This window comes from Mizuhopecten yessoensis, unplaced genomic scaffold, assembly GCF_002113885.1.
Source record: "Mizuhopecten yessoensis strain PY_sf001 unplaced genomic scaffold, ASM211388v2 scaffold1321, whole genome shotgun sequence".
Taxonomy (NCBI): Eukaryota; Metazoa; Mollusca; class Bivalvia; order Pectinida; family Pectinidae; genus Mizuhopecten; species Mizuhopecten yessoensis.
In genome coordinates, this window is record NW_018403988.1 from 314002 (window position 1) to 382740 (window position 68739).

At 35.2% G+C, this 68739-nt stretch overlaps 1 protein-coding gene across 3 annotated transcripts; it reads right to left on the reverse strand.

Annotated features, from left to right (window-relative positions):
• Nucleotides 1–8373: 8373 nt before the first annotated feature.
• LOC110459975 lies at nt 8374–60448 on the reverse strand. 3 transcript variants are annotated; one of them, XM_021512590.1, is made up of 19 exons: nt 60202–60448; nt 53149–53318; nt 36789–36868; nt 28701–28846; nt 26246–26376; nt 22200–22335; nt 21399–21467; nt 20789–20904; nt 19652–19733; nt 18162–18329; nt 17240–17326; nt 16245–16339; nt 14538–14645; nt 13399–13459; nt 12384–12491; nt 10435–10499; nt 9574–9645; nt 8951–9120; nt 8374–8612 (listed from the first exon to the last, which is right to left on the reverse strand). In XM_021512590.1, exons 3-19 carry the CDS (start codon nt 36850–36852, stop codon nt 8386–8388), a joined length of 1905 nt encoding a protein of 634 aa, XP_021368265.1. In that variant the 5' UTR covers nt 36853–36868; nt 53149–53318; nt 60202–60448; the 3' UTR covers nt 8374–8385. The 3 variants fall into 3 exon arrangements, with proteins under 3 accessions (XP_021368265.1, XP_021368276.1, XP_021368287.1); XM_021512601.1 differs by having other exon boundaries at nt 60198–60448; XM_021512612.1 differs by lacking the exon at nt 60202–60448 and adding an exon at nt 54036–54059.
• Between the last annotated feature and the right edge of the window lie 8291 nt (nt 60449–68739).

Below are 68739 nucleotides of genomic sequence, written 5' to 3' on the forward strand. Positions count from 1 at the left end.
TGTACAAACAGTTGTTTCATACAATGTGAACATATATGTGGTACAATGCAACCACATCTTAATGAGGAAACGTATTTGAAAGGAAAACTTGTTTGTCTTTTTATTTATTACCAAACACGGAAATCAATAACAAGAAATGTATCCTGTTTTAAAACTAAAAGTCTTACTCACCAGCTGTAGGTATTGATGGCGATCAGATAATCTATGTCCTATAGGCCCGACACCTGTTGGTGAGAAGATGGTTTATATATACAGTGTAGCAGACTACATCTGGTGATAGGGGGTGGAATACACTGCCGGGTGGTGAGGGAGACAGTATTGACTATCACTTGATGCACCTCTCATCATCATATAACAGAATCAGGTGGAATCTCAGGTTTACATTGTGTGTCAACATTTGACCTGATTTAGGTCTGTGACATGTGTACAATGTCATGTAAATCATACTACAGTTCCTGGAAATAGGTTTTGTTTGTTAGGAAGGGGAGGAGGGGTGAACTGAGGGAGGGGGGGGGGGGGATAATATAGCGAGGAAGAAGAAAAAGGTGATTAAAGGAGAAGGAAAGTAACTGATGGGAGGATTGGATAAATAAGGGAAAAAGAATGATGAATGAAAAACAACTATTGAGATTCCCATTCATGAAGGAATGGAATGAAAGGGAGGGGATAATATCTCTGTCTTTAGGGACCACTTACAGCTCACCACTTCTCCCCTTTTGTACTCGTAGGAGGAATGAAAGCCCTTCCCTCCCCCGTGTGTGTCCTGGGGGGGAGTGGAAATGGGTTACCAGGGGCTACTGCGCTTTTACATGAGACACTGCAATGTGATAGCTACTGTTTGTCCAGGATGACATAAGCTTGATAAATGCACATTCTGGAGCAGGTAAAGTTATGATATTGGGTTTCTCTCCGTTACAGCTGGTATCTAGTTTTAATTTGGGTTACTTTGTTTTTATCACTATGACTACTCTGTACAACAGATGTTGTTCATGGCAAAAAATATTTGTAAATAATATCTAAGTATTGAGGAAGTATTTGATTTATATATGAATTTTGAGCCAAAATTCAATAAATAAATTCAATATCTAATAAAGCTATGTAACAGGAAGTTGTTCGTTATGAATAATCAAGGAATAGGTCATCTTCTACAATGCTTAAATATTTTTTTTAAGTTTCTGTTGGGTTTTTAGCCCACCATCTGATGGTGGGCTATTCAAATCACCATGCGTCCGTGGTCCGTCCTTAAACAATACTTGTTATCGCTATTTTTCAATAAGGGATCTTTCTCAAATTTTATATGTAGGTTCTCCTTGATCCTTAGCTGTGCGGGGCAACTTTTGAGACTGATTGGATAAACAACATGGCCGATAGGCAGCCATCTTGGATTTTGATAGTGAAAGTTTGTTATCGCTATTTCTCGGGAAGTGCCAAAGGGATCTTTCTCAAATTTGATATATAGGNATACTCTAATGCCATATTTAGCCAAACTCTTGTAACTGATGCTGTGCTTGTTTTGACCAATAAAATGTTGGATTATCATACAAAATTATGTTAAATTTCTATTCAATTAAAGAGGTTCCACATTGTTTATCATGTTTATCTAACTGCAATTAGTTATTGATATTTATTTTCTATCAAAAAGTGAATGAGCTGATAAGAGTTTTTCTTTTTAAAAGTATCTCTATTGAGATAAAGAAGCAAAATATGTTGAGGAGTTGTCGAAATTCTTTGTACCATATGTTTTTTTTTTTTTATAAAACTCGATTGATTCACACTATTTAGCCGACATTAGCAAGTTTCATTCTCTTGTTGAGTGCCATTCCTTCAGTACTTTTTACTATAACACTTGACATCTTTCCAAAATCTCTTTCAAAAGTCTTGGTCAAATCATTCTTGGATTGAAACTTGGCTGCTTATTTTGGTATTCTTCTTTTTACAATAACAATAATAAGATGTGTGTGTGTGTTTTATTAAAACTGTAACAGATCATTTGATTTTTTTATGAAACGTTGATCTGATTATTTTGCTAGCAAACCTTCCCTTTATAAGTATAGGGGTAAATAATAATAACTTAAGAAATATCCCGATGATCTTCAAGAATTATGACATGTAAGCCTTTTGAGCAATATTGCCGAGGCTGGTATTACTTATAAATTATAATTTTAAAAATAAAGTAATTGCTTTAGAAGAATTTTTTCTGAGATATCCATGGAATAGTGTGCTATGATATATCTGGAAAGATATGCATATCTATGAGATCATGGTTGTTCTTAGAAATCAGTCCTTATGATAAATTTTTTCCCGTTTATACATGTATATTTGATTGTCTGAGCCTCGGTGCGATTATTTGGTTGTCTTACTAACAATTTGACAACTAAAAAAATCACCTATTTGGTTGGAGATTTATTTGTCTCATCCTCCAGGTAGGGGAATATTCTCTATTATTAATCAACACATCAGCTTTGTTTAAAGTCCATAGACAAGAAAATTTTCATAAAAGCTGAAGGCCAGACAAGGTTGATCAGTTTCTTCAAATATTGAAAAGCTGAATGTCTTACAATTCTTTCATTAATCTTAATCCTGCCAGGACATGCTGACTGACTATATTCAAATATATATATTGCAAATTCTGGTTGAATATTTAAAGTCTATCACTTTTTTTCTTGTGTAATATTACAACTAGTTACAATTGTACAACTATATAAAAAGAAACCAGCTAGAAAGTAATAATTCTCTAAGCAATGTATGATTATTAAAATAAAGAATTATTTAGGCTAGAGGGAACACTACATCTTCGTTTCATCCGCAGTACGGTGATAATTGTGATCTCGCAAATGAGAGCGTTTATTAGTTTTATTACGGTACCGTCGAGGAAGCGGCGCTGCAGTCGCATTGTTTACAACACCGGAACGGTGGAAGTTCAAGCGAACGTCTGTTTGCAGAGGTCTATTAGGTCTACATATAAATATGTTTTTTATAGGGATGTACACGTCTACAATAAAATGAGACTCAAGATTAACATTTCATCATGTCTTCCTGTGAATGATTCTCGGACAAGCTGAGCCAGCGAGTGTAGATGGTCGGAAACTTGAATGGTGGGAAACTTCAATGATCTTGTTGGATTACGATGTGGACCGCCTCAAGATGGTCATTTGAATCAATAGCACGTTTGTAAAACTCTCCATTAGTCCTGAATTAATTGGAGGGTTTTAAAAGTAAATGGTCTTGAAATACTCGGAACGAAATGTCTCTTCCTTTCTCTCAATGGAGCAGACGGGCACCTGAAGCGTAAGATATGTCCGCCATATTTAAGATCAAATTCAGACTTAAGTCTGCCCTGTAGCAGTCTTAGGATTTAAGACAGAAATTTAGAAAAAAACTTTGGACTCAAGTCCGTTTCATGATCCCGGGCCCTGGTACTGAAGTGTCAGTTTGTTTTTCGCGGGTATCCCACTTTGAGTAACTACTGATGACACGAGTGACGTCACACAGACTTTTCGTCTACAGTATTGTAAAGACTTGTCCCTTCATATTGATATAAAATTTTGTACAAATTTCCAAAATCATCATAGGCTATTGATTGCATCATTTAATTGTGCGTTTCTTTTTTTGGTTCAGTATCTATACGGAAAAGGGGGGAAATCTTGCGATATCGAAAAGTCGACCCCACCTTACTTCCTTGCATCAAAAACAACATTTCTAGTTAATCTACGGGAAAATGCTTAGTACCGTAGGAAAGATGGATATCTTTTTCTTTTAAAAAGCTCCTATATGCACGCGAAATGTAATCTCCTTCCGCGGTCATTATCCCCTTTTCCTCTCAAATACACGCCATGTAAGAGCTTTTCACAGTCATCGTATCACTTTTTTTAATATTAATGAGGTTGAGTTCAGCGCGTGCCGAGACTCGTAGTGTGATTGGCTTAAAGCGCAGCCATTTTTTCGGCGAACCAACCAACACTGCATATATTTCGGCACGAGGCTGACGTCAACCTCATTACCGGAAGTCGATCTAAACCCCTAAAACATGTTCAATTACACTGAACACCTAAGTTTAGGTTCAAATATAGCTATAACAAAATATCAGGTCCCTGTGGCTAAGATTAGAATCACCAGATCGCTACACTTAATTATCTTTATACCTCTATCCCTTTGATAAGCACCAGGGCCATACAGCTTTCTTACTGGGTATGCAATTTTACAGCTGGTGTCATAAAGACACACTTGGTGAAACATCTGTTGTTTTTATGAAATAGACCACGTGGTAATCTACAGAAACACTGGTATAATACGCGCGTTAGAGGGGGCGGGGCAATTATCTTAATATGTTATCACTGATAACTCAAAAAATTGTTTTTAAATACTAATCTGCAATCAAAAGGGCGCTCATTTGAATTCCATGTGTCAACACTTATATATCTACAGTTAGTGGTGAGCTGATGTACATATAACCTGATGGACCGAAGGCCCCGAGGGCTGAAATTGGGATGGAGAAGTGATAAGGAGTACGATATCAAAATACTCTTATCCTAAGCTTTATATTACATGAGAATTGTTTAAAGTGTTTGCTCATGTATACCAAATCAAGATAAAAAATAAAATAAAAAATAAACAATATTATCTGCGACAAGTTACTGATATGATTCAAATCAATGTAATGACGAATATGTCTACAACACATTTTATTTAGTTTTTATAACACTGTCAGTCATTGATAGTCCGACTATATTTAAATAAACAGCGTTTTTTATTATAAGAATCAGTTATACAATTGTAATTGTAAGATCAAAGAAACGACCTCGAGGTGAATATCCGGACTCCCTTTTTGTATTGCCATTCCGGGCGCCACGACCTTGCAACAGAAATTAGCAAGGGACTGTTTCATTTTATTCCGTGCGTGCGAGGGTGAGTACTCAGAAGATTTAATTGAAGAGGTACCGGGAAAAAACAAACGCACAGAGAGTGAAAAATCCAAACCGGAACCGGAAGTATCGGGCATCGAGGTGTTGAAGGAAGCAGTAGTTGTAATCAAAAGAGACTTGAATGAATTAAAAACTTACAATAAAAAGGAAATATGTAAATTTAAAAAAAAAAATATGAAAATATCCTCAAAGAGAAAGAATACGTAAAAAATAAAGCAAAAAATGTACCAAACGGAACTGAAAACAGTGAGGAGTACAGTGGTCAAGTCAGAAAAGGAAATTGACGAACTACGTACAACAAAAACTACATTACATGAAAGTAATTGCAAACTGACACAGAAAAACGACGAGCTTACCATAGAACTAAACAATCTGAAAGAAGAGTGTGACGCATTGGCAAAAACTACGTGTAACATGAACATAAGCGTTTCAAACATAAAAAACGACTTAAAGAAAAGTATGAACTCGCTAGAAAAAAAAGCTGATTAATTTGAGAGACTATGTGTCTCAAACACGGGAGAAGATAAGAGATTGTGAACAAATTGCGTCCAAATTTGATGACGAACAGTCTAATGGTATAGTCAGCCTTAATCGACAAACTTACTGAGGATGTCAACCAGTGTCAATCATCTATTGCAAACCTACGACAGGAATTAACCGAAAATTGGAAATCAACAAAAGAGAAGAATATTACCAAAGACGCGAGGAATGATACTAAAGGATTATGTAAAACAACGAGTGCTCAAATGTCAAATAGTACTCGAACCATAGACGCCTATCCAGTTGAAATTGAAGTTATAGAACCAACAGTCCAATGCAGGAATCGGTTCGATACTTTCCGTATGGAACTTCGGGGAAAGACAGGTGGATACGGAATAGTACACAAAGACGATGGAAAGGACACTGTCGTATAGAATGTCTATAGGATAAAGGAGCAGATACATGTGTCCTATACAGATTGTAATCCAACACCAAAACACTGAACTAAAACTCCAGTTTATCAGAGAAATTTGTTGGTTATACGACACAAGCAATACGTAGAATTAGTCGATTTTAGTCGATTCATGGCATCAACAAGAATATAGCCTCCGAATCAGCCATGTGCGACTTCTTGAAAGAAGCTGGTGCGCGTGTTACGTTTCTGATGCACTTTGTACGTCGGTGGAAGAGTACAGCCTCGGCACAGTTAAACATTCTATCGGAAGATGCTGACATAGTTACTGGCAGTCACTTCTGGCCCGATGGCATAAGTATGAGGCCATGGGTTCTTCCCTTGATGAGTACAGACATGACTTAGCTTAATTTCATGTATTAGAACATTGAGGGGCTGATGGCGGGAACTCCGTACCAAATACACTGTCTAGAATGATTTGACATTGACATTTGTGGTATATCTGAGCATTGGATTAGGGAATATAACTTATCGTTTTTTGAACCATTTGAATCGGTGGGTTATAGTGTATTCGCAATATGTGTACAAGTCTACATGGATGGACTAGTATAGAATCCTATATAGACACTAAGAAATTGTAGGTTATGTAAATTAGATAACACATATTTGTCGTCTCGTGTATCTTTTACAAAATATTTTCTCGTTGATATAGAATATGAATTAAGTTCAAATAGACAAGGGTTCGCAGTTGATATACTAAGAATACTGCAAAAGTATGATTTGTTTGAAGTGTTTAATGATTTTATAACTAGCTGTGCTTTTCTGTCTAAATGTATGTTTGTTGTGTTAAAGTAAAGAATGCCGTGTACTCAGTAGAGGAATTAGTGTGGCGAGAAAGAATGGCCAATGATGGCGATTATTCTAGATTTTCTCTTATCCACAGTCATTTAGTACCACATGTATTATGGAGACTGGAATTTAAATTTCCATCCATAAGAGAAGCTATACAACATGTCATGAAATTAATTGTAACTATCAGAGAGTGTGTGGGTGAACCATTATGTCATAAATGTGGCTTTATGTACAGTGATATAGCCACCCATATAGTTCTACAATGCGATTATACAGGAGAGTTAAGAGATAGTTTATGGTGTGATATTATAAATATAAAAGACATAATGTTTAGTGTGTATTTACATTCCATGTCTGATTTTAATATGTTTCATATCCTCATTGGAGGAAATGTAGAATACCAGTTGAATTCATCGGAGTTAGATGTCTTATCCAGAATGTGCAAACTTTACTACAAATGCTGTCTTAACCTAAACTTTATAATGAGTCAATTATAACATTCTTCCCTTTTCTGCATTTCAGATGATGGTCATCTCTCTTCAGTAACTTAAGATAAGTTAAGGAGCGTAGAGACGCAAAGGGGAGTTAACTCCAGCGTAACCCTTACTTTACAATACAATTTACCTTTTGATTTTCAGCTTGTATATTGTCATATAACATGTACGTTACTTTGTCAATTTTCAATGAATGCATTTATGTATTGTTCTGTTTGTGAATCTTCGATTCTGAGGAAATAAAGAGAATAAAAATGAAAGTAGCGTTTTTGCAACTTCACAAACATCGCTCGCTTCGTTTTGAACTAAAAGTCATTTGGATTCTTTCCAAATGTTCTCCGGAGTAATCTGAATTGACAACAAAGGGCCAATGAGCTGTAGTAGGTCAAAATTGAGCTGCGTCTTTGAAAGATTGATTTACACGCGACAGCTTACACATATCCGTCGACATTGATCTTGGAGGTCGGGCGGCGCAGTTAATAGTTTATACGACGTCATCAGCCCCTCGTATAAGTAAATTTGTTTATCGATATCGAGTAGCAATATCCCCTAAAAGCGATATCTCACATGCATACGTATTGTGTAAATAATTTCATTACTGCAATGAGGAGTTACCTCCCCTGTACTGTGGCATTAGCGGGTCGGGAAAATGTGCCCGTTGGATACTTAGTGAGCTAAAGACAAATAAACGATTACAAAGAGTTTGTACCGTAAATATTATATGCCCCTGGTATATTTTGCCAATTAATGCTGCAGTGACAGGCTTGTAGATAAAGTGAAGAGTACATGTAGATCGGCGCCAGGACAATAAGTGTTGTATATAACACAGGATTCCGTCACTAAAACTGATGAACAATAATCATCTATACAACATCAGAACCACAATGGTCAGTCTTGAAATGAGACATTGTTGTGTCCAGTTGACTGAATGAATGCAACACCACGATGACGTCACAATGGTTCATTTTGAAGTTAAGAAACATTCATAGCTGAAAAACGGGAGTTAAAATGATCTTTGGGTACTCCTTTGACAAGAACTCCGCCAATATCTTTTTTAAACCACATATCCGGGGACCTGCCAATATATTTATTTTTTTATTCTTCCATAACTGGAATGTATTCAAGACAATGACGATTAACGTTTTTGCAGACTTCGTGTATTTTAGGTTTTTTAGACTGATGAAATAAAAAATATCTAACTCCGTGGTTTAGGTGAATAACATATTTAATGACAAAGAAACAAAATACAAACAATAATAAACATAAATGTACTATGTTTAGATAAGACAGCGGAGTTAATTGGACTGCCACACTCTGTGTGAGACATCACGCTCTGTGCGGTTTCTTTAGTTAGTTTTACCCAGTTGTCTACAACGCTCTCGAGTACTCTCAGCGGCATCGGACCGTTCTCCAGGACCACTGTATGGAACTTGCGTACATCAAACGCGTCACCTAAAACAGTATATCAGATAACGTCAGATATGTTCAATTCAGCTGAATTGTATCTCACATAACTATTTAAAACAATAAATAAATGTTCCATTTTTTAGTTATATAAGCTTAATTTCAAATATGGTTAAAAAAAAAAAAAAAAATGAAATCTTTTTGAAAATAAAAATCTAGATTACAATGTTGAAAAATTAAGGTTATACTTTTTTGTTTGACACACACGTCATAAGTCCAGCGCCTTACCAATTGATCTTAAAGAGAACCCCTAAAATGATTACGTATTTGGCAGGCACACTTTGACAATACAGAAATAATATTTTGTACCACGTGTATTTATTTACCTAATAATCGTTTCGCCCTTTCACGGATTTGTCTGATCTTGATTTCGCCGACTTTGTATGCGCATGCCTGGCCTGGCATCATGGTGTATCGGTCTATTTCCTTTTCCACTGTCTTAAGGGGCATGGCGGTGTGGTTCATCATATAGCCGATAGCCTGGTCTCTAGACCAACTAAGAAAAATGTCATTCAACCATATTAAAGAATGTAGTGATATTTGAACACGTAATGGTATACTTTTTTTGTATATAAATTGCTCACAACATATTTCTATATATACATTTGTTACGAATACTTTATGTATCATTGCACACGATTTACGATTTACGTTATATTGTGAACGTGTATTTCATTAAATTTCACAATGATGGAATAATAATTTAGTGCAGGAATCACAAATGTATCCACCAATTAGTTATTGATTCACAAATGAGCAAATTATCACATATTTGTGGAGTATTGTTATATTGCTGGAATCGCAAATGTGTCCATATGTATTCTTATCGAATAAAAAATGGGCGAAGTATTATCATAATGTATCATGAATTGGTGAAAGTTTATCTTTATTAATTATGACATGATATATTGATGACGTCATGCTGTTTAGAAGTATCCCGCATTCTTACTTGAAGTAGTGGATTCCAGTATCAATGACCAGTCGACACGCCCGGAATATCTCGAAACTGTAGCGCCCCATCCTGTGTGATATAACGCAAAAACATGATTGCTGCATACTGCACATGTCGAAAAAGATCCACCTTAAAAATGTTACCTAATTCACACTCTCTGAATCAACTTCTTTACCAAATTTTCTTTCTACACACAAAGCAGTATCTTATGCATACGCCTTATACTGTTACGTAATACACAACATTCTGTGACGTATACACCATACATTTTATGTATATCTTTTGTGACGTTTACAATATGTAAGTTTACGTTACATCTAACATTCTCTTACCTAACACACACCATTTATTTGCGCATAACACAACAATATGCGTCGTATACAAGGCATTGCGTAGCACACAACATTTTTTTTACCTCAACTCATATATTTTTTTCAACCAACAAACTTCATTATGCTGAGGTGAAATAATTATAATTGTTTTGAAAATAAATGCATGTTATTCACTTTTTAAAGATTATTAAATATAATATAGATCCTACGTCAGCTCAGTCTGGCTACTTACTGATTATGCTATCTCGACTCTCTGCGTGCATTTCTTCGACTCTCTTTCTTCGAAAAGGATTTAATATGGCGATTGTACAAAGGAGTAGAGAAGAAATTTGTTTTTGAACATTTAGTTTGGTATTTTTTTCGGGGCGAAAATCGAGATGTCACAATCTGGAATTATTATTGTGAGACATTTGTGTTACTGTAATAACTCTGTTTTCATAAAAAAACACACCAATACAACACAGAATAGAGAGAGAACTTGGTTGCATTATGTATTGTTTTTTTTTATTATATGTTATATACGCACATTTCATAGTCGTCTTGATACAAGCCTAACTCCTCGCCAAGGTATTCAGCGTATAGTCCCCATCCCTATCAAACAGAAACAGACTTAGAAATAGTTATTTCACAAAACAGCAACATTCATTTTGTTTAGTTAAGGATTGAATCCTGTTTTGTTGAGGTTTATGGGAGTATAAACCTCAATGGGTCTTGAGACAAATTTTATGAATTGCAAAGTAGTTAATTTTGAATTTTGAATTTGTCTCAAGACCCATTTAGGTTTATACCCAATAAACCTCAACAAAACAGGATTTGATCCTTATATTTTACATTCAGTGCGATATTGATATTTTTTTGGATAATTTCTAAAATATCGGGTTTGTGCAAGTCTAACACCACGGAAGGTACCGAAGCTTATGTCATCACCCACTGTAAGACGTCGTCCTGGTTAGATGAATAAATTGTTTGTATTGATTACAACAACAAAATAAATTAGGATGTAAATTAGCTTTCTTAAATTCCATTAAAAACTTCTGACCAAAAAAACAACAATCTATTAATAAAACTACTTCCCGCGCTCCGCGGAATAACAGAGTATCAGGTTGATAATATGCTGATGTATTCATAAGCCAACTGAAAAGTTCATTGAAAAATAACCTTTAAAAAGTTTAGTAGGTATATTGAGTCCAAGTTCATTAGAAATGTAAATATATGAATATGCAAACAATATCATAATACAGCGCAGAAGGAAAAATGAAAATCTCTACGAAAGCAGTAAGCTATAACCTTAAGCCATAGCATACTAATACCCCCACTCGACCATTGAGTTGATTTCAATATCTTAACCAATCAGAAGCATCGCGACCATCTTGAATCCCTCAATATAAAAGTCGAACTTTCATTAAAAAGCATACTCTATGTATCTCTCATAGAAAGTTTCTTTTTTGACTTTGCACTTGACTTATAATTACAAGAACAAGAAAGATTAATAACTATGGGAATAAAACGAAATTGAATGTTATCTAGTGCGCATCCAAATGATGTACCTTGTAGAAAAGTTTATATATCACAAACAGCTGTGTGTGTATGTGTTACAGTTCGATGACTTGTAAGGTGTGTACTCTATCACCGTCATCAGACAAACCTGTTGAATCTGACAATCAGACAAATGATTTGTCTGATGAAAGTGACCAAGTTCATGTCGTTCTAGTCATGAAAACGTCACACATAAACACTATGCTGGTTGTGATATATGAATGTTTCTACAGTCCATACTTCAGGAAAGTGTTCTATTTATTACCTGGATTCACAATATCACGATTTCAAGCTGATTTCTTCAACAGTAATTAGTCATCGGCTATCAGTGGGCCGGAGGTAAATGTGTTAACATCGATTATCAGTGGGCCGGAGGTAAATATAAATTCCTTTGCCTGCACTGTCGCTATTGTTGAATTTCCAACAGTGTCGACAATATAACATTGACAAATTTTGGAGGAAGCATCTCTTTTATCAAGTCACAGAAAAACACAGAACTCTTACACAAGTTAGAAATTATAATTAATACAATATTTCCTATACCTTATTAACGTAACAAAATATCTCCAACCCTCGGGATGATCATTTGATAGTCTAACCCTCGGTTCTAGGTAATTACCCCAATCATTTAATGGTTCTCTGTTTCACCCTCCGGGTAGAGGATGATTATTTCCCCCATCATGCAATATTTTTTTACATTAATAAACTTGATTTTTTCTTTTTTCATCACCTCTCTCCCGTCACATATGAGGGTACCTGTGACGTCAAAGCAATATTTATTTTCAAGTCTTATCTGTCATAACTTAGGGGTTGACAGAGAAATAAATATGTAGGGATTGACAGAAGAACCATGAGCAGGTAAAACGGGTAATAATTTTACAAAGGTAGGAGGAATAATTCTCTCTTGGAAACAAACATATTTTTTTTTCAATCACCTACCTCGACGTAGGCAGTGTAGAAGGGAAAGTTGAATGGCACCTGGAAATATTTTGTAATCTCGAGATGACGTCTGTATTCCGGAAGTTTCGACTGCGCCGCATAACTCAGCTGTAAAGAAGAGTGCTTCGAATGAATAAATGTATGGCTGAATTAATCTATTTTAACCATTTTAATTTATGAATATTTAATAGATGAAGAGAATAAAGTGGTAAATAGATGTTGTAATATCATTTTGTTTATAAGTCTTCCACAGTCCATGGTTGTTTTCATGTTATAACCTCATTAACTACAACAAAACCGATGACGTCATATGCTGTTGTAATTAATGAATACCATTGCTTTATCGAAAAAATGAGTATAAAACAACTAAATTTGCATCCAGAACGTGATTATTCGTCTTTCAACTGAAAATGTAAGAAATAACCAAGATTTATTTTTCTCATGGCTTATGAATGAATCATGCCCCATTGGTAGAATTTTAAAAATAAATAAATCAATCTTATAGCGATATGTTACAGCATTGACAAATAGCTGACGAGCTGACTTGTACCTAGTACATGTAGGATGTCCTAAAGCGATATAAAAAAAACTCTGTTGATAGGCTGACCGTCGTGGACTAAACGTTTCTTTTATCTTTGATAACAATATATAGATATGTACAGTTATCTACTGTTTTGTTGTGAAATCCTTCATGGCAATAGCGAAACTATTTTGTTTGCCATACACTTTGCATCGGGAGCCATCGGCGAACTGATTTTGCCTCGTTTGCCATTTTAATTTGCAATCTGAACTAAATCGTGAGCCATCGGCACTTTCCGTAAACGACAACGGAAAGTGCCGACAGTTCCCGATTGAATTAAAATACAGTTAAATCCGGAATTAAAAAATAGGAGAACAAGAAACAAAAAAAGTAACAAATAGCCGGAATGGAAAGTTTTCCCCTTGTGAACAAATGTATTGCACCAACCAACCAAGGTACCGAAATGGCTATTTTGTTTAAATAATGGTTCCGTACCTGGAAGTGATGACCAGGTTCCGCCTCGTGTAGCGTCAGCGCCATAAATGTAAAGGTGGGACTGTGGATAACAAATGGACGATTTAATGTTCAACGTCAACACTAGAGAGACAAACACTCGGTTTAACGATTTCAGCTACCTCCATCGTTCTTACTAATCAGGTAGAATGGAAACGATTTGATACTGTTTTTATCAAAACATTCAACAAAGTGAATTAATTACACCTTTTGAATATGCAAAGTAAATATACCGCATATTTGTGACGTAATCCTTTTTGTTTTTGCTTAATTCAATGTTACACTGTACATACCACGATAGTATATAGCCAAACAATTTAGTTGATTATAAATAGTATAATTAAAGTTAACTGACGCATTCTAAACATTTTAATAAATCTATTTAATAACATTTGTGTCACATTCACCCCAGTTTTCTTAAAAGTGCAGAAGTATCCTCTATGAACTCGGTGGGAAAGATCACAACTGAAGTTTGTAATTATCCAGATAGACAGACAACTGTGCTGTGACTAATCCACTTTATCACAAAGATTTAAATATAACTGAACCCAGAAACAAATCAACGCTATTTGAACTGTAACAAAGACATCGCGGCTTGTTCTGACCATTGCACCAGGGTTATTCAGCTCACTGATTTGACTAATGATGAAGTAATACCACCCCAAATATACACTCAGTTAAACTATCATTGGGGTGGCTTTTTTTAATCGAAAATTGACACAACCCCCGAAAACATGTAAAATTATACTGAACTCTTCAGTTAAGGTTCAAATATAGCTGTAACAAATTATCATGTGTCTGTGATTTCCAACTAGGGTCAGCGCCACAATGGAGAAACAATTGAAACCAGCAACTGTTTGAACAATTATATTTGATAAGACAATTAATTTGACTTATCTCTTGTAATCGTCTTTTTTAGTGAATATAATTACTCGAAGAAATTGTCATATTTTCTTTCATCCCGCCGACATGTTGCTTTGTCCGGTGCAAATTAACATTGAAAGAGAAATAACACTGTCGTGTGGCGAATACAGGGAGGCAACTCTGTGGAGCTTACTTCATCTTATTAGGAATTGAAAAGGGAGGCAACCCCGTTCGTTCCACGATATCAAAATACATACTGTGACTGCGGTCTATTTGTGTTGACGTAAAATGTCCCGGGCCTCTCGCCGTCCTTCGACCCCGTCATATACAGGCCCTGTGGGCCATCAGATGGCAGCGATACTATCCTGATGATAGATATATAAGACAATTATTTATAGGCTTGGTTTCCGCTCGATCACATTAAGATTAAATACAGTTAATGTTGATGAACTATTCATATTTTAATTAGGTATACAGCTTGATGATTCAGTCGACGAAAATTAAACAATATTAGTTTAACGGAGGCACAGTTGATACAAAGAAGTTTCTCTTTAACCTTTTTTTTAATAAGCAGACAAATGTGTTTGCAGGTGAATCAAACGACTTTTTAAGTCATGATTTAAATATGATAATGATGGCTTCACTGATTTTTTCAACTCCTTGAGGGTAAATTAATGCATTAAATATAATCAATTAAAAGTAAAACTCATATCGTTATAATTTAATGGTTTGCTTCCAAATCACTGAATTTAACCGTTTTGATGTTTTCTGTTTTTAAATCGAATTTGAAAGTACACCCTTATTTTCTTCACCAAAGAGTACTACAGTTACATCGGATTTAGAGAAATATAGATATGTTTCGTAAAAAGGTATTTTTGACCTCTGTAAGGTACAAGCGAATGCGAAGATCACGCTTATTTAAATAAGACACCCCGGGACCTTTTCAGCTCACCTTGAGTTTTAATTTTAATTGACAATCTGTTTAATATTGTACACGTTTTTCAAAAGATTATAAGGTAACAAGGACTGAATCTTTGGTGTTTGGCCAGGAATATGGTGATGGGGATATGAACGGTTAACATGTTATGACAAAAGACGTAAATAACAAGGGACCAGGCCAGACCCCAGGTCAAGTTCCAGCGTTCGTTTCTTCATGCCTAACATGTGTATAGATGTTTACACGTAGGGTGGATTTTCAACTGTTTTTACTGTATAACCCAGGCATAAAGTACCCTAAGTGAGGTGGGAGTTGTATATATGTTAATAGGATGGTGATTTCAACCGTTGACTTGTTATGACCTAGCGAGAAAGCCCCCGGGGTTGACCTTGACCAATGAGCCAAACAGGTTGGATTGAGTGTAGTTGTCTATTCTTGCTTTGCCATTGTATATATGGTTATAGAATGGGAATCGCTTCACTTTCCAAGTTATGACACAAAGAGTAAGTACCCAGAGGTGATGCCGGGCCCGCGAGCAAACATGGTAGCATGGAATTGATTTCTTGATGCCTAGCAATTGTTTATATGGTTATAGGGTGGATATCTGTACTGTTTTCGTGTTATGATCCAGAGAGTAATTACGAAGGGGTAAGGAAAAACCCAGCACATATCGCAAAAGCACTAGTCTATGTGCCTTTTCCTGTCCTTGCAATGGGAACGGACCATAGGATAATTTTGGTAACAATAGGGTAGGGATCTTAAGTGTTTCCAAGTTATGACATAAATGTATAGGACCCGGTCGTCCCTCTGCTTCCAAAGTTGTCACACCCTCAATATATACAAATCTGACTTTTCGTAGCTCAAGAACGTTTTAGATCAAATTAGGTTGAATTACCGATTTGCATGTGGAGGGAGAAGGATTTATCTCCTTCAAGCCAGGCGAGCTAAACACTCCAAGCAATAAAACTCTGTAGGCCGTGCAGAGAAACATCCCTTATACATTGGTAAACACTATTTTGTTGCTTACCTTAAAGGTTTATCAGGTAAGTTTTCAAAATATTTTGATAAAGCTGGTTTTATTCTGTATTTATAAATAGAGCGGTATTCCATCAACACCTCATCCTGTAAACACAAAAGGAAACAAATAGTATATAAATAAATAACATAGAAACACAAGTGACAAAGGAAGTCAGTAGTATGACTCGTCCCCAGTCCGGGCCCGTTAATGATATCAGTACCTTGATGACAATTGGTATATATACTTGTCAATAGAACATTTGTTACCATGAACGTATTGAGATTATAGGGCTGTTGACCATAGCAACATCAAAGACTTCTTTTTTAAGGAGATGGGTTTGTGTAGTTGCAGATATTTCCAGGCTCGGCGATTAGATGCCGTAGGTCTTTAGTTCGAGGCCCGGACAAGGTTTGGATAATAAAATTGTCTCCCTTTGTCACTTATGTTCCTATGACATTTATACAATTAATAAACACAAGGTATCTTTTACACTAGTGTCTGTTGATCCGAAGGATTATATATGAACTTTACCTGTCGTACTTGTACTGTGCGTAATATATAATTAAGGAATGACCAAGATTTTGTTTTGGTATATACGGTATATACCGAAAAAAAATTGTGCACTTTGCATAAATCCGCTAAGCGGTTTATGCAAAAAAGGGCACAACTTATTTTCGTTATATACCGTATATACCAAAACAAATTCTTGGGCATTCTTTATAATTTAATTTAAAAATAATAGACAAGCACGTTGTAAATTCACAGTTAAAGATTTATTTAATTTTTACGTAAACTAAACAATTGCGCTACAAGAAAGCTGTGCTGTAATTTTGCATTCTGAAGTGTAAAAAGTAGTTCCGTCATCAGTTGTTTTTCTTTTTAGGTATATTATTATCATTTATATATCGCCAAACCCCTTTATAACGCCAAAAAACGTCGCTGGACAAAGAGAGCCAGTATAAAGAGGTTTTACTATAGTGTTTGCGTACTGTTATGCTACTTACTGCATTTGCACGTTGCAAACCTTCGTCTAATTTCAGCATGTCAAAGAATTCTCGTACGCTGCCTTCGTATTCAAGCTTCTTCATAACCTATTTGGTACATAAAGGTGGCAATGTCATTACAAACGTACCAATTTATGACGTTACCCATGTGGTACACAGTTAAGATGACGTCATAACTAAAGTGGTTAACAATAAACCAATGACATATACATGTATGATACACAAAAACCATTATGGTACAGTATACATTGAAAATCTAAAATTCGTTTTAACTCATTTCAAGGTATTTGTCCTTGTTACACATTATGTCACATCAGCTGTTGGTACGCTTTTTGATATCAGAAATCCATTTGATGGTCTCATTTTACAGAATTATAGCTGTATCATGTGATACCATTCATGAATAAGGCGACAAGAAAACCTCACATAAACAACATTTGGACCTCAAAATCAATGAGCTTTGGGGGGAAATAGGAACAGAGATATGCTTTTTATGGAGACTTTTAAGAGTCCATGGGTAATAAGACCATGTGTTCCGGTAGAATGAGCGCAATCTGCTCATCGACTACACCAACCACATGAAGCTAGATCAAATCAAAGTAATGTCATATCCTTGAAGTGAGAAACGGGACAGTAACCATATAGCACACTAGGGAGCATCATCAAAACTTCATAAAGAATACATGTACTGGGGTAGTTGACGTGGTACACAATAATGACGATCTCGTTATTTACGTTGACAAACTATACGTCACGTGTTTCTCATTAATAGTGCTGTCATAACCAACGTGGCACATAATGAATTCAAACTTTCGTATTTAAAATTCAAGTATTAGAAAATTGTTTACTGAAAACTACGTGTGCCTTTTAATCACTAAACAGTTATGTATAAGAATGAATATATCTACCTGATGAACATTACCTTTTTCATACGTTTTAATATTCTGGCCACCTCGTCCTGTCCTAGTTTAAAAACCTCCTCAGGAGTCATATCTACAGACAGATGGAACTTTAGACATGCTCTGTAGAATTCCTTCCCTTCTCTCCAAGAACCTACACCGATGTGTTTTCTCGTGTTTTCCATATATTTCTGTGAGGAAAAATATTCAGAATGCAATGTCTACCTATGTATAAATAGAATATTTGATTCTTAAAGAAGCATCATTATTCATTCCGTTACAAGTAATACAATACCTTCATTTCTTTACTTTTAAATAGCTCGTGCTCTTTGTCGATGAACATTGTGCCATTTCAAGGCTTCTTTATAAGATTTTATGTGAACAATTTTGAAACCATCATGCATATTTTTTATTTAAAATAATAAAAAAAAATGTTCTTTTATTCTGCTTTAAGTTTCGAATGATGATCAATCTATCGTAAATAAGTGTTTTTGTGGCAGAGATAAAAGTAATTAGTTTGTTATAAAAGTAATGATGAGTTTATATTAAATTGGAATATCCATTATCGTTTGCAAAATTGGGGTAGATTCATTAAAAATTATTAATTCTCAAGTGAATGTTCTTATAACACACATAACATTATTCAGAAAGCTTATCCGAACACAAACCGATGGTTTGTACCCATTCAATACGAGTTTTCTATATCAATGTAAATCATAAAATAATGGCCGGTCGTTCCCTCGTTATGTTGAGATTACGCGCTGCTACGTAAACAATTCACAACCAGCACTTGTGTTTTTTCATGATACGCCTGGACAGATGTTTACATACAGTGAAATATACATAACACTGCAATCAAGACTACTATGTGTGGTACTGTCCTAGCAAGATAGCACGAACTGAGCAGCTAGCATGTAAACGTGGTGCTGTCATATTTCTATATCTAGATTGGGTATATACTGTATTCTCTGTTCTCATAATCCATTTTGAATTTTGTAATCGCATCATAAATACGTTATCTTTTTATTACCCTAATAACAAATTTCGGTATATTCTAATCTCTGATATTATAGAACGACCAACTACTGAATATATAAAAATAGACGTGATACGTCATATAGGTAATAAAACACGATACACTTGGCCTCAATACACATTGGAGTATTTCATTAAGTTGACCAACATATCAGAGGGGTCTTCATATAATATTTCTCTTTTGCTTCGTGTCTGCTAAGTGCATTGTGTAACGTTAATGCTTGATTGTTAAAATGTCGTCGTCATTTTAAGGGTTATTTTCATGAAGTCATCCCTCTGAAGTGATATATATGAAGAGTAGAGATAAAGAAATGCACACATCTCTGTTTAGCATGCAGGACTGTAGCAGTTGGTAACTTGGGTACTTTGAGTGACTTTTATATTCCTTTAGCAGACAAGAACAGGTCCGTAGCAGCCCTACATTACTCGCCCATACATTGATAATGTGAGATGATTTCAGAAAAATTAGTTTACTTACTTCAACAACAAAATTCTTTAACTTTACGAATGCATCTATGACGTCTGAGCAGTAGTTTCGGGCGAGGGATCTCCAGTGTGATCTGTATCAACACAAACAAACAAAATTTAGCTTAAAATGAAAAAAATAGTAGGACTATATCATGTGAACAAAAATTAAAAAAAGATTGACTGTATATTCGATGACAAGAAATATACGATCAAAGTCGATATTGAAGATCACTGAAAACTTTTATATACAATTGTAACGCTGTTTATAATAACCGTATTCTTATGTATATATAAAATATATTAAAACTACCGTTATACTTTTTTTTTTTATTTGAACATTTTAATCGATTTACGTCGCACGAAATATGTGAATATTTGAAGAAAAACAATATAATGTAACTATGTTTAAAGATTTGTTTTTTGTTTGTTTCAATTGTCTTTAATATATGACGAAACTTTTCGTATGTTTGTCAATTTGTCAATAAATTGACAAACAACCAAAAGTGGATGTATGTTGATATTATGACGTGTATGAGAGCATAGTACATGTATATACATATACAGGTTAGCTTGCCTACCTAGGGTAACAAGACTTTATATTAGAAATTATGTCCTCGATAGAAACTTTTCTTTACCCTCTTGTATAGTTTACATGTCACCATTGGTTCATTGTTCATGGAGCCTGTTCCGAGTAGTGTCGTTTTGAATAATGCAGTATCTAAGTTTGTGTTTTCTATGTGAGAAATTCCAGTCTGCACTAAAAGGAGTTTACGTTCGTCTTCTAGACCTGAATTTCACCTGGGAGTTTTCAATGCTTATCATAATCAAAGACTTTTTTCATTTAGATCGTCGATGACCTTCGTACTTTTCTGTATGCTAGTAGGTGCCGCACGTATGACAGTTAACCGTTTTTTCTTAGATTCATGTTGCCTTTCCTATTGTTTACGTGTCATCTCACTTATATTTCTACTACATCGACCTGTCGTTGTGTGTTTATGAGAAATGCATCTTTTTCCACATTGAGAATATGGATTATCCCATGGAATTTTATACTAATCTGTATATCAGGTAAATAAGTTATTGAATAACATAAATTATTATATGTCGATAAGAAAAAAATCAAAATCAAACTCTAATGCGCACTTACTTGGTTTCCTCTGAAATATGCATTATGTTATCCAGCGTAGTATTAAAGGGTTTAAATAATATCAAATCTGAAGGCTCGGATTTCAAAAATGCATCAATTTGTCCTGGAACTGCTTTCTGAAAGGTCGGAAACATTAAATACATATTAATCAATGTAGTTCTGTGCCTTCTGGTATTATATCAAGGTAAGATATGACGATTCTGTCCAAGATTCTAACCCTTTCAACCCTATGTAACTGAAGTAAACTCTTCCATGCATTGATATGGATGAGTCCATTATGGTCTACAGTGGTGAAAGGGTTATTTGATGAAATGATAGTCGATGTGAAATGGATTATTGTGATACAGCGACGACAATATATATATAATTGTATTAGAAAAACAAATTGCTATTCTGCGCAAAAAAGACATTATATAAACGAAGTTTATGATACTGTTGATAGTTAAATAATGAATATTTTCGTGATTTTCACTTTACCATCTTAATCGTGATAACATTAATGTATCATCATTTTTGTTTTGAAATGTACCTGTGTAAAAAGACTTGGAGATCCACAAAATATGAATTACAGTATATGAAGGACACGAAGATGAGGTGTTGAAGTACTTACGATGGCTGACAAATGATGTGTATGTTGTACCTCGATTGCTTTTTTTAATCTGTCGATAATTTCATCGACCTGAAAAATAATCAACAAAGATTTCTTGTGCTTATTTCATTCGTTACATTTTTGAAAACATCAAGCACGTATACCTGCTGTAATTAAACTGGTCCTGCGTTATAATGGGTTTATTAAAACTGTAATTTGTTTTAATCGCAAAATGAATACTCATACAATTAAAATATACCATATCAACCAAAATAGAATATTACATAAAAAAATATAATTCTGCAAAAACCAGTATATCGGGATGAAATGAAATTGACATATTAAGTTTTTAAACTTCATTTATAGATTTTGTCTCATCATAAGAGAACCTAGGCAACAAATATAATTGTCGATCCCTACAAGGTATGGCAAAACCTCCTCCTGTTGATTGTGTTGTTAGAATCAAACTTGGAAATAAACAAGCTGCATGCTATGGTTTGTCAATCCCAGCCTTTTTAGGCAAGTCATGTATAAAAGTAATTGTAAGTCTTTGTTTTGTTTCACAACTATAACTAATATTATTATCCATATGTTGTAAATCGCTTTAGAGAAATTTTACAAATTATATAGGGCGCTATATAAATGTTGTATATTATTATTATTATTTGTTATTAGTGTGTGTTGTCTGAATCATACTAGAAAGTAACAAGTATATGACTATGCTTTGTTAATCCCTACCATTTTAAGAACGTTTTTTAGTCTAAGATGTCAGGTTAAACTTTAAAAGCACAGGTAGATTGTCAATTCTATGTCGATCCCTACCATTTTAGGCAAATCCTTTAGCCTGGCAAGATAATTGATGAAATCTCCGTGTGATATGAACGGCGTGATGTCCACCATAGCCTGCGGGTTGCTCTGGATGCCCTCGATAAAGTTGATTGGATTCAGAGCGAGAAAACTGAAAACATATTGTGAGTAATGTAAACTTAGATGAGTGTGAGAGAGAATTATAAATGTTTTTGTTTTTTTTAATCTGATAGTATTAGAGTTTGACATTTTGAGCCCAGATAAGGCTAGTGCGATACGCCCTCGCTAATGTAGCACGTGTCTAAAACAGGTCTGTTTGCCAAACTTAAATATATTCTGCAATGAAAATGACAACAGGATCATCACATTTCAAACATTTCCTGTTTCAGAGATTTTTTCTTTATTTTCTCAAAGGGAACAAGTGGTTTCATATTCAATTTGGATATTCACCCTTGGTGACATACATGTTTTGTACTAAATGTACCTCCCTCTTTGTAACCACATAAACAGCCCGTGTTAGACCCCGTACAGCCCTGGTTCACCGTCGGAGCTTATTTGTCCTTTGACGGGAAAGAAGCTTTGATGTATACAGCAAAAACATCTAGAATCAAGTTGATTAAACAGTGCTGTGTATCTTTTAAAGTCTTTATGTCTAGCATGTAATTACGTCATGACGTTTATAATGTTAAAGTAACAACAAACAGATATGACGTGATCGGTAGAAAATTATTTGATAATTTTATTTTATATTGGTTCATACAAACGTTGAAAGTAAACAGTATCTACAACGCCTACGATTCGTGCTGTAAATATCCCCTCTTAAAACATGGAATTAAGTGAATAATTGTAAATTCACTAAGACAATAAAAAAAAAGTCGGTTTGTGTACGTTACAAATGTTTTGATGATTAGTCAACAAATTGTCATTCATGAATGTGTCGGGTATGTAACTATATCGAAACGAAAAACCCTTAAACGAAGAAGCATATTTCCTACAGTATCCCCCCGTTCCACCGATCTTGTGTGTTAAAACAGAGAACGGTAACACTGGAATTGAAAATTATCAAAGATGAATGCTACTTTGGTTAATTAATCAACGATTCTTTTAAAACTTAAAAAAAATGCATTGAATATATTTTGGAAATCAACACGAAAATGTAATACCAATTTAAAGTTGTTAAGGGAGATTAGTCTAACACCAAACACATTAATACCACATTTGTTAGTGTGCTACCTGAATGAATATAAAGTTAAGAGTATTCGAGTGTCGAACTGTCATTAAAAGCACGCACTTAATGAGGACAGTAAATTCTTCCTCCTGAAAAAACTGACATCATGGTAATAGAATGGGCTCACATGTTGCTCCATAGTAGTTCGTTATACCAGAAACTTTGCACATAAATTAGTTGATATCAAAACAAACAATGTTTGAGTTTACTATTGCTTGTGAATAATTATTAAAACACGGGTAACCTAAAACGTGGTGGGTCTGATTTAAGATGTCGAAATATATTTAAAAACAAAAAACTTTTTTGACTACATTTTTTTCGCGGTATCTATCATTGACACGCTAATTATGTATAGCTCGTACTATACAAGTACATTTCCTTAAGGTAATTATACATACACTAATTTATGATTGCACAAATAGATTCAATGCGCCGTTGAGAGCTCAAGTGTAAGTTAGCTGGTTTAGTATCGTTTGATACAATGCAAAGATGATACATTTTGATTAACTGCTGCATAACACTTAACAATGACTTACAGATATATATTAAACTTGTTAGGGTTTAAAGTATCCCGGCTAGTGTCGGGATAACAACGGCGTCATTTCACAGCAATTAAGACCCCCAAAGAATACAACATGTTTCATTTCCTGAATTTGTTATGAGGTGATAAGACAGATCACGTCTGAATTGCTATAATCAGCTTCCTGTGTTTCGTTCCAAGTTTTATCAACAACGGGGAAAGTTTTATTAAGTGTTACAGTGGTAGAGAGTTGTAATATTATATATTGACAAGATGTGAACGTTCATTATCACATTTCCTGCTTCGTACAATCATCACTTTCACGTCGAGTTAAATTATCTTACTGCAAAAATGGTCCGTAATTTTCTGATTAAGTTTAACAATGTGCACGCTCAACTTGGCATACATCACACAAAGGAACTGTGTCTGTTTGTTCTGCCGTACCATTACCTGGCATAATTCACCAATTTCCTTCCTTCTTGATATATTATCAAGGATTTTGTTCACACAATCAAGACAAATTTACATGATACCTATCATACTCATCTAAACAGGTGTCAATGGATTTTAATCCCGATAGAGAATCGTACCAAGCTTGGGTGTCAGAGTGAGGGTAACATACACTCAATACCGACAGTAAGTGTCGGTGTGTATAGACATACCACTTGTTTCTGGGTCGTTCGAGACAGAATCCCACGTAAGAAAACCGATCGACGTCTGACAAGATTGGAGCTCTCGTAAGATTTCAGGAGGAAAACCAAGCTTATGTTTTACTGATAAGGCTTAAACCAACCCATATATATATATATATATATATATACCTCACAGTTGTAATGTCTCACGTACGCTTTGTCTGTCATTTCGTACATAATTGACCGAGCTGAATCCCGTAGGAACCAGTATTTGCTTGTGAACTATTATACATCTAAATAAAAATGGCAGCCGGGAACTGGCCTCTGATTGGTCGATAATTAAAACCTTTCGGAAAGTAACTGCCATTATAGTTCCTCAAACATGAACGATGGAGCTCTGAGTGGTCTACATTTTGATATTATACATTTCGTTCAAATAATTCCATATCATGGTAGTACAGAATATACTATGACTGCGGTTTTCCCCAGTTTTAACCAGATGGCAGCCGTGGTAAGGCTTCTGATTGGTTGAATTTTAGATATTTTTCCAATTTTGATAAAACAAATATTGGTATCACCATGTATTATGGCACTGTTAACTCATCGTGGGTGGGTGGATTGTGGGGGAGGGGGATACTTTCAACGTAGTTGTGATTATCATTGTGAAACCTTGCCCCTAGTCATGGAAACGATATGCTGAGCCTCATTATCAATCATCAACGGAAATGATGAGCAAAATGACTCAAACAGTATACAAACAGCCAAGAGGTACTTCTGCTCTTGTCCATTCCTGCCAAATTTAGTTAAATTCCTCAGATAAAACTTGAAAAAAGATTACATAAAAAGATGTTTCTTATCTTGTCTAGATCGATCAGAATAAATAAACACTTGTCAGATATTAGGATACATTATCTGGGTCATCAATGATGTAATTTAATTTTAGACCAACATATCTGAAATGGACCATACACATCCTCCTGTATCTAACCAATACGACAAAGAGCCGTATTCTTAGTAATATAGAAGAAACTATAGTTGAAATAAGATGTGTTGTGTATTGCGTTTTTGAGAAACTCGTTTCAGCTCACTATTGACCTAACAAAAGAGTTTATCGGAAAGTCATTAGCTTAATCAAACATTAAGCCAAATTTAAAAATTCAAAATTTATTTCCTCAACACTCATAAAAACACTATCATATTTTCTGGCCTCGTTAATGGTGTAAGAACAAATTACCCAGATAATGATGCAGAAAGTATCAATGAAAAAATATCATAAATGACATAATGAGATAAGCTCAATGTTTTATATTAATGATAATGGGATCGAATCCACGAGGTGGTGATGGAGATATTTGCATGAAAAAGACAGTCATAATAAATACATTTTTTGTCTAACACTATTTGCTATGGTAAATAGGAAAGCAACACAATGAAAGAGAAATGGCGAACGAAATGGAACTCTTATTCGTTGGCGATAAAACACAACTTAACTCATTAACTTTTTTGATTGTCGGTAAATCATTTGGATCCACAAAAAACATATGCTTAATAAACATATGCTTAATAATTAGTTTCAAGATAAGGAAATGTCAGTGATACAAATGTTAGATTGATTCGTTAGTCTTTCTACAACTGAATCCATTTGGTAATATGACATTTCTTGTATCTTGTGTATACTTACTCCCTCCATCTGTATCCATCCACAAAGGTTTGGAGGTAATCTTGTAAAATATCATAGTCTACTCGCTGACGATACGTCAGTTCTTTTACTGGCAGACTTGCAAGGCGGGTAAGGAATTCATCTACTGCCGTCTGCAATAGAAAAATGAAACAATCACCAGGGACTGTCTTTTTTTTTTACCATAAATGCTTCTCCGACAGCGGATTTGAAAGTTTTCCATAATAGCTAATTATTTCCGAAAACATATCATAAGGTTCAACAAGCCCCAAAAGATGGTACAGTCGTCATAATTACATATCTGAGCTCCAATGTTCCATTGTGCTTTTTATATAGTACCGGTTATTAGATAATAATTGATATTTTCTCCCGTGTCTATATGAAGTATTAGGTCACCAGCTTATTATAACACGACGCCACCCTATCCTTAATAGTGATCTTATTCCATTTTTGTTTTAATGTATCGTCCAACCTCCCTGACATAGCCGAAAACATAAGAACTGATTATGTATTTGTATGGTTCAAAAGATGGGCAAAACATTGGGGGAGGAAAAAAGAGTTGATGATACCTTTGAAAGGTGCACAAGAATTGATGACCTATTTGAAATGCACACAAGAATTGATGACCCATTTGAAATGCACACAAGAATTGATGACACATTTGACAGCTGAATAAGATTCCGAAGACATTTAAAGGTGTAAAATTATTGATGATACATTTGAAAGGTACACAAGAATCGATGACACATTTGAAAGACACACACGAATTGATGACATATTCGAAAGGTACATAATAATTTATGACACGAATGAAAGGTACAAACGTATTGATTATTCACAGGTTTAGATGACGCGTCTAACAGATATACACGAATAGAAGATACATTTGAAAGGAACGAGGAAACTCAAAATATTGCCAACGCTCGGGTAATTCTGAATGATTAAAGATTTTTGAAGGTAAGATAAATTGGACAATTCTCCCATAAATAACATGAAACTACAGGTATAGCTAGATTTCTTTTAATTTCACTTCCAATGGGTACTGATATGAGTTGAAGTGTATCTCAAGTCTCTGTATGTTCACAAAATTATTTTTTTTAGATATTTGCTAACAGAAGTGTTCACGATACAAGCCCTGTCACAATGAGTTATTTTGTTCTCCTTACAGTACAATTTAATTATATTATATATAAATAAATCTGCACGAAGGATAATGTTCCTATTAAATACAAGTGTCTACTGCCACTCACCATGTCACAGGTACAAATATATCATTCATCGAATAATTCTATCAGGTATATAGGGCAATAAAACAGTGCCCATTATCACGATCTCTGTGGCATAAACTGTGAATTGAAATGGGTGAGATATTTAATGTTTTCTCTTAATATGAGGAAGATCTATAACGGATAATGTATAAATCCTTGTTACACAAAGATTAGATAAGAGGGAAATGAAAATGCTTATGTTAACCCGTATATTATCAAAAGAACCAGGTTTGGATCCCTCGTCAAACGAATTGGACCTTTGCCAGAAGAATGATATCAGACTATAGTTATATATATTTGTGTACTCTCTGACCCATATAAAAATCGCACTACTTTTTTCCTTTTTCCAGACAGGGCTCACAGACCAGAAGTTGTTTTTATGAAATCGTTATGCAAGTCATATTTAGACCGACTTTGATATAGTTTCATTTCATATGAGATTTATGAAACGAGTCTAAGAATTTTTCAATTGAGCGAGCCACTGGCGAGCTGAACTGAAAAAATGGTGACGAGTTTCATAAAAATGTCATATGAAATGAAAACGAGGGTAACAATTGCAACTTACAAACAATTACAGGGCTGATAGGTCATATTACATGAGATATTACAAAAAGAAAAATTTCGCTGGATACCACAATACATTATGTGATAAATATATAATCAAGCATTGAAATAAGCAAAGCATTTATATTTCTTAGATAAAGTTTCAAGACTTTTTTTCATTCCCATGATTAGTTATCTGACAAAATGTTTTAGAAATATTAACTTTTAAGGCAAATATTGGGTCCTATGAATTAAAAAGACATGCACCACAGCGTAATCACAAAAGAATGAAATCAGAGCTGAAATATATGACCTATAAAAAAGGGGGGTTGCACCGTAAACTCAAATAAAACTTGCCACTATTATCCTTGCGCTTCTCAAGTAAATCAAGTCGCCATATTTTAAACACAGTTGGACTACAGAACAGTTGTAAGCAACAGATAAAGCATGAAATGGAAAAAAAACAAAGTAAAATAAAGAGTTATAACCCGATTCGTACGGAGACAATCCTTAATTTAGAGAGTCATGTTATTTATAAATAAAGGAGATATATACTAAAGAGTTATATTTTCAAACATTTATATCAGAGCTATTCATGTATATGATATCACTTTGGTTCCTCTTTAAGTTTAACTTGATATCGGTACCTTGCGTTGTTCGAACATGCTGATGTTCATGGACTCCAGCAAGTCGTTGTATTTATTAAATCCGGTTGCGGTCATGAATTGCGGAGAATCTCGCATGTGCCACTTCCAGAAATCTCGTTGTACTTGCTGCAATGTATCTTTGGAGGCTGCAAATATTAAAGAATCTTTCAGTAAAGAAGTTTAGGGAGCATACTGTCGCATCAAATGCCAAAGTCGGATATCAAAGTCATAACAATAAATACAACACCAAAACCAACTAAAACAAAAGGAAGTGCATAATGCCCTCCCCTTTCCATGCTTTCTGTACAATTATACAATGTTGCGACTCAAACCATCTCAAATCAAAGAAGGCATTGACATGTCCAAAGTAAAACAGAACTCAGTGTATATTGAAATCTCTGCAATAGGCCTTCCTAATAGCTGAATAGATTATTGATTAACTAGACCCATGTTTCTTTAAAATAAAGAAATAAAAATCGGTTCCCGATTACCGAATCAGCATATACAGGGAATACTTGCATGTTGCTATTAAGAAAAGGAAAGTTGAAGATTGTGAAATTCAGTACAAAATCAAGGTCCCATACGTCAGATATGCAAAATAAACGTATGCTTCAATTTAAAGAAAACAAAATATATATTGCATTCATAAAATAAAATTTTAAATGCGAGTATTCACTTAATTGAACAACCTCTTAAAACATTGATAATTTTGAATATTCGTCCTATCTGTCAAAGTAGAAACTTTAAAAATATCTTTGTACATACTTTAGAAAATTGTTTGAACGTTTCTTTGTTTTTGTTTTGTTGTTAAGAAATTATTTTCGGCTTGTATGGTTTGTGCAAAAACTTTTAAACAATACATTTTGAATTGATGTAAAAGTTGTATTTTAAGCGTAATTTGAGAGTTCGGAATGAACCCGTACAAAAAGTAAGTAGACCCACCTGTTGCTCTGAAACAGACCCCATCTCTTTGTTATCCTTAACACTGGCAGTGTGTGAAGTATGATATGTCTAACTAAGCATGTAACAAGAGCATGGGAAGTTATTAAAGCTATATACATGTGGTTTAGGCTGTGTATACATACAGTTATTGCAGCGATGGGTCAGATCAATGTCGTATCATGTATTCCTGTGGCTTTAAACCACATTTGTACAGGTATATACTAGTGTGTTCATTAGACAAATTATTACAGGGAGTTGTTCTTACCTTTTAACCTCATATCACTATACACTTGCATATATGATGCAAAAACATAGAAACACAACTGAGGAAGGACGACATTTTTTCCTTTTTTTTTTGCATTTGCCCCGTCTGGAACTCGAGTTCACGATCGCGTGATCGCAATTCTGTTTCAAATCAATTTTCTGTAATGTGCAGAAGCAATGCCATTTATAATAATGTACTTTTACTGCAGAATACCCGCACAGTTAGAAACCCCCTGCAACTGCAGATTATCAACGAAAGGTGGCACTTTTTGTATGTGGAGGTGTACACCTGCTTCTTATCAAAGTCTATCAATATGTGCTTAGATGTTCTTCTTAATATCAGACTTATGATAACAAGAACATTGCACTCGCAAAAGATACTAGATAAAATTATTTTAAAACGGGTCTGGGATTGAAAGTTCTTTTTCAATCCAAAGTCAATTCAGCACACATTTATTGTCGATTTTCATCAATGTACACCAATCACAGGAAAGTACAAATTTTACAATTTATTACAACATTACTATATTTGTTTCAATACTAACACTTAAGCTATTTATAGTACCATGCTTATAATTACACAGCTCGTACGTTATAATTGAACATGATCTCATTGAAAAGGACAAATATGTATCATAATCAACCATCGATCTGTGCATAACAACAACCTTCCGTGATGTTAAAATTAAATTAACAATGGAAATGAATTTATTAGATTTCATTAATATTTTTGGACTGATCATTCATTTAATCGCACATGATTATTAAAACGCATATGAAAACCCAAATATTTTGACGGTTTTTATTTATTGATAAAAAGTTATTTACTATAAAATAGATGAAAAATTTCGAATACATTTATGAAAGAAAACATTTAAATATTTGAACATGAGGAAAGGAATCCTAATTAGGATCCAAACATGTTTTTTTTCAATATGGTGTTTCTCGTATCCATTCGACAAGTTTGATAATAATATAATAATAATAATATACAGCATTTGATATAGCGCCCTATCTAGCTAACATAAGCCACTCTAAAGCGTTCACTACTTGTTCTATGCAGCCTGGCTAATATCTCCCTATGAGTGTATGTCTGCGTGTGTGCTGGAGATGTAATGTGTTCTGTTTGTAGTGGAACCTTGCTTTCAACGGCATCATTTATATTGCCACCTCATTTGAATGCTATAGCACTGATACCACAACATCCACCCACGACCAATTTATACTCCACCTGGGCTGTTGGAGTTGTTTGGGCAGGAGAAAAACACTTTCTCTGAATATCCATGCGTGCAACGATTTCGGGGATCGAGCCCCGGCCGCCTGCGTGAAAGACAAGAGTGATTACCGCTCGACCAACCCGCCCAATTGGTATTTGATAAATTTTGTTATCTGTTTTCTGGGACACGCAGCTGATCACCTGCACAATTCCGATTTTGTTCTTTAACTTCCGGCTATGTAAACAAAAGATCTCCTAATTAATTTGCTGCCTGTGTTATGTCTCTCTCAAGTTTTGATAAAGAAAATATGCGTTGAATCAAAGAAAATATTAAAACAAAAACAACGGTAAAGAAGATCTCCCATTCGGAATACCTCGCCAGATAACAGTACCTTTCATCAAAGGTTACATGAGCCGAGGTGTTCCGAGTTCATATTCCCCGTACAGATCACCATATGCTACGCATGCCGCTTTTTTATAATATTATCGTTGTGTTTTATCTAGGGACGGTGTCGGTCGACTATATCAGCCGTTCCAAAGAGGCACGTGCTTCAGAATATATAGAACGAGATATGGCAGTCAGTGTAAACCTATCAGTGGTAGGACATGCACGTTTAATCATCAAATATAGATGATATGATATTCTCTCGTTTTTAGTTTTGCCAGAATTGAATCCTTTTTTTTTTTCAATAAAGCACCAAAACTTTAAAAGACATAGACAAAATATGTGGCAAATGAATCCTTTGATCTTTTTGTATGAAAGATAAATTGTATTTATTGAATTTGAAAAGATTCTCATCTCGTAGTAAATGTGTATAGCCTATGATTTCATGCTGCAGTTAAGCTATATCAAAACGAAACGAATCCACTGAAGTCACGGAAAGATAGTCGAGACCTGCTTTTCTTCTGTACACATATTCACCTACAAGTGTTCATGTGAAAGATAAACATTAGACAAAAATGTAGTTTTCTATATAAACTATGCACTTTTCAATAATATTGTTTCCTAAAGATAGAATCGCTTTATTGTTATCTCAAATCTCATATTCAACAGTAAATCATCATAATCGAAATTGACACTATCGCCGAGGGCATCCATACTGAGTGACGTCAGAGACACAGAGATAAAGCCACACACAGACCATATTTCTGAATCCAGGAGAGACAGATCACATTCACAACAGTATAGGGATGAGGCTACCTTTATCTTTGGGTCGGAACATAAGTATCGGTAATCATTCCGATAATCTGGTGTCTATGGCGAATAGTCCCGTATTGTGCCAAAGTAGTGAAAATATTGGTAAGAAATGTAAACCCAGCCGTTCTTAGGCAGACATGATCCATTTACTCTTGGGTTTGGTCTTAACATTATCAACATACGCATTTGTTAGGATTTACAGGTCACCGAATGCTGTCTTATCAACAGCAAACAATAACTTACCATTCTATTACAGCATCGCTAACAATGAAACACGCTGTTGAAGCGAAATAATGTATACCGGGAAACTTTCGCCCAGTCAAACGTTCACCTTTAACAGGTAAAATATCTATTCGCCCAGTCAAACGTTCATCCTTAACAGGTAACATATCTATTTGCCCAGTCAAACGTTCACCCTTAACAGGTAAAACCTCTATTCGCCCAGTCAAACATTCACCCTTAGCAGGTAAAATATCTATTTGCCCAGTCAAACGATCATCATTAACAGGAAAAATATCCACTTGCCCAGTCAAACGTTCACCCTTAACAGGTAAAATATCTATTCGCCCAGTCAAACGTTCACCCTTAACAGGTCAAATATATATTTGCCCAGTCAAACGTTCACCCTTAACAGGTAAAACCTCTATTCGCCCAGGCAAACATTCGTCCTTAACAGTAAAATATATATTTGTCCAGTCAAACGTTCACCCTTAACAGGTAAAACATCTATTTGCCCAGTCAAACGTACACCCTTAACAGGTTATATATATATACGCCCAGTCAAACGTTTACCCTCAACATGTCAAATCTCTATTCGCCCAGTAAAACGTTCACCCTTAACAGGTAAAAGCTCTATCGCCCAGTCAAACGTTCACCCTTAACAGGTAAAAGCTCTATTCGCCCAGTCAAACGTTCACCCTTAACAGGTCAAATCTCTATTCGCTCAGTAAAACGTTCGCCTTTAACAGGTAAAATCGCCCAACATTAATTTCGCCATTGACTGTAAAAACTATAGATGTTATTATGTTTACCTAAATTCGCTTTTATGATAAAATCGCCCTCATTGCGAAAATTTCACGGTATTCATTAGTTGAATCGTATTGTAAAAATTAAGACTTTTCTCGGAATATTCCGTGTATTCACCTCAAACAGCATATTCATGAGAATTTGAATTCGCGAAAGGAACAATAAAATACTTCATTTCTTGTAAGAAAAACGCAGGTCTACTCGCGATCGATCTATATTTGAGATGAACTCCAAGGTAGTAACGCTAAAAATATATATCACAGAATACTAGTGACTATCGATACGGAACAATGTTCCAATTAAATATGTTTGCGTTTAAGTTATCAAACAAATATAATTTCAATACATTTTAGCTTCTGACAATCTTTTTTTTTTTTTATTTGCCATATATATTTTGATACAGTTTGGATACATTGCGATGATTTTTGTTCACCAAGAGAATCAGAAGAGGTCAATACTTTCTGCTAAAAATAGCAACGTACGTAGGTTAACGCTAAAATATTCCTCCTACTGTATATGCATATATGCGTTGATATGATAAGTTATTTAGATTAAGTTGTATAAATCAACTGTGCTCATAAAATTCGATTTAGATTACTGATAGAAGTAAAAATTTCATTTTCCTACCTGGATAACCCAACTATTCGGTAGTAAAACCATCCACCCAATAAACCCATAGTGTTAATATTTTCAATAACAAAGATTAATGGTATAGATAGAGTGTTAACGTCATCAATTAATACAGTTTTAATGGTATAGATAAAATGCTAACGTAATCAATAATGAAGATCTAGTTGTAAAGTTTAGCAGTGCTTGCGTCATTAATGATGTAGATTTAATGGTATAGATCAAATGCGTTAAAAATATCAATAATAAAGAATTAATGTTATTGATTAACAGTGCTTAAGTTATCAATAAGGAAGATTTAATGGTATAGATCAATGGCGTTAATAGTATCAATAATATAGATTTAATGGTATAGATCAATGGCGTTAATATTATCAATAAAATAGATTTAATGGTATAAATCAATAGTGTTAATATTATCAATAAAATAGATTTAATGGTATATATCAATAGGGTTAATATTATCAATAAAATAGATTTAATGGTATATATCAATAGGGTTAATATTATCAATAAAATAGATTTAATGGTATATATCAACAATGTTAAAGTTATCAATGATATAGATGCAATTAAAAAGATCAACTTTGCTGATATGAACAATTATTATCAAAGGAGCTAACAATTCCACAGTCCTAGGTGTTATTCAATAGTAAAAAGTTATTTCCAAATCATACACAGGATGAGCCCTAAGCCCCTATATCAGTCCTGAAGCAAAGGAAGCACAAACACGCATAATACACTTATAGCTTTGAACGACTTTTGTGAGGCTATCATCCCTGCCTTTTTTCTACGCAGGCTGAATGACCAATGAAGCTTGGTAGCCATGAACTACCTTGTACAGTTGCCCGCATTACAACACATACAGAGTAATTGATATTTAGGACGAATCATACCAATTACCGACATGCTGTTGGCAGGAAGGCAGTGCATAATTCCGACTGAAACAGGTTAACGATACTCCTTGAAGAACAGGGTTTTGTTATCAGGTAACGAACAAGGATAGTGCACAGAGGATATACTTACTTAGAAACCTATTTGACAGCTTATTAACAATGAAAGCCAGGCTGGCACATGTAAGAAACAATTATCTTATAGCAAGGCTTTGTAAAGCAATACAAACACGTTTGGTCCAGCAACAATAACAACACGACAACCTCATTCACAGCATCCTCAGAATCTGTTAACCTTGTTGTTATTTTGTAAACTGCAGCCGTGACTCGTGGAAGTAGCTTTATAGCACATCGCTTGACTGCGTGATTTATATATTCGTGGTATTTCACAATCAACGACAAATTAAACAATCCATCAATGTTTATTTGGATACATTAAACAAAGGAACATAAAGATGACAGTCATATTTTCGTGTATTAAAACCCTTGCGAATATTTCGTTAGAAAAACGATCGCGAACAAAAAATAATGAAAAATTAAATTATTCACAGTAAAAAGAAAAAATCGAAAAGAATGAATCTTCTTCATAATATCTAAGCCATCATCAATCATCCCTTTAAGGGCATGTGTACTCGAAATTGGAAGCCTATTCATAACACCGTCCTTCCTTGTTAATCATTTATGACATTGTAAAAGGTCAGTCAAGCGCTGTTGAGAACTCTTATATGTATCATTGAAGAATTGGTTTCCTTAATTCCTTTTATTATAAAGCTAAAATCGTGACGCAATGGAGACACTACATTGACATCCACCATTGTAGACATTCATACGTCAATGATCACTCGGAATAAAAGCGTATAAATTCAAAAAACCGTCATCATTTATGATCATTTTATTGATAGAAAAAAGCTGATTTCTTTTCCTTTCAATGCGGAATTGATGAATCCGTCACATGTTTTTTACTTTACGCTAGCCAGAGGCCCATTTAAATGTATGTATATGTATACACCCTAGACTCATTTCGTCACTCTTATATGAATGGGAAACTTGTGTAGATATTGGTGTAGTATGTTATTGACTATTAAAGTCCTTTGGAGAAATGCAAAAATGTCCAATTCTAAAGAAGGTTGACTATTTCATCCAGAAAATGTGATACCGCTATGGTCTTAACAGCAAAGCCGGATAGTTTAAATTCACAATGTCTAAAGGCCAAATTCGAGGCAAAAAGATAAATTAATGTATTTTGGATAGCACATAATTAAGAATTGCCTACAATTGTTACAACCACTAGGATAGATGACAAATTGTTTAAACATCAAGGAGAGCGATTTTGGCCATCTGGACCTTTTGTTTGCTCTCAGATTAGTAATGAAACTATAAATGAGAAACATGATTATATTCTAAGGCAGTTTTAACTGTTGACAAATAAAGGTAAAAAAAAAATAGGTAGAATATTACCAGTGATGTGGGACTAGAATAGTATATGGTATGAGTGTACAATATCAGTTATATATCGTGTTCAGAAATGCACCAAAGCGAAACCGTATAATTTTGTGGTGAAAACATTCTTATGTACTACACCTTATATTCACTCAGTATAAGATACGTGTAATCAATAGCATTAAGTGTATGACGTCATGCTTATGCCATTAACAAACGTCAAACTAGCGTTTCACTAAAATAGACGTGTCGGCCATTTCGACTGATGGCAGAACATAGAGAAAACTGAAAGTATCTTCCACTTTATCAAAGATCGAACATTATTTTTATTGTTATTTAATCAACATTTCATTTTTATTTCTTTATCAACATTAAAGGACCCTAATGCTGCTAATAGAGATGTGTTAATAGGTGTTAACAGGTGTTAATAGGCTGTTTCGAAAATAATTGTCCTGATAAACGTGACACAAATAGGTACTTACCGTGTGTATAGAGGAGTCCGTTCATGATTGGTAACAGCATTAGAATATAATTCTTTGCTGTCATTTTGTCTGCAAATTGTCTGTAATATTTAAATAAAAAAGTCAAATCACTTCTTCTAATTAAGATTAATAAATCATTCGTATTTTAATAATTTATAGACGCAAATATAACATATACCTTAGATTCAACACACAAGAACAAAAATTGAACTTATGATCGACTCGACAAAACAAAATCAGGAACTTCAGAGACACTATACAAAGCAAAAGACAAAATCAGGAGTTTCAGAGACACCTAAACATAACAAGAGACAAAAACAGGAACTTCAGAGACACCTAAACAAAGCGAGAGACAAACACAGGAACTTCAGAGACACCTAAACAAAACGAGAGACAGAAACAGGAACTATAGAGACACTTAAACAAAACGAGAGACAAACACAGGAATTTCAGAGACACCTTAACAAAGCGAGAGACAAAAACAGGAACTTCAGAAACACCTAAACAAAGCGAGAGACAAACACAGTAACTTCAGAGACACCTAAACAAAACGAGAGACAGAAACAGGAACTATAGAGACACTTAAACAAAACGAGAGACAAACACAGGAACTTCAGAGACACCTAAACAAAACGAGAGACAAAAACAGGAACTTCAGAGACACCTAAACAAAACGAGAGACAAAAACAGGAACTTCAGAGACACCTAAACAAAACGAGAGACAGAAACAGGAACTTCAGAGACACCTAAACAAAGCGAGAGACAAAAACAGGAACTATAGAGACACTTAAACAAAGCGAGAGACAAAAACAGGAACTATAGAGACACCTAAACAAAACGAGAGACAAAAACAGGAACTTCAGAGACACCTAAACAAAACGAGAGACAAAAACAGGAACTTCAGAGACACCTAAACAAAACGAGAGACAAAAACAGGAACTTCAGAGACACCTAAACAAAACGAGAGACAAAAACAGGAACTTCAGAGACACCTAAACAAAACGAGAGACAAAAACAGGAACTTCAGAGACACCTAAACAAAACGAGAGACAAAAACAGGAACTTCAGAGACACCTAAACAAAACGAGAGACAAAAACAGGAACTTCAGAGACACCTAAACAAAACGAGAGACAAAAACAGGAACTTCAGAGACACCTAAACAAAACGAGAGACAAAAACAGGAACTTCAGAGACACCTAAACAAAACGAGAGACAAAAACAGGAACTTCAGAGACACCTAAACAAAACGAGAGACAAAAACAGGAACTTCAGAGACACCTAAACAAAACGAGAGACAAAAACAGGAACTTCAGAGACACCTAAACAAAACGAGAGACAAAAACAGGAACTTCAGAGACACCTAAACAAAACGAGAGACAAAAACAGGAACTTCAGAGACACCTAAACAAAACGAGAGACAAAAACAGGAACTTCAGAGACACCTAAACAAAACGAGAGACAAAAACAGGAACTTCAGAGACACCTAAACAAAACGAGAGACAAAAACAGGAACTTCAGAGACACCTAAACAAAACGAGAGACAAAAACAGGAACTTCAGAGACACCTAAACAAAACGAGAGACAAACACAGGAACTTCAGAGACACCTAAACAAAACGAGAGACAAACACAGGAATTTCAGAGACTCCTAAACAAAGCGAGAGACAAAAACAGGAATTTCAGAGACAATTAAACAAAACGAGTGACAAAAACAGGAACTTCAGAGACACCTAAACAAAACGAGAGACAAAAACAGGAACTTCAGAGACACTTAAACAAAACGAGAGACAAAAACAGGAACTTCAGAGACACCTAAACAAAACGAGAGACAAAAACAGGAACTTCAGAGACACCTAAACAAAACGAGAGACAAAAACAGGAACTTCAGAGACACCTAAACAAAACGAGAGACAAAAACAGGAACTTCAGAGACACCTAAACAAAACGAGAGACAAAAACAGGAACTTCAGAGACACCTAAACAAAACGAGAGACAAAAACAGGAACTTCAGAGACACCTAAACAAAACGAGAGACAAAAACAGGAACTTCAGAGACACCTAAACAAAACGAGAGACAAAAACAGGAACTTCAGAGACACCTAAACAAAACGAGAGACAAAAACAGGAACTTCAGAGACACCTAAACAAAACGAGAGACAAAAACAGGAACTTCAGAGACACCTAAACAAAACGAGAGACAAAAACAGGAACTTCAGAGACACCTAAACAAAACGAGAGACAAAAACAGGAACTTCAGAGACACCTAAACAAAACGAGAGACAAAAACAGGAACTTCAGAGACACCTAAACAAAACGAGAGACAAAAACAGGAACTTCAGAGACACCTAAACAAAACGAGAGACAAAAACAGGAACTTCAGAGACACCTAAACAAAACGAGAGACAAAAACAGGAACTTCAGAGACACCTAAACAAAACGAGAGACAAAAACAGGAACTTCAGAGACACCTAAACAAAACGAGAGACAAAAACAGGAACTTCAGAGACACCTAAACAAAACGAGAGACAGAAACAGGAACTTAAGAGACACTTAAACAAAACAAGAGACAGAAACAGGAACTTCAGAGACACCTAAACAAAGCGAGAGACAAAAACAGGAACTATAGAGACACTTAAACAAAGCGAGAGACAAAAACAGGAACTATAGAGACACCTAAACAAAACGAGAGACAAAAACAGGAACTTCAGAGACACCTAAACAAAACGAGAGACAGAAACAGGAACTTCAGAGACACCTAAACAAAACGAGAGACAGAAACAGGAACTTAAGAGACACTTAAACAAAACAAGAGACAGAAACAGGAACTTCAGAGACACCTAAACAAAGCGAGAGACAAAAACAGGAACTATAGAGACACTTAAACAAAGCGAGAGACAAAAACAGGAACTATAGAGACACCTAAACAAAACGAGAGACAAAAACAGGAACTTCAGAGACACCTAAACAAAACGAGAGACAAAAACAGGAACTTCAGAGACACCTAAACAAAACGAGAGACAGAAACAGGAACTTAAGAGACACTTAAACAAAACAAGAGACAGAAACAGGAACTTCAGAGACACCTAAACAAAGCGAGAGACAAAAACAGGAACTATAGAGACACTTAAACAAAGCGAGAGACAAAAACAGGAACTATAGAGACACCTAAACAAAACGAGAGACAAAAACAGGAACTTCAGAGACACCTAAACAAAACGAGAGACAAAAACAGGAACTTCAGAGACACCTAAACAAAACGAGAGACAAAAACAGGAACTTCAGAGACACCTAAACAAAACGAGAGACAAAAACAGGAACTTCAGAGACACCTAAACAAAACGAGAGACAAAAACAGGAACTTCAGAGACACCTAAACAAAACGAGAGACAAAAACAGGAACTTCAGAGACACCTAAACAAAACGAGAGACAAAAACAGGAACTTCAGAGACACCTAAACAAAACGAGAGACAAAAACAGGAACTTCAGAGACACCTAAACAAAACGAGAGACAAAAACAGGAACTTCAGAGACACCTAAACAAAACGAGAGACAAAAACAGGAACTTCAGAGACACCTAAACAAAACGAGAGACAAAAACAGGAACTTCAGAGACACCTAAACAAAACGAGAGACAAAAACAGGAACTTCAGAGACACCTAAACAAAACGAGAGACAAAAACAGGAACTTCAGAGACACCTAAACAAAACGAGAGACAAAAACAGGAACTTCAGAGACACCTAAACAAAACGAGAGACAAAAACAGGAACTTCAGAGACACCTAAACAAAACGAGAGACAAAAACAGGAACTTCAGAGACACCTAAACAAAACGAGAGACAAAAACAGGAACTTCAGAGACACCTAAACAAAACGAGAGACAAAAACAGGAACTTCAGAGACACCTAAACAAAACGAGAGACAAAAACAGGAACTTCAGAGACACCTAAACAAAACGAGAGACAAAAACAGGAACTTCAGAGACACCTAAACAAAACGAGAGACAAAAACAGGAACTTCAGAGACACCTAAACAAAACGAGAGACAAAAACAGGAACTTCAGAGACACCTAAACAAAACGAGAGACAAAAACAGGAACTTCAGAGACACCTAAACAAAACGAGAGACAAAAACAGGAACTTCAGAGACACCTAAACAAAACGAGAGACAAAAACAGGAACTTCAGAGACACCTAAACAAAACGAGAGACAAAAACAGGAACTTCAGAGACACTTAAACAAAACGAGAGACAGAAACAGGAACTTCAGAGACACCTAAACAAAGCGAGAGACAAAAACAGGAACTATAGAGACACTTAAACAAAGCGAGAGACAAAAACAGGAACTATAGAGACACCTAAACAAAACGAGAGACAAAAACAGGAACTTCAGAGACACCTAAACAAAACGAGAGACAAAAACAGGAACTTCAGAGACACTTAAACAAAACGAGAGACAAAAACAGGAACTTCAGAGACACCTAAACAAAACGAGAGACAAAAACAGGAACTTCAGAGACACCTAAACAAAACGAGAGACAAAAACAGGAACTTCAGAGACACCTAAACAAAACGAGAGACAAAAACAGGAACTTCAGAGACACCTAAACAAAACGAGAGACAAAAACAGGAACTTCAGAGACACCTAAACAAAACGAGAGACAAAAACAGGAACTTCAGAGACACCTAAACAAAACGAGAGACAAAAACAGGAACTTCAGAGACACCTAAACAAAACGAGAGACAAAAACAGGAACTTCAGAGACACCTAAACAAAACGAGAGACAAAAACAGGAACTTCAGAGACACCTAAACAAAACGAGAGACAAAAACAGGAACTTCAGAGACACCTAAACAAAACGAGAGACAAAAACAGGAACTTCAGAGACACCTAAACAAAACGAGAGACAAAAACAGGAACTACAGAGACACCTAAACAAAACGAGAGACAAACACAGGAACTTCAGAGACACTTAAACAAAACGAGAGACAGAAACAGGAACTTCAGAGACACCTAAACAAAACGAGAGACAAAAACAGGAACTATAGAGACACCTAAACAAAACGAGAGACAAACACAGGAACTTCAGAGACAATTAAACAAAGCGAGAAACAAAAACAGGAACTACAGAGACTCCTAAACAAAACGAGAGACAAACACAGGAACTTCAGAGACAATTAAACAAAGCGAGAGACAGAAACAGGAACTTCAGAGACACCTAAACAAAACGAGAGACAAAAACAGGAACTATAGAGACACCTAAACAAAACGAGAGACAAACACAGGAACTTCAGAGACAATTAAACAAAACGAGTGACAAAAACAGGAACTTCAGAGACACCGTAACAAAACGACAGACAGAAACAGGAACTTCAGAGACACCTAAACAAAGCGAGAGACAAAAACAGGAACTATAGAGACACTTAAACAAAACGAGAGACAAACACAGGAACTTCAGACACTCTTAAACAAAGCGAAGACAAAAACAGGAATTTCAGAGACAATTAAACGAGAGACAGAAACAGGAACTTCAGAGACACCTAAACAAAACGAGAGACAAACACAGGAACTTCAGAGACTCTTAAACAAAGCGAAGACAAAAACAGGAATTTCAGAGACAATTAAACAAAACGAGTGACAAAAACAGGAACTTCAGAGACACCTTAACAAAGCGAAAGACAAAAACAGGAACTTCAGAGACACCTAAACAAAACGAGAGACAGAAACAGGAACTTCAGAGACACCTAGACAAAACGAGAGACAAACACAGGAACTTCAGAGGCTCCTGAACAAAGCGAGAGACAAAAAAAGGAATTTCAGAGACAATTAAACAAAACGAGTGACAAAAACAGGAACTCTTCAGAGACACTTAAACAAAACGAGAGACAAACAAAGGAACTTCAGAGACACTAAAACAAAACGAGAGACAAACACAGGAACTTAAGAGACTCCTAAACAAAGCGAGAGACAAAAAAAGGAATTTCAGAGACAATTAAACAAAACGAGTGACAAAAACAGGAAATATAGAGACACTTAAACAAAACGAGAGACAGAAACAGGAAATATAGAGACACCTAAACAAAACGAGAGACAGAAACAGGAACTATTGAGACACTTAAACAAAACGAGAGACAAAAACAGGAACCCTAGAGACACCTAAACAAAACGAGAGACATAAACAGGAGCTGCAGAGACACCTAAACGAAACGAGAGACAAAAACAGGAGCTGCAGAGGCACCTAAACAAAACGAGAGACAAAAACAGGAACCCTAGAGACACCTAAACAAAACGAGAGACATAAACAGGAGCTGCAGAGACACCTAAACGAAACGAGAGACAAAAACAGGAGCTGCAGGGACACCTAAACAAAACGAGAGACAAAACCAGGAGCTGCAGAGACACCTAAACAAAGCGTGAGACAAACACAGGAACTTCAGAGACACGTAAACAAAACGAGAGACAAAAACAGGAACTGCAGAAACACCTAAACAAAACGAGAGACAAAAACAGGAGCGGCAGAGACACCTAAACAAAACGAGAGACAGAAACAGGAAATATAGAGACACCTAAACAAAACGAGAGAGAAACACAGGAACTTCAGAGACACTTAAAGAACTTCAGAGACTCCTAAACAAAGCAAAGACAATAACAGGAGCTGCAGAGACACTGACAATTAAACAAAGCGAGAGACAGAAACAGGAATTTCAGAGACACTTAAACAAAGCGAGAGACAAAAACAGGAACTTCAGAGTCACCTAAACAAAACGAGAGACAAAAACAGGAACTATAGAGGCACCTAAACAAAACGAGAGACAAAAACAGGAACTGCAGAAACACCTAAACAAAACGAGAGACAAAAAACAGGAACTATAGAGACACCTAAACAAAGCGAGAGACAGAAACAGGAACTTCAGAGACACTTAAACAAAACGAGAGACAGAAACAGGAAATATAGAGACACCTAAACAAAACGAGAGACAAAACCAGGAGCTGCAGAGACACCTAAACAAAGCGTGAGACAAACACAGGAACTTCAGAGACAATTAAACAACACGAGAGACAAACACAGTAACTTCAGAGACAATTAAACAAAACGAGAGACAAACACAGGACCTTAAGAGACTCCTAAACAAAGCGAGAGACAGAAACAGGACCTGCAGAGCCTCCTAAACAAAACGAGAGACAAAAAACAGGAACTATAGAGACACCTAAACAAAGCGAGAGACAGAAACAGGACCTGCAGAGCCTCCTAAACAAAACGAGAGACAAAAAACAGGAACTATAGAGACACCTAAACAAAACAAGAGACAAACACAGGAACTTCAGAGACAATTAAACAAAGCGAGAGACAAAAACAGGAATTTCAGAGACAATTAAACAAAACGAGTGACAAAAAGACACTTAAACAAAACGAGAGACAAATACAGGAACTTCAGAGAAACCGTAACAAAGCGAGAGACAAACACAGGAACTTCAGAGCCACCTAAACAAAACGAGAGACAAAAACAGGAACTGCAGAGACCCCTAAACAAAACGAGAGACAAAAACAGGAACTTCAGGGACACCTAAACAAAACGAGAGACAGAAACAGGAACTTCAGAGAAACCTAAACAAAACGAGAGACAAAAACAGGAGCTGCAGGGACACCTAAACAAAACGAGAGACAGAAACAGGAACTATAGAGACACCTAAACAAAGCGAGAGACAGAAACAGGACCTGCAGAGCCTCCTAAACAAAACGAGAGACAAAAAACAGGAACTATAGAGACACCTAAACAAAGCGAGAGACAGAAACAGGAACTTCAGAGACACCGTAACAAAACGAGAGACAGAAACAGGAACTTTAGAGACACTTAAACAAAACGAGAGACAGAAACAGGAACTTAAGAGACACTTAAACAAAACAAGAGACAGAAACAGGAACTTCAGAGACACCGTAACAAAACGAGAGACAGAAACAGGAACTATAGAGACACCTAAACAAAGCGAGAGACAGAAACAGGACCTGCAGAGCCTCCTAAACAAAACGAGAGACAAAAAACAGGAACTATAGAGACACCTAAACAAAACAAGAGACAAACACAGGAACTTCAGAGACTACTAAACAAAGCAAGAGACAAAAACAGGAGCTGCAGAGACTCCTAAACAAAACGAGGGACAAACACAGGAACTTCAGAGGCACCTAATCAAAACGAGAGACAAAAACAGGAGCTGCAGGGACACCTAAACAAAACGAGAGACAGAAACAGGAAATATAGAGACACCTAAACAAAACGAGAGACAAAGACAGGAGCTGCAGAGACACCTAAACAAAACGAGAGACAAAAACAGGAGCCGCAGAGACACCTAAACAAAACGAGAGACAGAAACAGGAACTTTAGAGACACTTAAACAAAACGAGAGACAAATACAGGAACTTCAGAGAAACCGTAACAAAGCGAGAGACAAACACAGGAACTTCAGAGACATCTAAACAAAACGAGAGACAAAAACAGGAGCGGCAGAGACACCTAAACAAAACGAGAGACAAAGACAGGAGCTGCAGAGACACCTAAACAAAACGAGAGACATAAACAGGAGCTGCAGAGACACCTAAACGAAACGAGAGACAAAAACAGGAGCTGCAGAGACTCCTAAACAAAACGAGGGACAAACACAGGAACTTCAGAGACAATTAAACAAAGCGAGAGACAAAAACAGGAATTTCAGAGACAATTAAACAAAACGAGTGACAAAAAGACACTTAAACAAAACGAGAGACAAACAAAGGAACTTCAGAGACACTAAAATAAAACGAGAGACAGAAACAGGAACTTCAGAGACACTTAAACAAAGCGAGAGACAGAAACAGGACCTGCAGAGCCTCCTAAACAAAACGAGAGACAAAAAACAGGAACTATAGAGACACCTAAACAAAGCGAGAGACAGAAACAGGACCTGCAGAGCCTCCTAAACAAAACGAGAGACAAAAAACAGGAACTATAGAGACACCTAAACAAAACGAGAGACAAACACAGGAACTTCAGAGACTCCTAAACAAAGCAAGAGACAAAAACAGGAGCTGCAGAGACACCTAAACAAAGCGAGAGACAAACACAGGAACTTCAGAGACTCCTAAACAAAACGAGAGACAAACACAGGAACTTCAGAGACACCTAAACAAAACGAGAGACAAACACAGGAACTTCAGAGACACCTTAACAAAACGAGAGACAAAAACAGGAGCTGCAGAGACACCTAAACAAAGCGAGAGACAGAAACAGGAACTTCAGAGACTCCTAAACAAAGCGAGAGACAAAAACAGGAACTATAGAGACACTTAAACAAAGCGAGAGACAAACACAGGAACTTCAGAGACACCTTAACAAAACGAGAGACAGAAACAGGAACTATAGAGACACCTAAACAAAGCGAGAGACAGAAACAGGAATTTCAGAGACTCCTAAACAAAGCGAGAGACAGAAACAGGAACTTCAGAGACACCTAAACAAAACGAGAGACAAACACAGGAACTTCAGAGACAATTAAACAAATCGAGAGACAGAAACAGGAACTATAGAGACACCTAAACAAAGCGAGAGACAGAATCAGGAATTTCAGAGACTCCTAAACAAAGCGAGAGACAGAAACAGGAATTTCAGAGACACCTAAACAAAGCGAGAGACAAAAACAGGAACTTCAGAGACTCCTAAACAAAGAACTATAGAGACACCTAAACAAAGCGAGAGACAGAATCAGGTATTTCAGAGACTCCTAAACAAAGCGAGAGACAGAAACAGGAATTACAGAGACACCTAAACAAAGCGAGAGACAGAAACAGGAACTATAGAGACACTTAAACAAAACGAGAGACAAACACAGGAACGTCAGAGACACTTAAACAAAACGAGAGACAAAAACAGAAACTTCAGAGACTTCTAAACAAAGCGAGAGACAGAAACAGGAACTTCAGAGACACATAAACAAAGCGAGAGACAGAAACAGGAACTTCAGAGACACTTAAACAAAACGAGTGACAAAAACAGAAACTTCAGAGACTCCTAAACAAAGCGAGAGACAAAAACAGGAACAATAGAGACACTTAAACAAAGCGAGAGACAAAAACAGGAACAATAGAGACACTTAAACAAAGCGAGAGACAAAAACAGAAACTTCAGAGACTCCTAAACAAAGCGAGAGACAGAAACAGGAACTCCAGAGACACATAAACAAAGCGAGAGACAGAAACAGGAACTGCAGAGACACATAAACAAAGCGAGAGACAGAAACAGGAACTTCAGAGACACTTAAACAAAACGAGAGACAAACACAGGAACTTCAGAGACACTTAAACAAAACGAGTTACAAAAACAGAAACTTCAGAGACTCCTAAACAAAGCGAGAGACAGAAACAGGAACTTCAGAGACAACTAAACAAAGCGAGAGACAAAAACAGGAACTTCAGAGACTCCTAAACAAAGCAAAGACAATAACAGGAGCTGCAGAGACACTTAAACAAAACGAGAGACAAACCCAGGAACTTCAGAGAAACCGTAACAAAGCGAGAGACAAACACAGGAACTTCAGAGACACCTTAACAAAACCAGAGACAGAAACAGGAACTATAGAGACACCTAAACAACAGGAATTTCAGAGACTCCTAAACAAAGCGAGAGACAAAAACAGGAACTTCAGAGACACTTAAACAAAGCAAGAGACAAACACAGGAACTTCAGAGAAACCGTAACAAAGCGAGAGACAAACACAGGAACTTCATAGACTCCTAAACAAAGGAAGAGACAAAAACAGGAACTATAGAGACACTTAAACAAAGCGAGAGACAAAAACAGGTACTATAGAGACACCTAAACAAAACGAGAGACATAAACAGGAACTTCAGAGACACCTAAACAAAACGAGTGACAAAAACAGGAACTTCAGAGACACCTTAACAAAGCGAGAGAAAAAAACAGGAGCTGCAGAGACACCTAAACAAAGCGAGAGACAAAAACAGGAACTATAGAGACACATAAACAAAACGAGAGACAAACACAGGAACTTCTGAGACACCGTAACAAAGCGAGAGACAAACAAAGGAACTTCAGAGACTCCTAAACAAAGCGAGAGACAGAAACAGGAATTTCAGAGACACCTAAACAAAGCGAGAGACAGAAACAGGAATTTCAGAGACACCTAAACAAAGCGAGAGACAAAAACAGGAACTAGAGAGACACTTAAACAAAGCGAGAGACAAAAACAGGAACTAGAGAGACACTTAAACAAAGCGAGAGACAAACACAGGAACTTCAGAGACACATTAACAAAGCGAGAGACAAACACAGGAACTTCATAGACTCCTAAACAAAGGAAGAGACAAAAACAGGAACTATAGAGACACCTAAACAAAACAAGAGACAAACACAGGAACTTCAGAGACACTTAAAAAACGAGAGACAAAAACAGGAACTTCAGAGACACCGTAACAAAACGAGAGACAGAAACAGGAACTATAGAGACACCTAAACAACAGGAATTTCAGAGACTCCTAAACAAAGCGAGAGACAAAAACAGGAACTTCAGAGACCCCTAAACAAAGCGAGAGACAAAAACAGGAACTATAGAGACACTTAAACAAAGCGAGAGACAAACACAGGAACTTCATAGACTCCTAAACAAAGGAAGAGACAAAAACAGGAACTATAGAGACACATAAACAAAACGAGAGACAAACACAGGAACTGCAGAGACACTTAAACAAAACGAGAGACAAAAACATGAACTTCAGAGACACCTAAACAAAACGAGAGACAAACACAGGACCTTCAGAGACTCCTAAACAAAGCGAGAGACAGAAACAGGAATTTCAGAGACACTTAAACAAAGCGAGAGACAACAACAGAAACTTCAGAGACTCCTAAACAAAGCGAGAGACAGAAACAGTAACTTCAGAGACACTTAAACAAAGCGAGAGACAACAACAGAAACTTCAGAGACTCCTAAACAAAGCGAGAGACAAAAACAGGAACTTCAGAGACACTTAAACAAAGCGAGAGACAACAACAGAAACTTCAGAGACTCCTAAACAAAGCGAGAGACAAAAACAGGAACTAGAGAGACACTTAAACAAAGCGAGAGACAAAAACAGGAACTTCAGAGACCCCTAAACAAAGCGAGAGACAAAAACAGGAACTATAGAGACACATAAACAAAGCGAGAGACAAAAACAGGAACTATAGAGACACCTAAACAACAGGAATTTCAGAGACTCCTAAACAAAGCGAGAGACAAAACCAGGACCTATAGAGACACTTAAACAAAGCGAGAGACAAAAACAGGAACTTCAGAGACCCCTAAACAAAGCGAGAGACAAAAACAGGAACTTCAGAGACTCGGAACTTCAGAGACACCTAAACAAAACGAGAGACAATACCAGGAACTTCAGAAACACCTAAACAAAACGAGAGACAAAAACAAGAGCTGCAGAGACACCTAAACAAAACGAGAGACATTAACAGGAACTTCAGAAACACCTAAACAAAACGAGAGACAAAAACAAGAGCTGCAGAGACACCTAAACAAAACGAGAGACAAACACAGGAACTGCAGAGACACTTAAACAAAACGAGAGACAAAAACAGGAACTTCAGAGACACCTTAACAAAACGAGAGACAAAAACAAGAGCTGCAGAGACACCTAAACAAAACGAGAGACAAAAACAGGAGCTGCAGAGACACCTAAACAAAACGAGAGACAATAACAGGAACTTCAGAAACACCTAAACAAAACGAAAGACAAAAACAGGAGCTGCGAAATAGATTTTCAGTAAGGGTAAGCGGTTCATGTTCTTCATTAACACCGGGAATATAGAGTAAGAAAGCAGTCAGTTTAAGCATTTTTAGGTCGAAGTAGAAAGCTAAACAAAGTGAAATTTTGCTGCATTATATGGTCATTCAAAAGCAGTAAAGCATTTCGGTCATCTATTCAACAAGTCAGAATGAATTCAATAAAGATATATAAGAAAGTGCATTGTATTTATTTCGCGTCAGTTCAGGTGCCGAACTATTCATTGGCGGCTGCCTAATGACAGGAAAAGTCATATTAGGGCTACATCCTTCAAGCTGTTCCCGTGTGACACCAAGGGCATCTAGAGGTGGGCCATATCAAGCCTCTAATCACAGCAGAAGCTGGCCAGGCGACCACCACAGCTATCTCGGCCACCCCGGGGCACGATGCGTAGTAAAGAGTTAAATGTTTAACTATTTAATGCGGATTAGAATACTGTAAGTATCTGCTACTATCTATGATAATCTCTCGTTATCTCTTACTATCTAGCTCCATCTGCAGCTTCCCTCAGACAGATAGTGTACGTATTGTCTATGTAAGGCCTAAATGCTGGTAGCTTCCCTAACCATCTTAATTTGTTGTAATCATCTTTGAAGTTTACTTTGTGGGTGATGTGTTTACAACTCAAACCACTTAGCACTGGTGTTGGGGAGCAGTGTAATCTATTACACTCGGAGTTCGTTTGCTTACTGCAGAAACCCCGAACAGGACTATGAAATAGCCATCGTTTTTTCATATGTAAAAATTTAGTTTTCTGAATCGGTAAGTTAAAGATTTGATGTCAGGAGTGGTGAGATAACAAACACTGCATAGGTGTAAGTGCTTATCGATTGAAATTCATTTATATCCAATCTTTTCATACCAGGAAGTTTACATACTTTAAATGTGGTTGATGGTCATAACCCTTGTATTGTGATAGCAATGTTATACAGGATGTTGGCAGAGAAAAACTATCTTAGCGACCATAACTGATATGTATTTGGTCCGGTGTTACATCCTGTATGTCAACAATAGTACCGATTGAACATAATGAATAATCAATAAAGGAGTGTTATTTCTGTGTGGGAACATGCTTTTTTTACGTTTTTCTTTGGTGTCTCATTTGTAGCTTAAGTGTCGATTATCTGTTAAAAGTATTACCTCTTCAATCGACGAGTTTGTTATTTTGTTATTTATTTTTAAAACTATTTTTAATGCTTCACCTAATTTACCTTTAAAGAATAAATTAGGACATCGTCATAATGTGTATAGGTTTTTTCAATGCAGGGTTTGATAGCACACAATGTGTGATCGATTTTAATGCATGTATTTACTTCATCTGTACAACAACAGCAACGAAATGTGAGAACGTTAATACAATTATTTGTTATGTCGGAAGCGACAAAATTACCAAAACAAAACAGATATATATCTCCAAAATGTGAAATAAAACCTCTTAAGCGAATTGAACTTACTATTTTCAGTAGAATCTTTTTCTAAGGTTAATTAGTCAGGGGGTATGTTATCCCATTTATATTTTTATCGAATATATTGTAATTGAAAAATATTTAAGGCTTCGCTACACTAAATCATTAACTGCATGTATAAATCATTTATTTAGACTTCATATTTGAAGTTCAGAACAGGTGACTCCTTTCTCTATATTCAAATAAATATTTCTAAACTTACTTGGTCTTCTAAAAGGTTCACTGTTTGATAAATGCCTTGTTTATATGTTTATAACTCCGCCCACGAAAGTGATCTTTAATAATTCAAACTTCCGTCAATAATTCCATTCCTCTGAGACACTATATTTAACCGGAAACGTTTTAGATAACTACACATGTATGATGTATTATCCTATTGAGTGATTTGGTTGTGCGAGGTATAATAAAAGTAATATGTACCTTTACGGATATCTAATACGCGACATTAATCTTTTACAATAGATAATTACTTACAACAAAAAATGACTATATCTTGTAAACATAGCATGACTTGATAATCGGCTCACCTTTAAGTTTAGAACTGTTTAAAGTCTCGTACTTTCATATTTATGTGAAGACTGGTAAAGCGAAACCTTTCTGTGGCGATATATGAATATTTCAACTTCCTGTTATACCCGACACACAAATGTTAGCATATAAATGTTTCTTATAAAATCTCTACCATAAAAATGTTTCGGTAGATTTAAATGACCTTAGCTGTTCCAAGGACTGCACACACCAAAACAAACACACACAAACATTCACTGGACTCTAAAGGTTTTCGGCATATCTAAAGAAATGTATTAACAGACTATTAGGTACAGCTAGATGCAAAAACATAGACCCTCGCACTGTCTTTTTCCCCATATATTTTATTTCCCCAGCCAATCGTTATATATATATATATATACTGCTGGCAAGTATATAACATTGTCTTTATGCAAGAAATTGTTGAGAATAAAGTAACGTGTTCAGTTTTCTAGCTTACCGTAAATACAATCCCTACAATTTTCTTAGTTTCTTTTCAAATCTGGAAATCTACATGCATATGCAGTGTGCTTGTCAACGTTGGTAGTGTGTGATGTCCTGTTACATCGACGGTTAAGTATCCCTCTCTTCTCTTCCACTCATAATGGTTTAATAGTACATCTGTACTCGTTACAACTAAACTGTATTTATCATATAATCGTACAGCGTATGCTATTAACTAGTTGATGAGTTAGATCACGAAACATAAATAAGATGGCCGGGATTTTGTCTATGACTCTCGCAGATTGCTATGTTGTCTCTAATATTTATTCATATGTCAATTTTTCAAGTTTTTTGTTCGTTTATATTTCGTTAAAAAAGCACAGCTATTTCTCCTTCTTTATTGTGTCAGATTCAATATTTGCGAAATTTCGAAGACTTATTTTATACAACATCACGACAAAAATTTGTCTTGTAAAATACGAGTAATTTCCATCCAACTACAGACCGATCTGTTAAGTTGACCAGTCGTACCGACGCAGAGTTTATTGTACGTGCTTGCACGTGTATACCGCACGCTGGCTTTAGAAGAAACTGGATTATCAGCAGCATGTGTTCGTTATAACAAACATGCCCAACAAAATTAACAGGCAAAAAATATTTCACTGTCCCAGCGGGCATATATTAGGTCAAATGTGTGTATTCTCCTAACCCCCCGCAAAGCACAGGTTGAGGAAATTTATCGACGGTCGTATAGGGGTTTACGTTCAGAAGTGGAATAGCATAGCGCCAATATGTACTAACATAACTTTTATATACACTGTATCTAACAAGATCACTGTTTCGTGTTATATGCGTGTCTCTGTTTGTTATACCTGTAGAGTTAGTACTAGGAAATACGGTACCCATGATGAAATACTGAATATAATACTTGATGAGATGCCGATTTAAAGACGAGCATATTTATCTAAACAAATAAGGAATCACGCATGAATAGTTCCACAGAAAAGCAATGACGAAACTTGACGAAAATATAAAGATGTGTTATGGTATGATTGCATGATAAGTTAGAACAGGTAATACAACTACTGAATAAGGAACTTACCTGTAACTGGGATTACCTGTGTCCGATGTGTACCTGAAGCGGGCCCAGTCTGGCTGATGTGGCTGTTAGGATGAGGATGATATTATCGCCGGCAGACACAAGTTCGTGACGTCACAGCGATGTGGGAGGCTGCACACTTCATGTACTGTTTTTCATAGCCAGTGATGCGACTGGTGCAAATTAAAAATATATACTACTGTGTATACTCCAGTTATGTATTTACATAGTACAAATTGCATGTAAGTGGATTACTTATATATAGATAATTGGGAAGTAAAGCAACGTTTAACATATAGTATATTCATCAAAGTGGGTTCCTTAATATATATAGTACAAAGTCAAGAAACGTACAGTGACTTTCTAACATATATAGATATATAGTGGCTACCTTATATATATAGTACAAAGTCAAGAAAAGTACAGTGACTTTCTAACATATAGATATATAGTGGCTACCTTATATATATAGTAAAACGAAAAGTACCGTGACTTTCTAACATATATAGATATATAGTGGCTACCTTATATATATAGTGAAACGAAAAGTACCGTGACTTTCTAACATATATAGATATATAGTGGCTCCCTTATATATATAGTACAAAGTCAATAAAAGTACAGTGACTTTCTAACATATAGATATATAGTGGCTACCTTATATATATAGAACAAAGTCAAGAAAAGTACAGTGACTTTCTAAAATATATAGATATATAGTGGCTACCTTATATATATAGCACAAAGTCAAGAAAAGTACAGTGACTTTCTAAAATATATAGATATATAGTGGCTACCTTATATATATAGTAAATCGAAAAGTACCGTGACTTTCTAACATATATAGATATATAGTGGCTACCTTATATATATAGTAAAACGAAAAGTACCGTGACTTTCTAACATATATATATATATGGTTAATTATGGGTCCAAGAAGTAATATTAAAAGTAGCTTCCCGAATAACACTGGATCCTTGCAGACGTATGTTTGTGGGATACGAATAACTTTGAATTTTATATGGGACAAGGAAGTAAGTCTTACAGTGTAGACAAGTTTTCGAAGCAATCCGCTCCTTTTTCGAGACACAGAAAAAAACCCACAAAACAATTACATTACATATAGGGTTACTTATCTATATATAGTATATAGAAAGTGCATGTACAGCGACTTTCTAACATATGATATATGCATCAAAGTAGCTTACTTATATATAATGTATATAGAGAGTACAGTAACTATTATATATAAGGTTACTTTTAGAAAATATATAAAAGTTAAGCAACTTTCTAATGTATTGTATATACAACATTAATAGTAAACGATCATAGTACATACCACGTTATATAACTACAAACATAAGGTTTGATACGCTATATCTCTAGTAAACGTTCAAAGTGCATACCACCTTATATCATTTTGAACATAAGGTTTGACAAGCTATATCTTTAGTAAACGATCATAGTACATACCACGTTATATCACTTTGAACATTAGGTTTGACACGCTATATCTCTAGTAAACGATCTTAGTACATACCACGTTATATAACTTTGAACATAAGGTTGGACAAGCTATATCTCTAGTAAACGATCATGGTACATACCACGTTATATTACTTTGAACATAAGGTTTGACAAGCTATATCTCTAGTAAACGATCATAGTACATACCACGTCATATCACTACAAACATAAGGTTTGACAAACTATATCTCTTGTAAACGATCATAGTACATACCACGTTATATAACTTTGAACATAAGGTTTGCCAAGCTATATCTTTAGTAGCCTATCATAGTACATACCACGTTATATCACTTTGAACATAAGGTTTGATACGCTTTATCTCTAGTAAACGATCATAGTACATACCACGTTATATAACTTTGAACATAAGGTTTGATACGCTATATCTCTAGTAAACGATCATAGTACATACCACGTTATATAACTTTGAACATAAGGTTTGACAAGCTATATCTCTAGTAAACAATTATAGTACATACCACGTTATATCACTTTGAACATAAGGTTTGATACGCTATATCTCTAGTAAACGATCATAGTAAATGCCACGATATATAACTTTGAACATAAGGTTTGACAAGCTATATCTCTAGTTAACGATCATAGTACATACCACGTAATATTACTTTGAACATAAGGTTTGACACGCTATATCTGTAGTAAACGATTATAGTACATACCACGTTATATCACTTTGAACATAAGGTTTGACAAGCTATATCTTTAGTAGACTATCATAATACATACCACGTTATATAACTTTGAACATAAGGATTGATACGCTATATCTTTAGTAAACGATCATAGTACATACCACGTAATATAACTTTGAACATAAGGTTTGCCAAGCTATATCTTTAGTAGCCTATCATAGTACATACCACGTTATATAACTTTGAACATAAGGATTGATACGCTATATCTTTAGTAAACGATCATAGTACATACCACGTTATATCACTATGAACATAAGGTTCGACACGCTATATGTCTAGTAAACGATCATAGTACATACCACGTAATATCACTTTGAACATAAGGTTTGACACCCTATATCTGTAGTAAACGATTATAGTACATACCACGTTATATAACTTTGAACATAAGGTTTGACAAGCTATATCTTTAGTAGACTATCATAATACATACCACGTTATATAACTTTGAACATAAGGTTTGATACGCTATATCTTTAGTAAACGATCATAGTACATACCACGTTATATCACTTTGAACATAAGGTTTGACACCCTATATCTGTAGTAAACGATTATAGTACATACCACGTTATATAACTTTGAACTTAAGGTTTGACAAGCTATATCTCTAGTAAACGATCATAGTACATACCACGTTATATAACTTTGAATCTAAGGTTTGACAAGTTATATCTTTAGTAGACTATCATAGTACATGCCACGATATATAACTTTGAGCATAAGGTTTGATACGCTATATTTATAGTAGACTATCATAGTACATACCACGTTATATAACTTTGAACATAAGGTTTGACAAGCTATATCTTTAGTAGCTTTTCATAGTACATGCCACGTTATATTACTTTGAACATAAGGTTTGACAAGCTATATCTTTAGTAGACTATCATAGTACATGCTACGTTATATTACTTTCAACATAAGGTTTGATACGCTATATCTCTAGTAAACGACCATATTAAATCCCACGATATATAACTTTGAACATAAGGTTTTATGCGCTATATCTTTAGTAGACTATAATAGTACATACCACGTTATATCACTTTGAACATAAGGTTTGACACGCTATATCTCTAGTAAACGATCATAGCTTGTCAAACCGTATGTTCAAAGGTATATAACGTGGTATGTATTATGATGGTCTACTAAAGATATAGCTTGTCAAACCTTAGGTTCAAAGTTATATAACGTGGTATGGATTATGATAGTCTACTAAAGATATAGCGTGTCAAACCTTATGTTCAAAGCGATATAACGTGGTATGTACTATTATAGCCTACTAAAGATATAGCGCATAAAACCTTATTTTCAAAGTTATATATCGTGGGATTTAATATGGACGTTTACTAGAGATATAGCGTATCAAACCTTATGTTGAAAGTAATATAACGTAGCATGTACTATGATAGTCTACTAAAGATATAACTTTTCAAACCTTAGGTTCAAAGTTATATAACGTGGTATGGATTATGATAGTCTACTAAAGATATAGCGTGTCAAACCTTATGTTCACAGTGATATAACGTGGTATGTACTATTATAGTATACTAAAGATATAGCGCATAAAACCTTATGATCAAAGTTATATATCGTGGGATTTAATATGGTCGTTTACTAGAGATATAGCGTATCAAACCTTATGTTCATAGTGATATAACGTGGTATGTAGTATGTATTATGATAGTCTACTAAAGATATAGCTTGTCAAACCTTATGGTCAAAGTTATATAACGTGGTATGTACTATGATAGTCTACTATAAATATAGCGTATCAAACCTTATGTTCAAAGTTATATATCGTGGCATGTACTATGATAGTCTACTAAAGATATAGCGTGTCAAACCTTATGTTCACAGTGATATAACGTGGTATGTACTATTATAGCCTACTAAAGATATAGCGCATAAAACCTTATGCGCTATATCTTTAGTAGACTACAATAGTACATACCACGTTATATCACTTTGAACATAAGTTTTGACACGCTTTATCTCTAGTAAACGATCATAGTACATTTTGAACATAAGGTTTGCCAAGCTATATCTTTAGTAGCCTATCATAGTACATGCCACGTTATATTACTTTGAACATAAGGTTTGACAAGCTATATTTCTTGTAAACGATCATAGTACACACCACGTTCTATTACTTTGAACATAAGGTTTGACAAGCTATATTTCTTGTAAACGATCATAGTACACACCACGTTATATTACTTTGAACATAAGGTTTGACAAGCTATATCTATAGTAGACGATCAGTAAACGATCATAGTACATACCACGTAATATCACTTTGAACATAAGGTTTGACACGCTATATCTGTAGTAAACGATAATAGTACATACCACGTTATATAACTTTGAACATAAGGTTTGACAAGCTATATCTTTAGTAGACTATCATAATACATACCACGTTATATAACTTTGAACATACGGTTTGACAAGCTATGTCTTTAGTAAACGATCATAGTACATACCACGTTATATCACTTTGAACATAAGGTTTGACAAGCTATATCTCTAGTAAACGATCATAGTACATACCACGTTATATAACTTTGAACCTAAGGTTTGACAAGTTATATCTTTAGTAGACTATAATAGTACATGCCACGATATATAACTTTGAACATAAGGTTTGATACGCTATATTTATAGTAGACTATCATAGTACATACCACGTTATATAACTTTGAACATAAGGTTTGACAAGCTATATCTTTAGTAGACTATCATAGTACATACCACGTTATATCACTTTGAACATAAGGTTTTATGCGCTAGATCTTTAGTAGACTATCATAGTACATACCACGTTATATAACTTTGAACATACGGGTTGACAAGCTATGTCTTTAGTAAACGATCATAGTACATACCACGTTATATCACTATGAACATAAGGTTTGACACGCTATTTCTTTAGTAAACAATCATAGTACATACCACATTATATAACTTTGAACATAAGGTTTGACAAGCTATATCTTTAGTAGACTATCATAGTACATGCCACGTTTTATTACTTTGAACATAAGGTTTGACACGCTATATCTTTAGTAAACAATCATAGTACATACCACATTATATAACTTTGAACATAAGGTTTGACAAGCTATATCTCTAGTAAACGAGCATAGTACATACCAAGTTATATAACTTTGAACATAAGGTTTGACAAGCTATATCTCTAGTAAACGATCATAGTACATACCACGTTATATAACTTTGAACATAAGGTTTGACAAGCTATATCTCTAGTAAACGAGCATAGTACATACCAAGTTATATAACTTTGAACATAAGGTTTGACAAGCTATATCTCTAGTAAACGAGCATAGTACATACCAAGTTATATAACTTTGAACATAAGGTTTGACAAGCTATATCTTTAGTAGACTATCATAATACATACCACGTTATATCACTTTGAACATAAGGTTTTATGCGCTATATCTTTAGTAGACTATCATAGTACATACCACGTTATATAACTTTGAACATAAGGTTTGACAAGCTATATCTTTGGTAGACTATCATAGTACATGCCACGTTATATTACTTTGAACATAAGGTTTGACACGCTATATCTTTAGTAGACTATCATAGTACATACCACATTATATAACTTTGAACATAAGGTTTGACAAGCTATATCTTTGGTAGACTATCATAGTACATGCCACGTTATATTACTTTGAACATAAGGTTTGACACGCTATATCTCTAGTAAACGATCATAGTAAATGCTACGATATATAACTTTGAACATAAGGTTTGACAAGCTATATCTCTAGTAAACGATCATAGTACATACCACGTTATATCACTTTGGACCTAAGTTTTGACACGCTTTATCTCTAATAAACGATCATATGACATACCACGTTATATCACTTTGAACCTAAGGTTTTACACGCTTTATTTCTAATAAACGATCATATTACATACCACGTTATTTAACTTTGAACCTAAGGTTTGACAAGCTATATCTATAGTAGACGATCATAGTACATACCACGTTATATAACTTTGAACCTAAGGTTTGACAAGCTATATCTATAGTAGACGATCATAGTACATACCACGTTATATCACTTTGAACATAAGGTTTGATAAGCTATATCTCTAGTAAACGATCATAGTACATACCACGTTATATCACTTTGAACATAAGGTTTGATACGCTATATCTCTAGTAAACGATCATAGTACATACCACGTTATATCACTTTGAACATAAGGTTTGATACGCTATATCTCTAGTAAACGATCATAGTACATACCACGTTATATCACTTTGAACATAAGGTTTGATACGCTATATCTCTAGTAAACGATCATAGTACATACCACGTTATATCACTTTGAACATAAGGTTTGATACGCTATATCTCTAGTAAACGATCATAGTAAATGCCACGTTATATCACTTTGAACATAAGGTTTGATACGCTATATCTCTAGTAAACGATCACAGTAAATGCCAGGTTATATCACAACGAACATCAGATTTGACTGGTTATATCTCTAGCAAGTGATCACAGTACATTTGTACATACTAAACGAATTTCTAGTCTTTGGACATAAAACATACTACTTGTTTGCTGACATTTTTCATAACAAAACCATAATCCTAATAAACGATTAAGTCTACATAATGCTAACATCATCCTTATATTCTACACTGTAGTACCATTTCACGTATACCAAACCACACCATTATACTAGATATATATACATACATTTCTAGAGATACCAATCTACGTACATAGTAATCATTACACTACTTACTTACTTCGTGTCGACACCGTAGTAGATATTCTACGCTTCTGTTGGATTACATATACCGGCATAGAGTGTTTAGTACAGCATCTCACCACTAGGGTACTAACAGGTACACTGAATCACATAGCCCTGGACATCGGTCTAAGACCACAGTATAACACTACAGCATGGGCGGGATGGTTTGTTATCCTAATTTACTGTGTATTGTAGGTTTGAGAGAGCGATTAACACTGATTTGATACAGGGGAGCTTGCGAGCCTGGTACACATGACAACGGGGGATTGAATGTGTTTGGGGACAAGTGTTTACATTGTTACAATGCTAACCTTCACATTCCCACTGACCCACCTTTTGGTCTCGTGGGGGGTCTCACGAGCTTCATTCATAGATGTATAATACAATGCTAGTGTAGAGTTGACAAGAGACTCCTGGATGTTGTTTTTAGCCCTTATGTAATTAATATAACTATTGATTTTGTGAATCGCTAGCATACCTGTCTAGTCTAGTCATAAATAACACCTGTCCTTTAAATAGACATTTTGACGCGATACCTACCATAGTGGAACAAAACAATAAACTATCTACATACAAATCGTGAATAAATTGAACCTTCCCATAAATTATTTTTATGAAACTAAATAGATTTCCATAACGCATTTCTGATAAACTGATCCGGGTCATCCCTCGGTGAGTATTACTCTACCATTTAGTGAACACTTAAGTTCTTGTTACTTATAGATTTGTTTGGGAGTAAAGTTACCCTGTCCCATTGCATTGCCATGTTTCCTATTTACAGTTACCTCCCCTTCGCGTCCGTTTGGCTATAACTGTAGCAAAGTTAGGCTCGTACACTTCCATTCGCCAGGCAGCTGAATCGATTTCAGGGATGGTACACCAAACGGAAGTCCATGGTTCGAATCCCTCTCTAGCGCATATTATTTTTCACTCAGAACAAATTTGTTGGTTGTAATCCGTTTATTAAATTTTTGTCTTGTCATTGTGAAGGGTGAACGTAACGCACAGGTTGATGCACCATTAAAGCTAAGATTGTGAAACAGAAAAAAAAATAAAAAAAAATAACCCGTTTATACTAAAATCTCGATATAGTTCAAATAACCATACTTACCATCTCCTTTACTTTAAACCTCCATTTTAACCTCGATTATTGCCAAACCTCTTTATAACGATAACATTATGTTGAACAAAAGGTGGAATGTATCGAGGTTGTCTTACAAAAGTAGCATGCGCTACATTTTGTCGTGAATGCACGGCAACGTAAATTGTCCATTGAGGTCGAGTAGCAGTGGTATCAACATCAGCTCTTTTGACAAAAAACAATTCAACTAAAAACATGTTGATATTTTTCTACAATACTTCAATTAATTACCCGAATAAAATAATTAACTAGAACTACGAAAGCAAAATTAGATATCATATACTATTGATTTAAATTTTATTTATATTTACATATATCAGGTGAGAACATTCTATTGAAAGGACATGTAAGATCAGTAAGGGATGGTGCCATATTCGGCCGTTTTTCGGCCCCTTATTGATCAACATTTATCTTTCGCGAAGATGCCTTTAGGTCTGACCTATATAAATAGCTGTATTTGAATAAAATCTGCTTGACCCCTTGTTGTCTTCAACCCCCTCCCCCTCCCCCATCGTCAACATTTCTCTGATTCCGAATCGAGCGATTTTATATTACAGTCCAAGCATAGAAGGATTAAACTTGAAATATATTGGGCATCATTTTCGGGGTCAAAGTGCTTTATCTGTAGAGTAAACCGCACAAATAAAAATATAAATATAACAACTTACCATGGATATGAAAACAAACATATTTATCAGATCAGGTATACTTTTCAAAGTTAAAGCAGATGCTGTTTTTCTTATATCCTTGATGAAGAAATCCAAGATGGTGAAACAGCTATATGCAACTCTTCTAACCGTAGTTATCAAACTGTGTTAAGCCTGTTCTATTTTCCTTTCAATAAAAAATTATGTGGAAAGAACAAACACTTTGCGAGAAAAGCATTGTTGTCTACATTTGTTCCACATCACCTAGATCATCAGCACATTTGTAGAAGCGATGTTATCCAAAACCATATAATTGTCTGTAAATAAAACTGTTCAAACAATGACGATGTGGCTATTGCTGTTCCTGATGGGGCATACACATATATTGAAAAAAGCGATGTCCTCGTTGTATACAGAGGTTTCCGTGATGCCCTAGACTTCCCCTATGAAACAGGCATTAAATCGGAAATGTCTTACTTTCTCACTGATGAGCAGAAGCAGCAACACACGAATCAAGACTGGTAACAAAAACAAGGTGGGAAGTGGCGCATAAAGTGATAGATAGCACTTGGTAATGATATTCCCAATAGCCGAATCACTTTTGTCGGGGACTTTGTTAGCATTGTATTTGCGTTATGCATTGTTTTCGTCCTACGTTAGCCAGTGATTCTCCAAAGACAACATTGTAACAGGAAGAGTGTTGGCGCTTAGAAAATATAAGAATATCCTTCAACAGAAAGAACTAAGTCAGGGCAGATAAGAAAAGAACTATCAGAACACACATTTGAAACAAGCAAAGGCTTATGAGGCAAAACATGTATCAGTGGAAAATCAATACAAGTTGAGGGTGCACAAAGAGCTATATGGAATGATAAAAGTTCTCGACATACGTCATCTGAAGTGTACAATCAATTTCTGTAGTTGTTACTAATATACAGCTTTGTGGTATGATCGTCACCACCAAGAAAAAGAGCAAACAGGTGTCGAATGAATTCATCCCCTGCTGTGTGAATGCTGCAATACAATCGGATGATTGGTCAGTCTGACTAGCTGTTCCCTTTGAAGGATGCATTGTACATAAAACGAAAAATATTATCTTAGTTAAATGAAAAATATAAAATTAAATTGAAATGGTAAAATGCACTGAAACATTGAAACTAATAAAAATATAATAATAAAATGACTCGGTGTTAGTGGACATGGCAACTTGACACATTGTCTCCTGAATGTATACGCGCAATGGTCTTCTTATTCCGGATAATTCAGCTATAACTAACGGAACATTCCACACAATCACTAAGCACACCTTCTTATGAAATATTCCTAGAGTATCAATTATGTTTTCAGCCAGTAAATAAGAAATATTCAAGTAATAAAAACGTAAATATAGCAAAAGTTAACTTTATTGGAAATGAGTCACTGTGACCTAATTTTTTGTTATTGGCCCACTTTTGTATTTATATTTCCTCAATGTCAATATCAATCTATTTTTGTTCATAAAATAAAAAATGCATTTTTCTACGAACAAAAAACAAAAGAGAAAAAGCGTTTTTCCCCTCCCACTTTGAAACCTCAAATATCGCAAAGGTGTCTAACGAATGTATTTTTCATTCATAGCAATCAATATTTGACCCAAAGGTATCATCATGGGTGTTAAATGATAATGCTTATGTTCATAAAGGGGCCTTAAAACAGCCGAATATGACACACATCCTTTATTAATACTTACTTTTAACTCCGCATTTATCTGTTAGTAGCTAGCTCTACATTCATAAAAAAACACACATGCACAACCACAGTACAATAATGGACAAATAGAGAACATTTGTGATTTCAAAATACCATCTGCTGTATAGTATACACTGTACAATAGGACCAATGGATGATGCGGCACATTTGACCAACTGTCCAAGCGACCTATTATGCGAAATACCTGTTTAGTATATTCATGTGACCTCATGTGTTAAGTACTAAATATCTGTATAATTTGACCAATGGACATATTGATTACAATACCTGTATAATTTGACCAATGAACATATTGATTACAAAACCTGTATAATTTGACCAATGGACATATTGATAACAATACCTGTATAATTTGATCAATGAACATATTGATAACAATACCTGTATGATTTGACCAATGAACATATTGATTACAAAACCTGTATAATTTGACCAATGGACATATTGATAACAATACCTGTATAATTTGATCAATGGACATATTGATAACAATACCTGTATAATTTGACAAATTGACATATTGATTACAATACCTGTATAATTTGACCAGTGAACATATTGATTACAATACCTGTATAATTTGACCAATGGACATATTGATTACAATGCCTGTATAATTTGACCATTCAACATATTGATTACAATACCTGTATAAATTAACCAATGGACATATTGATTACAATACCTGTATAATTTGACCATTCAACATATTGATAACAATACCTGTATACAATACCTGTATACGTGACCTGTGATTTTCAGTACTTGTATACTAAAACCAGGTGCCAAATCGTGTCTTGTACCTTTGCCTTTATCCTGTAAAGTAAATATGCAATAGACCCATTCCTAGAGACAATGACCTGCATTATTACTTCTCTCCCCACCCTTTGTCTGCACCTTTACGCCTTGTACCTCGGGCATTGCCCCCACTCACTGAAACGATGACATGACGTCGGTGACATATCACATGCAGGGTCAAGTCGTGCTCGCTGTAGTCATTCAAGCCTTTGAACATAATTTTAGCTCTGATCGTGCTGTAAATCAAAACCCGATGACAACCAATTATAAAAAATCAAAAAACAAACAAGCAATTATTTGTCAGTATATCCGCCCACGATTGTTCGAGAGCGCGTGATTTTATTCTTCTCTAAACATGATCCTGGTTCTAAGGGCGGAAATACGCCATGCAGCTCCGGGTTTAAATAGAACATATGCATTTGAGTTTTCCCATACCTGTAATCACTTTGATCCATGGATAAAAATGCCTCCTACACTTCGTAGACTGAGATAAATAGCTCTTTTGTCGATATTTGATAACGATAGTTTCCTTGTTATAAAATGTATCTCAAATCATTGTGCTCAAGAGTCACTGTCGTTTAATATGTTCTTTTCAAATTCGTTAATGGTGATAAAATTTGGCTCAGTTGAAACACTCAGATTTTTTCCATATGTTATCAAATCAAAATGTCACCATTAAACTTTTAAACTTATAGTCGAAACGGAATTATACAAGCATACAGCGCTTCGTTTTGTAACATGCCCTGAGATAAAAGCCCGGCAAGATGGCACGCGTACACCATGCCTCCCCGTGGTGTGACCTTTATGTTGGTAGCTGCCTATAGTTAGTGTTGTGATACGTCTGTGCTGTTTGTGTAAAGGTCAGCCGTACAAAACACACATCAGAGTGTTCATTATATCAGCATTCCTTATTTCTATAATGATTTCAATATCAATTAAAATATCGAAAATCTATTATCTCGTTGACATCCATATGCATTGAGGGATTAAGACTTCATGATTGTTGCCCTTATACCTTACATGAAAAAGAGTGTCCGTTTTAGAATTCGGTTAAAATACTTTTTAAGCAGTAGGAATATTTTCGCGCGAATTCATAGAAAACAGTTAAATACAAAAACCACCATAGTTTTTTGGTATATATTTTTAAGTCATATTTTGCACTGAAATCAAGGTTCGCTTATATAAATATATATAAATATGGTGTCATTCATGATGATGAAGCAAGCCTACTCGGCACACTGGCTTGTTCTGTTGTTCTGTAGCTTGGTCTAAGATCAGTAGGGCTTCATCTTTATCAAGCCCAATATCATGTCTACTACGTAAATCTAATTATTATTACTACTTAAATAATCTATCTTAAGCGATGTTTTGCATCTGTTTCAGTTTATTTGGTTTTGCTCTTGTGTGTTTGATGTCATAGGTTTATATATATTGTTTTTTCATCAGTGTCCAGTGTATGTCTTTATGTATGTACATGGCATTGCATCTAACTGTAAGTTTTAACAAATTTTAAACCAAAATAAACTAATTCAATCGGGGTTTACTACCGGAGAAGCTTAACCAACGTTGGAAACATTTGACGATCATCATCGTTACCTGATTACCAGATATGACCGATTCATTTTAATCTACATGTTATTGAGCTGTATCATTACCAATGTGAAATGCGGTGCCGGAAATGCTAACCCATTCCACCTCAAGCTTTCGGTGTTTTTTGTAATATCTTGTTTGTTTGTGTTGGAGTCTATCCTCGTGTGTTAATGATGTTGACACTATTCTTAATTTCTTTCCTGTTTTAAGATACCGTCACGGTAACCATGGTAACCATTCCTCAATATCAGTCAATGATAGTAGCCAAGGAAACTGATATACGCCAAAACATGTTTTGCACGATTGTAGTATCTCTAAAAATTATTTCTTTTTGTAAAACTACGTATCAACCACACACCCGAGTACAGTAATAGTGTTGGAGGGTGTGGTGAGAAGCTAGGACCTCTGGGTTATATATTTTACTATCATTCTTGTGGTTCATCGTCGTTATCAATAAAAGGTCTCAAATAATCCTCACACTGACACTTAATGTTTCCGCTAGTATTCCGGGACTTCTCTTAGATTAGAAATGGAGTTGGATGTTCCAATCTGATCCCCACTATCAGTCAGAAAGGGTAATGCACGTGCTCGCGACTCATGAAGCGATCAACATATTCCAGTGCCATGCTGTTATATATAGGGTTCGAGTAATCCACGCGCTGTGTCGAAAATCCGTCACGTTTGCTTCACACCTCCCCTCAGTATATAATCCTCAATAACCGCGACCACCACTGCAACAAAAACGAAGATGAGACTACAACATCACGGTCGACTCAATAAGTGGTTTGAATAATACTCATAAAATAAGTTCCAATTTGTTTTTACTTACATCTGTTTCACTCGAGGTACATGTAGATGTAGGTTGGGATAAATAGACTGATGGGGAAAGTATTAACCAGTTAAAGGACTTGGAAAGGTTACAGAACATGCACATCCGACGATTTCCTTCTATATCTTTTCTCTACGCGATCTAATAATCTTTCTGGAACAAAAACATCGAGATATACATGTATGTAGTAAGTGATGATACTTGACTTACTCGATATTATTCTCAACTTCGATATCATTTTACAAAACGTAGCTAACACCCAATGATAAGAGAATCTGGGATCTGGGAGCGTCATTCAAGTAGTCTGATAAGAAGATCAATGCACCAAGTCACCCATATCTTGTCGGCGAACGGAAAGCACTGTATCCTCAACTTCACAGATATATACCCATTGTATTCCTTCAGTCGGAAATTTCAAATTTGATAATTTAAGTTATTTTTCTCAAATTGTACAAGTATGATGCAGAAAATATGTGAGAATCTTGATTTTCCCAAAATAGTAAAACATAGATATTTCTTTTTTTTATTTGGTTTAGTGTCGAACAATTCGAAAACAAATTATGCAGTTTTCAGTCGATTTCTATAATGTTGAGTTAATAATTTGACCTAAATCCAGTTTGATGTTCATGCAATTTTGTTCAAATAAACTTTGTAAGGCTTTACATAATATTGATGAAAAATAGTCATCATAGTAAGAAAAACGTTTAAAATTGCAAAAATGTGTTTTGGAAAGATGTGTTTAGGGCATGGTATAAATTAAGAGCAAAAGAGGAGCTGTTTAAAAATGAGAATTTTGCCCTACTTAAGACACCCTTATGGTATAACAAAAATATTTCTGTTGGTAATAAAGTTGTTTTTTATAGTAAGTGGTTTAAAAACGGGATTATGATAATTAATGATTTGTTGAAAAACAACACAGACTACTCTTTCTTGTCTTTTAAGGAATTTTGTGATCTACATGGTACAATAACTAATTATCTAGAATATCATGGCTTGATAACAAGCATAAAGAATTATCTGAAACAACTTAATTTGCCAAACAAAAATGTGATATACCCAATTATACCGTTACATCTTGTAATAATTTTAAAGAAGAAAAAAGGTTCTCAAGACTTCTATAATATACTTATCAGAAATAATGCATCAATAACTGCTCAAACAAAATGGGGAACTATATTCGACTATAATCAGGAAACTTGGGGGAAAATATATGCTATTCCTTTCAGGGTTACAAAAAATACAAAATTGCAATGGTTGCAATTTAGAATTAATCATTATATTTTAACAACCAATTCTTATTTATGCAAAATTGGACTTGTAAATAACCCACACTGTGTTTTTTGTATCATAGAAAGGGAGACAATTACCCACGTTTTATGGGAATGCAGGGAAGTACAAAAATTTCTGAGCAATTTTGAAAGTCTTTTAAGTGCTCTCACTATTCCTTTCTCACTAAATAAAGAATCAATGATCTTTGGTTTTATCAACCAAACTGGAATTTATACCAGAATTGATAATGAAATTACTCTGTTCATTAAACAATATATATACAAAACCAGATGTTTTCATAAGTCACTTAATGTGACGGCTTTAGTCAATTCGATTAAAGATTACTATAAGGTTCAGAAATATATTGCTCGTGGTAAAGGGGAACAAGGCCTTAGAAGATTTACTTCTGAATGGGAAAAATGGTTAAAATTAGTAGAGCTTGACCTCAACTAACCCTGAATATTATGACTATTTATATTAAGTTATTAGTTGTTATTCTACTTAAAAAAA

Excerpts from the sequence above, each read along its gene's own strand:
- LOC110459975 (XM_021512590.1), bottom strand. The coding sequence starts at position 36,852 with ATGACAGCAAAGAATTATATTCTAATGCTGTTACCAATCATGAACGGA. Across the intron at positions 14,646-16,244 it reads TTACCTGATAAACCTTTAAG|GATAGTATCGCTGCCATCTG; the intron begins GTAAGCAACAAA and ends ATCTATCATCAG. Across the intron at positions 9,121-9,573 it reads ACTGGAATCCACTACTTCAA|TTGGTCTAGAGACCAGGCTA; the intron begins GTAAGAATGCGG and ends CATTTTTCTTAG.